The 72,089-nt window shown below is 40.2% G+C and overlaps 3 protein-coding genes across 8 annotated transcripts in view; all 3 read right to left on the minus strand.

Annotated features, from left to right (window-relative positions):
- The window catches only part of LOC119738466, a 13,294-nt gene extending 4,794 nt beyond the window's left edge, over positions 1-8,500 (minus strand). For 2 of the 4 annotated variants that reach the window (XM_038213369.1, XM_038213366.1), the window contains exons 1-8: positions 8,392-8,500; positions 5,369-5,443; positions 4,226-4,261; positions 3,986-4,081; positions 2,790-2,825; positions 2,550-2,645; positions 1,350-1,385; positions 1,110-1,205 (exon numbers count right to left, since the gene is read on the minus strand). In XM_038213369.1, coding sequence (XP_038069297.1) covers positions 1,110-1,205; positions 1,350-1,385; positions 2,550-2,645; positions 2,790-2,825; positions 3,986-4,081; positions 4,226-4,261; positions 5,369-5,438 — 466 coding nt within the window. In that variant the 5' untranslated portion in view covers positions 5,439-5,443; positions 8,392-8,500. The remainder of the gene's footprint in view (positions 1-1,109; positions 1,206-1,349; positions 1,386-2,549; positions 2,646-2,789; positions 2,826-3,985; positions 4,082-4,225; positions 4,262-5,368; positions 5,444-8,391) is intronic. The other 2 variants (XM_038213367.1, XM_038213368.1) reach the window with 2 other exon arrangements.
- A 10,124-nt stretch (positions 8,501-18,624) lies between these two features.
- LOC119738467 lies at positions 18,625-23,392 on the minus strand. 2 transcript variants are annotated; one of them, XM_038213372.1, is made up of 7 exons: positions 23,221-23,367; positions 21,953-22,027; positions 21,595-21,624; positions 21,335-21,454; positions 20,693-20,719; positions 20,433-20,552; positions 18,625-18,989 (listed from the first exon to the last, which is right to left on the minus strand). In XM_038213372.1, exons 2-7 carry the CDS (start codon positions 22,020-22,022, stop codon positions 18,982-18,984), a joined length of 375 nt encoding a protein of 124 aa, XP_038069300.1. In that variant the 5' UTR covers positions 22,023-22,027; positions 23,221-23,367; the 3' UTR covers positions 18,625-18,981. The 2 variants fall into 2 exon arrangements, with proteins under 2 accessions (XP_038069300.1, XP_038069299.1); XM_038213371.1 differs by lacking the exon at positions 18,625-18,989 and adding an exon at positions 19,288-19,638 and having other exon boundaries at positions 23,221-23,392.
- Positions 23,393-34,960: 11,568 nt separating this feature from the next.
- On the minus strand, positions 34,961-45,952 carry LOC119736942. Of its 2 annotated transcripts, none has more exons than XM_038210980.1 (13): positions 45,690-45,952; positions 42,736-42,806; positions 42,493-42,528; positions 42,252-42,347; positions 41,054-41,089; positions 40,813-40,908; positions 39,615-39,650; positions 39,374-39,469; positions 38,185-38,220; positions 37,944-38,039; positions 36,758-36,793; positions 36,516-36,612; positions 34,961-35,547 (listed from the first exon to the last, which is right to left on the minus strand). In XM_038210980.1, the coding sequence occupies exons 2-12, from the start codon at positions 42,803-42,805 to the stop codon at positions 36,518-36,520; spliced, it is 729 nt and encodes a 242-aa protein (XP_038066908.1). In that variant the 5' UTR covers position 42,806; positions 45,690-45,952; the 3' UTR covers positions 34,961-35,547; positions 36,516-36,517. The 2 variants fall into 2 exon arrangements, with proteins under 2 accessions (XP_038066908.1, XP_038066907.1); XM_038210979.1 differs by having other exon boundaries at positions 42,736-42,810; positions 45,694-45,951.
- Positions 45,953-72,089: the final 26,137 nt, after the last annotated feature.

Genomic DNA, 72,089 nt, shown 5'->3' on the forward strand with positions numbered 1-72,089 from the left:
GAGATAAAAAAATTCACAACGCTAAATCTTACACATAATAATTACAAGGATCTGTATTAGAACAAGGTCGAATGTCCATTAAAATGTGTCAGTACTTTACTACTGTACTGGCCCGATTGGCGGATTGCATAGTAATGTTAAATACATGTCGTTTAACTAAGCTGCATCCGTTAAAAGGGAATAATTTCAAAAAGAGGAAAATAATCCTAGAAACTTCGCCGCTTGAGCTGAAGAGCAATGAGACGGAGAACATGTTGACTATTCACTTTTTATGTTCACTGCGTTAAACATGCGTCCCCCGCGCTCCTCAAAAAGGAAACGGGACACAGCATTGCTTTCCAATGATTCTATTAAAAAAGTGTTACATCGGTTTCGAGGTAAGTCAATTACAGTAAAATGCAGTTTTGAATGACAAATTTTCCTCTTTTTGAAATTATTATTTCCTTAAACGGGTGCAGCTTAGTTGAACGAAATATATCATTACGTGGGCTCACTAGCTAAGGCCAAAAAAAGTTTCCGGTTTCAGGTATGCGCGCGCGTCGCCGTTGCCATGCGCGTCACGTCGGCAAAATGAAACAGTTTTTTTTGCCAATGTAAGATGATGTCTCAAAACTGCCAAACTCACTGGTTTGACTGGAATCCTGCTGCAGCACAATTTTAACGTGTTTTTAGATGGGGTTACGATCGAGTATAAGCTTTATGTAGCCTCTAGGGACTCCCATTGCACTAAATGTAGTCGGACACCATTTGCAGTCATCAGCCGGCATTGAGAAAAAAAACGGGGAAAAAAAGCCGGGTCGCCGCACCACTTTTTGGGGCAAGCTTCATACCAGAAACCGGAGACTTTTTTTTAGCCTAAGTTGAACGACATCTATTTAACAAAAGTGGGGTCACTACTCGACAAGCTTTGCTTTTAGGAGACCCTCATCCACATTATTGTGATCTAATGATTGTCTTGACATACTGCTTTGTATTGTTACGTGGTAAATAAAGTAAGATTTATTAATTGATTGATTGATTGATTGATTGAAACAGCCTCCCCCCCCCTTCCGGAAAAAAACACATTATAACGACTGTCGAGTCAACTTTTCGGAAGAAGTAAAAATTACCTTCAACATTTGCCATTCTCTTGTAAGGAAAGTCGCACACTCCCCATGGCGTGCAGGTCAATTCGGGAAGGCACGGTGGAAAATCAAAACCACAGGCTGAAAATAAAGCAGTTGGATACGAAATGTTAGTGTTACCACACGATAACACTGTGCATCAATACATTGGCAGCGTGTTTAATGTGAACATTAAATTTGATTAATTAGCTCGAAATTAAGAATAAATCAACTGCAGAAACTTACGTGCTCCTGGATATTGTCTCACAGCAACCTCGTCGGCTGAAAGGAAAGAGAGGCGGAACAATTATTTTATTGCTGGTCAGTGCGTCGGTTGAGATAAAAAAATTCACAACGCTAAATCTTACACATAATAATTACAAGGATCTGTATTAGAACAAGGTCGAATGTCCATTAAAATGTGTCAGTACTTTACTACTGTACTGGCCCGATTGGCGGATTGCATAGTAATGTTAAATACATGTCGTTTAACTAAGCTGCATCCGTTAAAAGGGAATAATTTCAAAAAGAGGAAAATAATCCTAGAAACTTCGCCGCTTGAGCTGAAGAGCAATGAGACGGAGAACATGTTGACTATTCACTTTTTATGTTCACTGCGTTAAACATGCGTCCCCCGCGCTCCTCAAAAAGGAAACGGGACACAGCATTGCTTTCCAATGATTCTATTAAAAAAGTGTTACATCGGTTTCGAGGTAAGTCAATTACAGTAAAATGCAGTTTTGAATGACAAATTTTCCTCTTTTTGAAATTATTATTTCCTTAAACGGGTGCAGCTTAGTTGAACGAAATATATCATTACGTGGGCTCACTAGCTAAGGCCAAAAAAAGTTTCCGGTTTCAGGTATGCGCGCGCGTCGCCGTTGCCATGCGCGTCACGTCGGCAAAATGAAACAGTTTTTTTTGCCAATGTAAGATGATGTCTCAAAACTGCCAAACTCACTGGTTTGACTGGAATCCTGCTGCAGCACAATTTTAACGTGTTTTTAGATGGGGTTACGATCGAGTATAAGCTTTATGTAGCCTCTAGGGACTCCCATTGCACTAAATGTAGTCGGACACCATTTGCAGTCATCAGCCGGCATTGAGAAAAAAAACGGGGAAAAAAAGCCGGGTCGCCGCACCACTTTTTGGGGCAAGCTTCATACCAGAAACCGGAGACTTTTTTTTAGCCTAAGTTGAACGACATCTATTTAACAAAAGTGGGGTCACTACTCGACAAGCTTTGCTTTTTAGAGACCCTCATCCACATTATTGTGATCTAATGATTGTCTTGACATACTGCTTTGTATTGTTACGTGGTAAATAAAGTAAGATTGATTGATTGATTGATTGATTGATTTATTGAAACAGCCTCCCCCCCCCCTTCAGGAAAAAAACACATTATAACGACTGTCGAGTCAACTTTTCGGAAGAAGTAAAAATTACCTTCAACATTTGCCATTCTCTTGTAAGGAAAGTCGCACACTCCCCATGGCGTGCAGGTCAATTCGGGAAGGCACGGTGGAAAATCAAAACCACAGGCTGAAAATAAAGCAGTTGGATACGAAATGTTAGTGTTACCACACGATAACACTGTGCATCAATACATTGGCAGCGTGTTTAATGTGAACATTAAATTTGATTAATTAGCTCGAAATTAAGAATAAATCAACTGCAGAAACTTACGTGCTCCTGGATATTGTCTCACAGCAACCTCGTCGGCTGAAAGGAAAGAGAGGCGGAACAATTATTTTATTGCTGGTCAGTGCGTCGGTTGAGATAAAAAAATTCACAACGCTAAATCTTACACATAATAATTACAAGGATCTGTATTAGAACAAGGTCGAATGTCCATTAAAATGTGTCAGTACTTTACTACTGTACTGGCCCGATTGGCGGATTGCATAGTAATGTTAAATACATGTCGTTTAACTAAGCTGCATCCGTTAAAAGGGAATAATTTCAAAAAGAGGAAAATAATCCTAGAAACTTCGCCGCTTGAGCTGAAGAGCAATGAGACGGAGAACATGTTGACTATTCACTTTTTATGTTCACTGCGTTAAACATGCGTCCCCCGCGCTCCTCAAAAAGGAAACGGGACACAGCATTGCTTTCCAATGATTCTATTAAAAAAGTGTTACATCGGTTTCGAGGTAAGTCAATTACAGTAAAATGCAGTTTTGAATGACAAATTTTCCTCTTTTTGAAATTATTATTTCCTTAAACGGGTGCAGCTTAGTTGAACGAAATATATCATTACGTGGGCTCACTAGCTAAGGCCAAAAAAAGTTTCCGGTTTCAGGTATGCGCGCGCGTCGCCGTTGCCATGCGCGTCACGTCGGCAAAATGAAACAGTTTTTTTTGCCAATGTAAGATGATGTCTCAAAACTGCCAAACTCACTGGTTTGACTGGAATCCTGCTACAGCACAATTTTAACGTGTTTTTAGATGGGGTTACGATCGAGTATAAGCTTTATGTAGCCTCTAGGGACTCCCATTGCACTAAATGTAGTCGGGCACCATTTGCAGTCATCAGCCGGCATTGAGAAAAAAAACGGGAAAAAAAAGCCGGGTCGCCGCACCACTTTTTGGGGCAAGCTTCATACCAGAAACCGGAGACTTTTTTTTGGCCTAAGTTGAACGACATCTATTTAACAAAAGTGGGGTCACTACTCGACAAGCTTTGCTTTTTGGAGACCCTCATCCACATTATTGTGATCTTATGATTGTCTTGACATACTGCTTTGTATTGCTATGTGGTAAATAAAGTAAGATTGATTAAATGATTGATTGATTGATTGATTGAAACAGCCCCCCCCCCTTCCGGGAAATAAACATTATAACGATTGTCGAGTCAACTTTTCGGACGAAGTAAAAATTACCTTCAACATTTGCCATTCTCTTGTAAGGAATGTCGCACACTCCCCATGGCATGCAGGTCAAGCCGGGATCGCACGGTGGAGAATCAAAACCACAGGCTGAAAATAAAGCAGTTGGATACGAAATGTTAGTGTTACCACGCGATAACACTGTGCATCAATACATTGGCAGCGTGTTTAATGTGAACATTAAATCTAATTAATTAGCTCGAAATTAAGAATAAATCAACTGCAGAAACTTACGTGCTCCTGGATATTGTTTCACAGCAACCTCGTCGGCTGAAAGGAAAGAGAGGCGGAACAATTATTTTATTGCTAGTCAGTGCGTCAGTTTAGATAAAAAAATTCACAACGCTAAATCTTACACATATAATGACAAGGATCTTTATTGGAACATGGTCGAATGTCCATTAAAATGTGTCAGTACTTTACTACTGTACTGGCCCGATTGGCGGATTGCATCCTAATGTTAAATAGATGTCGTTTAACTAAGCTGCATCCGTTAAAAGGGAATAACTTCAAAAAGAAATGCGTGCCCCGTGCTCTTCAAAAAGGAAACGGGACACAGCTTTGGTTTCCAATGATTCTATTAAAAAGGTGTTCCATTGGTTTCAAGGGAAGTCAATTACGGTCATCATTGTGGAATAATGATTGGAACTCGGTAACAAAAACATCCTGTTGTTTACCATAACGACTGTCATGAGTTTATAGCATCCTTGTTATATTCTGGAATTCAGCTGTACTTTCAGTCAGTTACCTTTTGTATTTTTTTTCTCTTTTGTACCTTGTCATTATAGTTGTTGTACATGTACGCCAATGTGTTAAATACGGAACCAGACCACGTCCAAGCATTTGCTTTTTGCCTGGTATCTGCCATTGATCACCCACTGTGCAATTTTTGTAAACAACTGTGTATTGTGATGTATGGAAATAAAACAATACCAATACCATAACCAATTCCAGGGCCCGCAATATTCTAGGCTGTACGGAAAAAGAATGTGACAGGGAACCTGCTCAATTCTAAAATTCATGTTTTATATTTTGCTTTCAATTAACGGGAAAACTACTTCTATTTTTCATTTTGGCCATCTTCAATCAGAAGCGACCATACAGCTACATTTTAAATTAATGTGGCGCCATGGAACCGACTTACTTTGTGGGGCCGCAAATAAAGTCCAACCTTTTAAAATCAACAATTCAATCAACTAAACGTCGGTCGATTTTGATGTTTCTTTGACTCCACGGAAAATAACAATGGGAATGTTCGGGGTGAAACACAAATTAGCACGGGGATTTGATTATGGTCGGAGGGAGGCACTCTCTCACAAAAAGAAACGACGGACTGAAGCTAAAAAAAGAAAGAAGGGAAAAACAAGGAAATGTTACCTTCGTTAGTTTTAGCCGAGAGGACAGAGCCCAGGCACACCAGAACGACCAAGCAGATATAAGCCTTCATCTTGACTGCATAAAGATACGTTAACCGAGAATAATACAAATATACACAACAAGAACGGTACTCGTTCCATACCTGCATCGAGCATCAATGTATTTTCCTGCCCTGTTGCCTTAATCATGATAATACCAAAGTTGTAATGACTATTTAGCTGGTGAATAACTACATAAATTGAATTCTCCATATCTGCAGATGTCTAGATTTAAAAAATTCAGAAAACACGATTCCAGCAATTATGGCGTCAAATCAAATGATTTAAAAAATGGCTACTAGACTGATAGTCCGTGGGACGAGAGACCGAAAACGCTTTAGTTTTCGAGATACGCGATCTGGTCCGCCGAATTTTATAAAACTTTACAGACATGTAGATTATGATGTACCATATCGAAAAAAACATTGATCCCCGATCCATAGTTTGTTTGGGAATGAGAAAATCTGGGATAAAACCGCCGAAAATTCTGCATGAGAAAAACATAAGAATCAGGGCCCTCTATTGATACAGTCAGAACCATTTTCGCACGCAATGAGCGCTTGCCAGATAACACTTCTTTCAACTTCCGTTTGAAAAAAGATCATTACAGATCAAATTCGTCTAAGCTGTTGCCGAATGGCAGCATTCAGAAATCGAATTCGTTGATAATAAATCAATGTAATTTCTTGACTAAGAAGGTTTGGCGTAGACTAGACGAAAACGATACTCTGGTCCGAAAACGTGTATATACTTGTTGTTTGAATTGCTTGAACTGAATTTTATACTGTCACACAAAAGACAAAATTAAACGTTGGAAGTGCACTAAATCGACAGTGATGGGCGAATATGAATATTAGAAACGGTGAATTCGAATGATAAACGTTTTAAAATAGCCGGGGAAACCTATATAATCTAATTTAATCCACTCATAATTTATTTATTTATTCTTTTTTGGGGGGATGTAAACCTGCACAGTTGTTACCCACCCGTATACACAAGAAGAATGGTATTTAGATTACATAGGTTTGTTCAATCTGTACTGAATGAGCATTAATTACTTAATTATTTTTAACTGACCAAAACGAGATTATGAGCACATGTACAGGCCGGTTAGATAATTGTTGTATAACTTTTAACATATCAAAAGCCTCATCAAATTGAAGGACCCACTTTTTTGTTTGCAAACTTTAAGAAGAGAAAATTAATGTATATTCCCCTATTTGGAAGCTGTGAGAGGCACTGCAGCATTACCACTGCAATTTGTTTCAGCTGAAACTGTTTTACCGATTTTATTATTTTGAATCTTGTTTTAAGAACCGATTCCTTATTTTGTTGTTGCTCTGTCCGTGAAACCACAAATAACCCAACGGTCCACCCGCTTCCTTTTTGAGGCTGCATCAAATTTGCATTACTTTTTTAAATTTCAGGAATAACATGTCTTAGAGATGGTTCAGAAGTTCAGATGCTCCAGCAGATGCCACGGACTTATATTATTTTTGAAAACATGTTACCCTGAGATAAGAGTTCACAAAATTATTCTGATCTGTGGTTTAACCATACCAATCGATGTTCAGCTAATACATAACATGTAAACATTCGATCTTAAATTTAAAGCGTGATCATTTTCATGTTGGACAAAACTGTAACGAAGATATTTTGGTATCCCGATGACAAATAACAAAAATCTAGAATATAATATATGAAAGAAGTGTCATTTAGCATTGGCCGAGTTTTGGCGGGTCTTGTTCTTGACACGGGTATATAGTTACATACAACGACGGATAGGGGCATGGTGTGAGATCCTGCTCCGAGTACAGTGCTCGTGGGTCGTGTTCTCGCCGTCGAGCGCGAGAACAATAATACTCGCGTCAACTTGAGAACAGACCGCCGGCCCGAACTCAGAGTCGGACAGCCATTGCGTGAGAAAAGGTTTCTGACTGTATCAATAGGGGACGCTGTTTCTTATGTTTTTTTTCTCATGTAGAATTTTCGGCGTTTTTATCCCAGATTTTCTCATTCCCGAACAAACTGTGGATCGGGGAACAAAGATTTTTTTCGATATGGTACACCATAATCTACATGTCTGTGAAGTTTTATAAAATTCGGCGAACCAGACCGCGTGGCGAGCGGAAAAAAAGGCCTCGTCCCATGGACTATGAACGAATGTCAGCTTAACGATCTTAATCAACGTAAAGACACTTGTGACTAAATAAATGTACACTGAATCACTAAGTCCCCTCAAATTGTCATCGTGCTCGCATTGGACGGATTTTGTTCGCAGACACGCCGGTGCGCGCAATTTTACATTCAATGTACAGGGGATGGCCTTCCCACAATCATTTGCAGCTACGCGGCGAACGTGAACGACATCAGCGGTGACTGGCGGGCTCGGGGGACGGCGGGAACGAGGAAAACCGACGACCGTACTCGCGGGTGCATTATTCTCATGAGGGCTTAATATATAGAGCTCGTCCCCAACTGGCTTTCATAGGAAAGCGCGCGTTAGCAAATCGTGATGTCATTATGTCTAGGGTCTATTGCCTGATGAGTTCCTTCGAATATGTTCCCAGATTTAACGCGAATAATGGCAGATGGTAATTCTGATGGACTCAACAGAAACCAGTTGAAACCAACTGAAAAACCCAGTCAATAACTGGTAATTCTGATGGACTCAACATTAACAGGAACCAGTTGAAACCAACTGAACAGACCTGTAATAACTGGTAATCCTGATGAAATCAACAGGAACCAGTTGGAAACAACTGAACAAACCAGTAATAACGGGTAATTATGCCAGTTGAAACCAGTTGAACGAACCAGAAACCTACTGGGAACTCTTATGGAGTCATGTAGTGTATGTGACAGGTCCGTAAGACGAGCGTTTGGCATCTACACATAGGCTAACGCAATGTAAACTGTCGCTTCGTAATAGCCGTGAAAATTAGGGAGGATGGATTGAAATTACTCACAAAGTAAGTTACTTACATGAAGTTGACGCTGTTGTGCTCCTGAAGTAGAGATAAGCTTGCTAGTTGACGACAATCGCCGGAATGACTATTCGAAGAACGAGACAGACTTTTTATACTATTTGGAGATGTAAATGGACGGTGCAGAGCTTACGATAGTGGTAACGAAGGACCGATAGCGTGAGGGTGGTATCAGCAGACGTTCGTGATTGGCTGAAAATTATAAGATGTGAACTCCATTGAAACACCGATCCATTGAGCCCCACCCACGATTTCTTGACCAATCACGGCTGCGATTTAAGACTGACATGCGTGCACTCAAGTCCACCATGCGTGTGCGTGCGTTTGACGCACGGGTTGGCACGTTGGATGGGGTCACGTGTTGTTGCCCGCGTGCTCAGTGGGCGGGGCTTAATGGATTTGTCTATTGATCGTGGTTTCTTGGTTGATGACTCATCAAAAAAACTTCATATGACTCCTAAAAAAAACCTTCACTTTTGGTCCAAAAAATGACAAAATATCAATAAACCATTCGAAAAAAACCCAATAAAGCGATGATCTTTAACGACACCAGAATTGTCATCAGAAATCCTTAAAGTTAAGACTTTCTGTAGTGGATACAAGGACAAGCACATTTTCCATGTACCTTTTCACAACTACTGGTCTCATTTTCATCGGTCTTGTCTTGTATTTGAACCGGGCAGTTAGATTTTGAAAACTCGGTACATGCAGAGAGCAACTCTTCATAAAGATACCCAAGAAATTTCATGACTATAGGTCAAAGGGTTTTGGAATTATGGCTAATTAACTATTCATATGTACGAATGGTAATTCTGGTATGTGTACACGACGAATATGGGAAAATTCAGTTTTCACGGCGCGTAGCGCCTGAAAACTTTTCGCTGCGCGACAACCCCTGGTCTGATTTTTATGTTTTTGGTGTCAAAAGATGCGCAAGGCTTGAGGCTAAAAAGTCAGTACAGCTCGGGTTATTACAACCCTTCATGGTTAAAGGCGAGTGCGCAGAAATAGGAGCGCGTAGCTTTAGGGGGTCTGACGATACATTAACTTTGCATAATGTGTGTGTTCGTTGTTTTTCGTTTAGTGTGTGTAGTGCTATGCACACCCATACATGCATTGAAGTAGACATGGTGCACATGTATTGTACTCGCATTGTAATCACATGTATTGTATGCACATGTGCATTATACATGTACATGTATTTGTGAATCTTTTATTTATTTATTTAGGGTGTCTTTTTAAGAGGTGTCTTATTGGAGTCTTTTTTAGTGGAGTCTTGTTGGGAGACACATGACCATGACAGAATAAATTGAGTTGCTGAAACTGATTGAGTCAGAGTTTTCTGTGGGTGTCCCATCAGCCTGCCTCCCTGCCGTCGCCTGACCAGGGATCCAGATCCCTACCCCCGTTGCTGTACACACATCGACAGTCCAGGAACTACGCAAGTAGTGACCACCACATTTCAAATACTCTTTAGATACGTTACCTCATTTTCATATTTCTTGGAAATGATTGCAACTCCAACAGAATCTGTGGATATTTTGGTGAGGACCGGTCCCTATAATAATTTGAGACCTTTGATGACATGCATACACCCTGAAAGGGTTTCTGTGTTGGACTATCAGAGGCAAAGGACAAAATTACAATTAATCTTGACATTGTGTAATGAAAAGACACGTCTTCTCTGTCACAAGAGTTGATTAAAAGTCATTTCCTATAATTATTCTTATCAGTAAAAAGGTAATTTTGGAAATATTTCCCATGAAACCAGTAACTCAAAATTAATCGTTTCGACTTTACAGTTAATATTAAAACAAAGTATTTTACACTAAATACTCAGTTGAGACCCCCCCCCCCCACCGTTTTGTATAAGTCCAGTTTTGTGACGTATCTGGCATATTATCTGTCATGTGAACTGTGTGTTATTATCGACAAGGGCGTACTACGAACTATTGGAATGTTCAAGTTATCTGTGATATGCAGGCATGTGTAATGGAGAGAAACTGTTCATGAAACCCACCTTGGATGGTGACATGGGAAAATAACACAGAAACACATAATATCTACTTCATTGTGTTTCATTTACACCATTTTCCGTTTCTTCGAATCACCCCGAACCCTTCCCACTCCCATCGGCATTGAGCGTCGCCGGAATTTTGTCCAGAGGCAGCTATGATTATTTGACACTTGGGGCGCTGTTCAACTCAACGGAGACGTATCTTAGAGCACGGATCTGACATTTAAAGGCCCTTTTCTTGCAGTTTTGTCAAAAATTCAGAAAACTAAACAGTATAAAATGACTTGGACTATCTTGTTTTCCACCCCCCCGGCCCTACACAAGTGACAATATCCTCTTTTCATCGCTATCCCGCATTATAGAATGCAAGGACAACAATTACGTAATACCGAGGTTGAAAGAGAATCCAATGCAGTAATTAGTTCCCTGATCATTTTCGGTGAGTAACCTGCTGGTACATCATCCAAGACGCTTTGGATCCCTGGGATCTTCACTTGGCGTCGGCTATATCCACGCATGATAATCTACAAGCCTTGTAATTATTTAACTGCATGGGTAAAGTCCTCTTTGTATTTCCTGAAGTAGAATTCGAACCATTCATTAAAACAAGTGATTGAAACAAAATGAATAGGGCGCGAGAGAATATATGAACGTACAAAATAATATTCGAGTTAAAGAAGTATGCTCGTGCTCTAACAAACTTTGAATTTGTATGTTAGGCCCCCCCCCCCAAAAAAAGTCTCCGGTTTCTGGTATGCGCGCGCGTCGCCGTAGCCATGCGCGTCGGCAAAATGAAAACGTTTTTTTTTTTCAATGAAAGATGATATCTCAAAACCGCCAAACTCTTCACTTGGCGTCACTGGTTTGACTGGAATCCTGCTGCTGCACGATTTTAACGTGTTTTAAGATGGGGTTATGATCGAGAATAAGCTTTATGTGGCCTCTCTGGACTCCCATATATTTGCACTAAGTTTAGTCGGGCACCATTTGCAGTCATCAGCCGACATTTGAAGCAAAAAAGTCAGGTAAAAAAAAAAGCCGCGTTGCCGCACCACTTTTTGGGCAAGCTCCATACCAGAAACCGGAGACTTTTTTTTTTGGCCTTACTGATATCAGGGATTTTTTTCCCGATTTGAGGAGTCTGCAGCCCTCGCAAATGGACGTTTCTGTTTTGCGTGTAAATGAAAACGCCCTCCAAAAGCCGAATCATTATCGAGCAGCAAATAATTCAAATTTTTTTACAGAAATAGTTCAATTACTAAACCTCGGTGGACTTCTTCGTTCGATGTCTCATTCAAAATTGAATAACTTATGATGTCGCAAGGAATACAGCAATTGAAAGTTAAATCTTTTACAGGGTCACACTCGAAATACACCTGTAACTGCTTTTGGCTACTTCATCTTCGCAATGACATATTAAAATTAAAAAACTTTTTAAGTATTTTGTTTTGTAGATATGCCTACCCAACGACAATTTTGTATATCAAGAGTTTTCTAGTGGCGTATCTAAGGCTTACCCCCATTCATGGCCTATGCCCCTCCCCCGTGAATCCCCCCACCTTCTTAGAATTAAGGGGGGGGGGCTAAAAGGAGCGTTGATATTGTAAAAACAGTTGAGTGCCCTCCTCAAGAAATTGAGGTCCAATTGGATCCCCATCGATGCATCAGTCACTCCTATTGTATTTCTGTTGCAAATCTGTCAACTGTTTGCGCATTTCAAGACAAATTTAAACAATTTAGTGTTGGATAGTGTGTGTGGTTTGTAATTTGAATTAAACCTGATATCTCAAGAAAAAATAAAAGTTCATTCCAACTTCTACTTTCTCTTTTAACCCCTCGCCCGCCCTGTCTGTCCCCCCCCCCCTCTCGGCTATGGCCCGAACCCAGTTCCAGCCGATTTAGCAACAACACGAATCAGATGTCTGTGCGAGTTGCTGGCAAGATTTCGATCGGCCATGTGCGCCATATTTGCATAATCTATTATATAATAATCTTTGCATGAAGAACAGAGTCTATATTTCTGCTGCAGTCATCACAACAAAATTAATCAATGGAAGATGCATTTTCATTGCTAATTTTGAGTTCACCTCGTCCCTTTACAAAACAAGCAGATTCGTATTGCTGTGTTTTGTCCCTAGAAAGACAAGAATTTTTCCATTTTGAGAAATAGAAATCAAAGGACGAATGAAGCCGATGTGTAGGGAAGGAATAAATAATGTACACATTTCAAAATATTTGTAATCCGACGATAATTCAGTTCGCGCCGGGAGGATTGGTCCCCGCCCCGATCATAATCGATAATGTACAGAACGTAAACAAGTCTGCTGAACGGGCGGGTCTATTTGTGCAAAAAGTTGTGCAAATAAAATGCCTATTTCAGAGGGTTGCAGACAAAATACGTAAAATTAGAACAATTGTTAGGAGAAGCAACTAAATCCGTAGAGTAGCATGGGAGTAAATATCCAACAAAAATCCCCCCCCCCAAAAAATTAAATAAAATGCAGAAAATAATTGCCATTTTACACTGAAATACAAGCGGCCTAAATGGACCAAAAAAGTTCACTTGTACACAATGTATTACATCCGTATCCCCCTATTTTCCATGCCTGGGAGATTTTAGTATATTTTTATCAATTTGCATCCAAGAAAACTCGTGGAAAATGTTTGATGCAAAAAGATAATTAGGCTGCCGTTCCATTGTCACTTTCTAATAATCTTTCATTGAACAGGGACCCTCATAAATTAGATCGTTATTGATTAACAAGCACCATATCCAATTACGAGGTAATCCATTCTAGTGAGTTTATGAAAACCAGTGCCCTCGAACACGTCGTTACTTTACTTGTAATTATTGCTGGCAGTGTGTGTCAGCAAAAATTCATAATCATAACACGGGGGGGGGGGGGGGAACTCTACCACTCCCCAAAAATATATTTTGTAAAAAGTGCCCTTCTTTTTTACGCAAGTGCCCTTATTTTGTACACAAGTGCCTTTTTTGTCACCAGCGGGCTTTTTTTTAGTGCACAGCAAGATTGGACTTTTTTTGCAGGATAACAGGGGCAGATAAATGCACACAAGGCTATGAGGATCGTGGTAACTAATTCTGCATTCTGTGTATTTTTTTTCTGGCAATCGAAAAGCGATGGAACTTTCGTTCATTTTCATACACGAGACACCCAAAACACTTCGCTTTGTAAAGTTTTTTTCTTCAAAATATTAAAACTTCATAGCACGATGCTCTCTTCAAATTTGCTGGTACCCCGCTATGCTTTTGCTCGCATATAATGATTTTTTTCTCGTAAGAAAATTCGGCAAATCTTGATGTGCACATACGTAGTTGGAATACCGAACTCGCCTATTGTGCCGCCCTGAAAAGCGCCACCTATTGTCTTATATATAGTACCCATGATCATCCGGTTGAACAACGCCCCCATTTTCGAAATGACTGCCATTGCTTGTTATTCTACCTATATTTTTTTTTTTCAAACGACATATCTGCGATGACCCTATGCTCGGTAGCCGCTATCTTTCTTATAACATACTCTGTTTGTGCGCCAAATGACATTCTTGTATCACCAAAGGCTCAATCCCTCCACATATCTACCGAACTATCTTTGGCGATAGTCATTTTGAAATAGTTTTATGTCGGGAAAAATGAATTGCAATAGTGCAGTTTTGGACACCATTCCATATAAGAACGAAAAGATACTTCATGTTTAGGCTTTCAAACCTAATTATTGTCTCATTCAAAAGTGAATAACCTTCATGTCGCTAGGAAAACAGCAATTGAAAATAACATCTTTTTTCGGGGTCACACTCGAAATACACCTGTACCTGCTTTTGGCTACTTCATCTTCGCAATAACATATTAAAATAAGAAAAATATAGTTGAAGTATTTTGTTTTGAAGATAAACCCACCCAGCAACAAAGCATTCAAACGACAATTGTGTGTATCAAGAGTTTCCTGGTGGTGTATATAAAGGCTTACCCCCACTCATGGCCTATGCCCCTCCCCCGTGAATCCCCCACCTTCTTAGAATTTTGGGGAGATTCAACGGAGCGTTGATCTTGTAAATACAGTTGAGTGCCCTCCTCCAGAAAATGAGGCCCCTTAAATTGGATCCCACAGTCACTGCCATTGTATTTCTGTTGCAAATCTGTCAACTGTTTGCGCATTTCAAGACAAATTTAAACAATTTAGTGTTGGATTTTGTGAGTGTGTGGTTTGTAATTTGTATAAAACCTGATATAAAAAAAAAAAAGTTTATCCCAACTTCTACTTTCTCTTTTAACCCCTCGCCCGCCCGCCCTGTCTGTCTGCTTTCCCCACTTTTCTCGGCTATGGCCCGAAAACAGTTCCAGCCGATTTAGCAACAACACGAATCACATGTCTGTTCGGGTTGCTGGCGAGATTTCGATCGGCCATGTGCGCCATATTAATTTCGTATAATCTATTCAATTATTTGCATGAAGTCTATATTTCTGCTGCAGTCATCACAACAAAATTAATCAATCGAAGATGCATTTTCCTTGCTAATTTTGAGTTCAACCACCTTCCAGGCTCGGATCCGGGGGGGGGGGGGGGTTAAAAAGAAACAGCTATGTCAAAAAAACAAATTCACAGAAATTTATTACAAATAATGCAAAACACCCCCCTCCTCTGACATCCAAAAAATGATACTGGTAATAATGTCCGCCTTTGCACAAAATACTGACAGAGCCAGCTTGGTTAGGGTGTATATGTACACTATTCTGCAATATAGTGTTAATAATCGTCGGATTTGAACAGCGCCCCCATTGAAAGTATGGTACGAGCCCCCGCCCCCTTTCAAAGGACAAATCTGCGATGACCCTACAACCGATATCTTTTTTTATCACATACTCTGACTGTGTGCCAAAATGCCATACTTGTATCATATCATCAAATGCACAATCCCTCCACATTGGCCTATCTGCCACCCTACATACTTGGCGATAGTCATTTTGAAATACTTTTATGTCGGGAAAAAATGAATTAAAATGAATGTAATCGTGTAGTTTAGGACCCAGTTCAGTATAAAAACGAAAAGACACTTCATGTTTAGGATTTCAAACCTAAATATTTGGCGATGATCATAGAAGCGTAATATCTTCTGGATAGATGAGTGCAGGGCTTTGATTAATCACAAATAAGCTTTGAACGGAACTTGTAAAAAAAAATAGAGGTGTCCTCAACTACACGATTACCGAATGAATTTGGACTGCGGAGAATTCGCTGAAGTCAACCCATATCATCTGGTTCAACCAGAAGAGGACGACTAATACTCGGTGTGATTCATGATCCCCCTTCTCTCAGCAATTACATTTGTCAAATATTAATTATAGAAAGTCAGATGAGCAAAAGAGGAAAAGCGCTCTCTGGCGTCAAAATGACCCCCAACCTTCAACGACTGACAGGGAAACGTTTTGCCCTTGGTGAACAATGTGTGTATTGTTGGACAATTAGTATAATTTTATATAAAAAGCCAAAAGGTTTTTTCGGTGATTAAAAAAAATAACGACGTGAACTAAAAAAACAGCCCTGAAAGTGCTCTGAGGGCATGCAAATCGTGAATTGGCAGGCGTAGGCAATTTCGGGCCTATTTACTGGCCTTCACCCCTTCATTAAGCAAAACCTTGCAATTTTCAACCAGGCCACATTTCAGGCAAAAGGAAGGACCCATGAATCATATTTCATAAAACAAATGTCTAAACAGGCTTGAACATTCAACAGCTTGTACGCCTCGCTGTGAAATGAAGTTTACATTAAGATTTCCCGCTCTCTAATTGGAGTCTAAATTCCCTCTTAGGTTTAAACTATGTTACCTCGCAGCTCCTTACGTAGCCGGGGCGATTTGGTTTTTTTCCCAAACGAGATCGGACAATATCAAGAGAGGGCGCTCTTTCTGCGTTATGTATATTCATGATGTCCAGGCTTTAGAGAATAACAAGGAATAATGGTGTTTAAATCTCCGACGATTGACCCCGGATTTGTGGACGGGTTGGAAGTAGTCCTGACTTCTAATCAGGTCATCCGAGTTCGAACCCCAGTGAGCGTTGTTCACGTCCTCTCATTTACCTTACATAACTGAAGTGGGGAAGGAACATTTCTCACAAGACGTAAAAGCCTATCTTGGGTTTGTTGTAATGGACCAATCAGGAGATGAGAAGCGGATGTCGTTTGAAAAACAAAAGATTCGCGGGGGGAGGGACACCCCCTTACAAATTCCCAGTGTCCATCAAGGATCCAAATTTTGCCCTTCACTAGAAAATTGTCATCATGAGAAAGAGCGACCTCACTGTAACTAGACTGCATCATCATGGAGGCAGCCATTTTTAATTAAAGGTTACGCAGACCAGTAAATAGACTGACATAGATCTCAGTGACAATTACGCGCACTTTCCAAAATTATTGAGACACACTTCGAATTTAATTTTTTTTTTCATCATCTTTAATTTTATCATCTTACGAATCTTTAATTTTTGTATGACTTTTGGGAGAAAATTCCATCCAAAGATGATCACCTTTGTGTGATCTTAACAAAAAGATACAACACTATTGTTAATCACTCGGAAAAAATATCAAGTCAGGTTAAATTCGGTCAAAATAATACTTTTCGTGTCAAAGCGATACTTTTCCAGGTCGCAATGATACTTCTCTGGATCAGTTTTTTGGATCATTTGACCCGGAACATTTTCAATGAGACCCGGGAAGGTATCATATGGCTCGCATTCCGGGTCTAATTAGCCTTTCGCCAAGGCTATTGTGGCTTAAGGCTATAAATACAGCACGCACGAGTGGCGAAGCCACGAGGCTTTTTCTAACTTGTTTTGTTGAATTATTCATATTTTTTTATGCAAATAAGTAGAGTGCTGAAAGGTTTACCAATCACAACGCAGATTTTGCCGAGTTGCGTCCATTTGTGAAAGAAGGGTGATTTTCGAAAAAACGTAAGAGGAAATAACTAAACAAAATAAGTTCATACACTAAAATAATTTCTTGAAATTCTTATATAAGTAAAATTATAATAAGATAATGAAAGAACAATTGCGCAGTCACGATCTCGTGGAAAATGAACACTAGACTCGCTTTTTTTTTTTTAATTTTGTGTCAGCATCCGGGGTGCGCACGCGCCTGGGTTGAAGCCACGTGCGCCCTAAAAGGCTAATGACCCTTTTAGGGTAGCAAAAATCGAGATTACAAAGAAAAACGTAAGAAAAAAAGTTGGAAAAGGCCTCGTGGATTTGCTACTCGCGTGTGTGGTCTCCCGCCCCAGTCGTTTCGTCCCGCCCCAGTCGTTTCGTCCCGCCCCAGTAGTTAAACCACGATGGACTTGGCGAAAGGCTAGGGTCAAATGTGATCAGGGACTTTTTAGACTGAATAGACAACATTTTACAGGCGAACAAATTATGCTTGAAGATGGCGATCAAAGCCACATATTTCATGCTCCAGCCAGCTCAGTTAGTACATTGCTCGGTTGGCTTTACACAACAACGGCAACTTTGCTAACTTCTACAGTTTCTACAATTATTTAAAAGGACATATTTATATGTGACCAATAAAAACCCAGGCTACAACGAGATAACTTTAGTCGCAGGAGCTCATACCATGCCACCAGCATTTATTCAACAGAAATCTTAAATGTGATTACATTTGAACGAATTAAAACCCACCACCTAGAATGACTTTCATGCGTTTGTTTAGTTCAGATATTAGCGTATGATTTTCCATTAGCCTACATCGCAAGTTTAACCCTAAAAGGGCCGGGTTATTTTGACCATCTCCCAGCCGGAATCAAACATCTCTCTAAGATCTCAGCCATCGAGTGACGAACAATTATGAAACTTGGAACACGCATAGAACAACTTATCATAAACATACCCAAGAAATGTTATGACTATAGGTCAAAGGATTTTGGAATTATGGCTAATTAATTATTCATATGTACGAATAGTAATTCTGCTTTTTTGTGTACACTATACGTATATGGGGATATTCAGTTTCGCTGCGTGGCAACCCGTGGTCCGAATTTTATGTTTTTGGAATCAAGAGATGCGCAAGACTCGAGGCTAAAAAGTCAGAACAGCTCGTCTCGCGAAAAAAAAATTCAAGGCTATCGCGGAAAAAGTTGAGGGGGCGGGGTGGATTCCGCCCCGGCCCTTTTGGGTTAAAAGGAAGGCCTCATTGGCTTATTAATAACAACACAAAATGATACATGAATGCGATGCAAAGGAAACATTTCCCATAGCAAATTGTGTCAGAAAAACTCGCAGTGGTAGCATCACAATCGTGACACCCATCGGGTGTTGTTAATATTCATTTCCAGATAAAGATTCAGATTAGGATCAGATTAAAATGGTAATTTTGACAATGTGTCATTTACTCATGGTAGTATAGCTTTGTCAACAGTTTCTTCCTTTGGGAGGAATTTCAACTACATGTTAATTTAAAAAGTCTCATTTAACTCGAACAAGGCAAAGACAATACAACTTAAACCCTTCACCGTAATAATTAATCAATTGCGACTTCACCATCCCGAGGCTGTTGGCATTTAGGACTCTGAAATGAAGACCAAAAACAAAACAATAAATGAGGAAAATAAAATCACTTTTTCGGTATTGGTTTAGCTCTATGGAACCGACTTATTGTCGGGCCGCAAATGAGTCGAATTTGTTAAAGCAATAATTCAATAAAGTAAACGTCACTTGATTTCAGTGTGTCTTTGTTTTATACTCGAGGGAAAATGGCAATTGAAATAAAAAATCTACTTTCGGGGTGAAACACGAATTAGCTCGGGGAATACAGCTTTAAGAACTGGATATTGGATATTGCTTCACAGCAACCTCGTCGGCTGAAAGGAAAGAGAGGGGGCGAAATTATTTTATTCTTGGTCAGTGTGTCCGTTTGTATGAAAAAAACGGTATTAACGCTAGATTTTACACTGAAAATTACAGCAATCTTGATTGAATTAAGGTCGAATGTCCACGGAAACGTACTCGACTGGTCCGATGGGTGGAATGCATGCAGAAGATATTCCACTTTTACGTTGGCTTTTTCGTTCATTTCAATGTCCACTAAAACGTGTCAGTACTTCAGTGCTAAATAAGGGTCGTTCAACTTAGCTGCATCCGTTAAAGGGAATAATAGCTTCAAAAAGAGAAAAATAATCCTGGAAACTTCTCTGCTTGAGCAGCCCCCTACTTGTCAACTGAAGAGCAATGAGAAGAAAAAAAAGAAAGTTCAGTGCGTCATTTTGGATAACAAATTTTAACGCTATAGATCTTACACAGAAAATTTCTTACACAGAAAACAAGGAGGTTTATTGAATTAAGGTAGAATTTCCACAACTTCCACGGGGTGCTATAGATTTTTGAATTCAGTTTGTAAATTTTGCTTTAATTTTGTTCTTTCCATTTTGCTCATCTACAATCAGCTGCGACCATAGAGCTATATTAAACTTAATTTAATTGAGCTTTATGGAACCGAGTTATTGTCGGGTCCTAAATAAGTCGAATTTGTTAAAGCAATAATTCAATAAACTAAACGTCGGTTGATTTCGGTGTGTCTTTGTTTTATACTCGAGGGAAAATAGCAATTGAAAAAAAATCTACTTTCGGGATGAAACACGAATTAGCAGGGGGAATACATGTTTCAGACTATATTGATACAAACTTAAACAAACAGACTTGTCAACTGAAGAGCAATGAGACTGAGAACATGTTGACTGTTCACTTTTTATGTTCACTGCGTTACAGATGCGTGCCCCGTGCTCTTTATAAAGGAAACGGGACACACTGTTGCTTTCCAGTGATTCTATTTTAAAATAGGGTTCCATTGGCTTCAAGGTGAGTCAATTACAGTAAATCCCATTTTTGAAACATCCCCCCCCCAAAAAAAAATCCTCATATTGATATTGAATAATTATCGGAAATTTACGTCTTGGTAACAAAAACACCCCTATAAAGACTGCTATGTCAATATTTCGGGAGAAGTGAAATTTACCTTCAACATTTGCCATTCTCTTCTTAAAACGTATGCACTCGCCCCCCGTGGGAGTGGGTGCTGGCACACAGAGCCAGCCGGGAGGGCACTGGTACGGCAATTGATTATTGATGTCACAGACTGAGAATAAAGCAATCGGATTGAAATATGAAGTTAATCGCAATATTATACAATGCATTGGCACATTGGAAGTGTGTTGAATGTGAACATTAAATCTGATTAACAGGAAAATTAAGAAGAAATCAATTGCAAAAACTTACGATCTTGTTTGACACCAAACTCGTCGGCTGAAAAGAAAGGAAGAAAGAGAGAGGGAAGTACATTTTATTCCTGATCAGTGCGTCGGTTTGGATGAAAAAAAATGTCAACACTAAATCTTACACAGATAATTACAAGGACCTTTATTAAGGTAAGGTCGAATGGCCACTAAAACGTGTCAATACTTTACTACTGGTCCGATTGGTGGATTGTATATTGATGCTAAATATGGATGTGGTTCAACTGAGCTGCATCCGTTTAAAGGAACATACTTCAAAAAAGAGGAAAATAAGCCGAGAAACTACTCCGCTTGAGCTGCCCCAACTTGTCAACTGAAGAGCAATGAAGCGGGAAGATGTTGACTGTTCACCTTTTATGTTCACTGCGTTACAGATGCGTGCCCCGTGCTCTTTATAAAGGAAACGGGACACACTGTTGCTTTCCAATGATTCTATTTTAAAATAGGGTTCCATTGGCTTCAAGGTAAGTCAATTACAGTAAATCCCAGTTTTGAAACAAAACATCCCCCCCCAAAAAAAAATCCTCATATTAATATTGAATAATTATCGGAAATTTACGTCTTGGTAACAATAACACCCCTATAACGACTGTTAAGTCAATTTTTCGGGAGAAGTGAAATTTACCTTCAACATTTGCCATTCTCTTCTTAAAAGCCGCGCACTTGCCCCCCGTGGGAGTGGGTGCTGGCACACAGATCGAGCCGGGAGGGCACTGGTACGGCCATTGATTATTGATGTCACAGACTGAGAATAAAGCAATCGGATTGAAATATGAAGTTCATCGCAATATTATACAATGCATCGGTACATTGGAAGCGTGTTGAATGTGAACATTAAATCTGATTAACAGGAAAATTAAGAAGAAATCAACTGCAGAAACTTACAAAAATATTGTTTGACACCAAACTCGTCGGCTGAAAAGAAAGCAAGAAAGAAAGTTCAGTGCGTCCATTTGGATAACAAATTGTAACGCTAGATATTACACAGAAAATTTCTTACACAGAAAACAAGGATCTTTATTGAATTAAGGTAGAATTTTCACAACTTCCACGGGGTGCTATAGATTTTCGAATTCAGTTTGTAAGTTTTGCTTTAATTTTGTTCGTTCCATTTTGCTCATCTACAATCAGCAGCGACCATAGCCTTTCACCAAGGCCATCGTGGTTTAACTTGCCCGCATTCAAAGCGGCGAAACAAAAACAAAAACAAAAACAAAAACGAGAAATAGAAAGAAAATGTTACCTTCGTTAGTTTCGGCCGCGAGGACAGAGCCCAGGCACACCAGAACGACCAAGCAGATATAAGCCTTCATCTTGACTGCATAAAGATACGGTAACCCAGAATAATACAAATATACACAACAAGAACGGTACTAGTTCCATATACCTGCATGCATCGGGCATCAATGGGTTTTCCTGCCATGTTGTCTTAATCATGATAATGCCAGAGGTGTAATGACTCAGTTTAGCTGGTGGTTAACAAGATAAATTGAAATCTGTATCTGCAGATATCTTGATCTACAAATTCCGAAAACGCGACTCCAGCATCTATGGCGTCAAATCAAATGATTTAAAGAGAGCTATAGGACTGAACGAATATCAGGTTAACGATCAACGTAAATACACTTGTGACTTAATACATGTTCACAATGGAAACTGAATCACCTAGTACACGGTGCAAAAGCTGACGAAATCCCCGAAAGGTACCAAAATCCATCCATCGCTGTGCGCGCAGGTCAACTCAAATTTTCTTCGTGCTCTCATATTGGACGGATTTTGTACGCAGACACTCGCCGGTGCGTGCAAATGTAATTTAATGTTGCAGAGGATGGACTTTTCACAATCTAGCTTTGCAGCGAACATGAACGAGATCAGCGGTGACTAGCAGACTCGGAGGACGGCGGGAACGTGGAAAACCTACCACCGTACTCGCGGGTGCATTATTCTCACGATGGCTTAAAATAGAGCTCGTCCAGAACTGGCACCCATAGGAAAGCGCGCGTTAGCAAATCGTGACGTCATCATGTCTAGGGTCTATTCCCTAAATGAATTCGTTCGAATAGCTTCCCCGAGTTAACTCGGATAAAGGCAGATGGTAATTCGGATAGAATCAACAGAAACCGGTTGAAACCAACCGAACAAACCAGTTATAACTGGTAGTTCTGATGGAATCAGCAGGAACCAGTTGAAACCAACTGAACAAACCAATAATAACTGTACGTAGTTCTGATGGAATAAGCAGGAACCAGTTGAAACCAGTTGAACGACCGAGTAATAACTGGTCATTCTGATGGAATCAACAGGAACCAGTTGAAACCACTTGAACGAACCAGTTACCTACTGGTAATTCTTATGGAGTCGTGTATTGGTCGTGACAGGCCTGTAAGACGAACGTTTTGGCATCTTATACAGATAAGCTAACACAATGCAAGCTGTCGCGTCGTTTTAGCCGTGAAAGGTAGGGCGGATTTCGACGATGGATTGAAAATACTGACAAAGTAAGCTACTTACATGAAGTTGATGCTGTTGTGCTCCTGAAGTAGAGATAAGCTTGCTAGTTGACGACAATCGCCGGAATGACTATTTGAAGAACGAAACAGACTTTTTATACTTTTTGGATGTAAATGGACGGTGCAGAGCTTACGATAGTGGTATCGAAGGACCGATAGCGTGTGAGGAGAATCAGCAGACGTTCGTGATTGGCTGAAAATTATAAGATGTGAACTCCATTGAAACACCGATCCATTGACACGATTTCTTGACCAGTTACAGCTGCGATTAAATATTGACATGCGTGCACTAAAGTCCGCCATGCGTGCGCGTGCGTTTGACGCACGAGCTGGAACATGCAGTGTGGCATTGGATGGGGTCACGTGTTGTTGCCCACGTGTTCAGTGGGCGGGGCTTAATGGATTAGCCTATAGATCGTGGTTTCTTGGTTGATGACTCATCAAAAAACTTAACTTTCCGTCCAAGAAATGACAAAATAAACAATAAACTATTCAAAAAACAATGAAGCGATCATCAGCATTCCTTAAAGTTAAGTTTTTCAAATACTCTTGTTAAGAACAAACAGATACGTTACCTCATTTTCATATTTATTTTTGGAAATAACTGCAACTCCTGCAGAACCTGTGGATATTTTTAGTTTGGACGGCCGGCCGGCCCCCCCCCCCCCCCCCCCAATTTGAGACCTTTGATGACATGCATACACCCGGTTCCTGTGTTGGGCTATCAGAGGCAAAGAACAAAATTACAATTTAATCTTGATATTGTGTAATGAAAAGACACGTCTTCTCTATCACAAGAGTCGATTAAATGTCATTTCCTATAATTATTCTTATCAGTAAAAGGTAATTTGGAAATATTTACCATGAAATCAGTAACTCAAAATTAATCTTTTCGACTTTACAGTTAATATTAAAACAAAGTATTTTACACTAAATATTCAGTTGAGACCCCCCCCCCCCCCTCCACCGTTTTGTGTAATCCCGTTTGACCCCCAAACCCCCCTCTGGAACCGCGCCCGGTGTTTCATCATTTTTACACCATTTCCCGTTTTCTTCGAATCACCCCGAACCCTTCCCAATCCCATCGGCATGAACGTCGCCGGAATTTTGTCCAGAGGCAGCTATGATTACTTGACACTTGGGGTGCTGTTGAACTGTAAACGGAGACGTATCATAGAGCACGGATCTGACATTTAAAGGCCCAGTTTTGTCAAAAATCCACAAAAATAAACAGCATAAAATGACCTGGACTATCTTGTTCTCCACCCCCCGGCCCTACACAAGTGAAAATATCCTTTTTTTTCGCTATCCCGCATTATAAAATGCAAGGACAAAAATTCCAATGCAGTAATTAGTTCCCTTATCATTTCAGGGGAGAAACCTGCTGGTACATCATCCAAGACGCTTTGGATCCCTGGGATCTTCACTTGGCGTCGGCTTTATCCATGCATGATAATCTACAAAGCCTTGTAATTATTTGACTGCATGGGTAAAGTCCTCTTTTTATTTCCTAAAGTAGAATTTGAACCATTCATTAAAACAAGTGATTGAAACAAAATGAATAGGGCGCGAGAGAATATATGAACGTACAAAATAATATTCGAGTTAAAAAAGTATGCTCGTGCTCTAACAAACTTTGAATTAGGCCCCCCCCCCAAAGTCTCCGGTTTCTGGTATGCGCACGCGTCGCCGTAGCCATGCGCGTCGGCAAAATGAAAAAGTTTTTTCTTTCAATGAAAGATGATGTCTCAAAACCGCCAAACTCACTGGTTTGACTGGAATACTGCTGCTGCACGATTTTAACGTGTTTTTAGATGGGGTTATGATCGAGAATAAGCTTTATGTGGCCTCTCTGGACTCCCATATATTTGCACTAAGTTTAGTCAGGCACCATTTGCAGTCATCAGCCGACATTTGGAGCAAAAAAGTCAGGTAAAAAAAAAAAAAAGCCGCGTCGCCGCACCACTATAGCTCCATACCAGAAACCGGAGACTTTTTTTTTGGCCTTACTGATATCAGGGATTTTTTTTTCTCCCGATTTGAGGAGTCTGCAGCCCTCGCAAATGGACGTTTCTGTTTTGCGTGTAAATGAAAACGCCCTCCAAAAGCCGAATCATTATCGAGCAGCAAATAATTCAATTTTTTAACAGAAATAATTCAATAACTAAACCTCGGTAGACTTCTTCGTTCGATGTCTCATTCGAAATTGAATAACTTATGGTGTCGCAAGGAATACAGCAATTGAAAGTTAAATCTTTTAAGGGGTCACACTCGAAATACACCTGTAACTGCTTTTGGCTACTTCATCTTCGCAATAACATATTAAAATTAAAAAAAACTTTTTAAGTATTTTGTTTTGTAGATATGCCTACCCAGCAACAAGGCATTCAAACGACAATTTTGTATATCAAGAGTTTTCTAGTGGCGTATCTAAGGCTTACCCCCACTCATGGCCTATGCCCCTCCCCCGTGAATCCCCCCCCCCTCACCTTCTTAGAATTTAGGGGGGGGGGGGCTAAAAGGAGCGTTGATATTGTAAAAACAGTTGAGTGCCCTCCTCCAGAAAATGAGGTCCAATTGGATCCCCATCGATGCATCAGTCACTCCTATTGTATTTCTGTTGCAAATCTGTCAACTGTTTGCGCATTTCAAGACATATTAAACAATTTAGTGTTGGATAGTGTGTGTGGTTTGTAATTTGAATTAAACCTGATATCTCAAGAAAAAATAAAAGTTCATTCGAACTTCTACTTTCTCTTTTAACCCCTCGCCCGCCCTGTCTGTTCCCCCCCCCCCCCTCGGCTATGGCCCGAACCCAGTTCCAGCAGATTTAGCAACAACACGAATCAAATGTCTGTGCGAGTTGCTGGCAAGATTTCGATCGGCCATGTGTGCCATATTTACATAATCTATTATAACAATCTTTGCATGAAGAACAGAGTCTATATTTCTGCTGCAGTCATCACAACAAAATTAATCAATGAAAGATGCGTTTTCATTGCTAATGTTGAGTTCACCTCGTCCCTTTACAAAACAAGCAGATTCGTATTGCTGTGTTTTGTCCCTAGAAAGACAAGCATTTTCCATTTTGAGAAATAGAAATCAAAGGACGAATGTAGCCGATGTGTAGGGAAGGAATAAATAATGTACACATTTCAAAATATTTGTAATCCGACAATAATTCAGTTCACGCCGGGAGGATTGGTCCCTGCCCCGATCATAATCGATAATATACAGAACGTAAACAAGTCTGCTGAACGGGCGGGTCTATTTGTGCAAAAAGTCGTGCAAATAAAGCGGCCTTAAATACAATGAAATACACTGAAATACAAGCGGCCTAAATGGACCAAAAAAGTTCACTCTTACACAATGTATTACATCCGTATCCCCCTATTTCCCATGCCTGGGAGATTTTGGTATATTTTCATCAATTTGCATCCAAGAAAACTCGTGGAACGGATGCAAAAAGATAATTAGGCTGCCGTTCCATTGTCACTGTCTAATAATCTTTCATTGAACAGGGACCCTCATAAATTAGATCGTTATTGATTAACAAGCACCATATCCAATTACGAGGTAATCCATTCTAGTGAGTTTATGAAAACCAGTGCCCTCGAACACGTCGTTACTTTGCTTGTAATTATTGCTGGCAGTGTGTGTCAGCAAAAATTCATAATCATAACACGGGGGGGGGGGGACTCTACCCCTCCCCAAAAAAATATATTTTGTAAAGAGTGCCCTTCTTTTTTACGCAAGTGCCCTTATTTTGTAAACAAGTGCCTTTTTTGTCACCAGCGGGCTTTTTTTTTTAGTGCCCAGCAAGATTGGATTTTTTTTTTGCAGGATAACAGGGGCAGATAAATGCACACAAGGCTATGAGGGTCGTGGTAACTAATTAATAATAATAATAATAATAATAATAAAAGAACATTTGTAAAGCGCCGGTATCCGCCAAAAATAGGCGCTCATGGCGCTCGAGGAGAAAGTCAAGTTAAGATTGTGTGTTGTGAGAGTAAGCTTGTTTGTACAGGTGAAATTTTATGTTTGTCTTAAATGTTGTGATGGATGGAGATGATTTGATAGCCAGAGGGAGTTGGTTCCAAACTCGGGTTGACGCTGCAGCAAAGGATCTGTCACCCCACAGAGTGGAGGTCCTGGGCTCATGAAGCATCATGAGCTCACTGGAGCGAAGTCCGGTGCGTGCTGTTGAGTACGGGTTGATGAGATCGATGAGATACTCCGGCGCATTGTTGTGGAGGATTTTGTAAACGAATAGGCCAAGTTTGTATTTAATTCTGTATGATACTGGAAGCCAGTGGAGATCTGCTAGTACAGGAGTGATGTGAGAATGTTTACTAGTGAGAGAGATTAGTCTGGCACTGATGTTTTGTAGTCGCTGCAAACGGTTTAGTTGATTTAGGTTAATGCCATACAATAGTGAATTGCCCATGTCAATTTTGGATGTGATGAAAGCGTGAACAAGTATTTCAGTTGTGTGTTTGTCAAGATATTTTCGTATGTGTCCGATGTTACGGATCGACATGCAGACTGATCTAGAGATTGATGTAAGGTGATGTTCCATGGATAGAGATGAATCAAAGATAATACCAAGATTTCTGACTTGATTTGATGGCATGATGGTTGAATCACCAACCCTTATGGATGGAACATGAACTTTGCACGATTGCTGCTTTGAACCTATGATGATAAATTCGGTCTTTTCATCGTTGAATTTGAGCCAGTTGTGAGTCATCCAAGAACGTACGTCATCAATGCATGTTTCCATCTGCTGGATTGCTGAATCAACCTTGTGTTGTTGAGGGTCTACTGACATATATAATTGGGTATCATCTGCATAACAATGATAGCATATACCATGCTTTCGAATGATTTCACCAAGTGGCATTGTATACAGAGAGAACAAGACGGGCCCTAGGACTGATCCTTGAGGTAGCCCAAAATCAAGAGAGACAGTAGATGAACTTGAATCATTGACCCGGACAAATTGAGATCGGTCATTAAGGTATGATTTAAACCAGTCTAATGCAACTCCATCTATCCCAATACGAGTGTTGAGGCGGCTGAATAATGTGGGATGGTCAACTGTATGAAAAGCTGCTGATAGGTCGAGCAACACGAGCAATGATATCCTGCGCTTGTCCATAGCCTGCAACAGGTCATTTTGGATTTTGAGGGTGGCAGACTCGACGCTGTGATTAGCACGGAAGGCAGATTGATGCGGGTCATGTAGATTGTTCTCAATTAAGAAAGATGAGAGTTGCATTAAGACTACCCTCTCAAGGGGTTTACTCAAAAGGGAAAGATTCGAGACTGGTCTGTAATTCTTCATTTCCTATTTGTTTAGATGCGGCTTCTTTAAAAGAGGTCGTATCTGAGCAACTTTCATATCATCCGGTACATCACCAAACAGTAAACTGTCATTAATGATGCCAGTGAAAACTGGCACAAGGGAAGCTGAGCATTTCTTAAACAGGGATGATGGAATTGGATCTAATTCGCAGGATTTAGATGATGATTTACTGAGAATGTTAGACACATCATTTTCTGTAACTGGCTGAAATGATGTGAGGTGATGTGAGGCACAGAGCTCTTCCTCATGCGGCAAATCAGTAGTAACACGCTTGAAACCTTGGCGAATCTTCTGGATCTTCTCAGTGAAGGAACAGCAGAACTCATTTGCCAGATTCTCGTCACTGCTTTCAGGGAGAGGGGACACACGACACCTGTGAAGTAATCGGTCTTATTCTGTGCAATTTTTTTTCTGGCAATCGAAAAGAGATGGAACTTTCGTTCGCAAAGATCATTTTCATACACAAGACACCTAAAACACTTTGCTTTCTAAAGGTTTTTTTTCTTCAAAATATTAAAACTTTATAGCACGATGCTCTCTTCAAATTTGCTGGTACCCCGCTATGCTTTTGCGCGCATATAATGATTTTTTTCCCGTAAGAAAATTCGGCAAATCTTGATGTGCACATACGTAGTTGGAATACCGAACTCGCCTATTGTGCCGCCCTGAAAAGCGCCACCTATTATCTTATAGTACCCATGATCATCCGGTTGAACAACGCCCCCATTTTCAAAATGACGGCCATTGCTTGTTATTCTACCTATATTTTTTTCAAACGACATATCTGCGATGACCCTATGCTCGGTAGCCGCTATCTTTCTTATAACATACTCTGTTTGTGCGCCAAATGCCATTCTTGTATCATCAAAGGCTCAATCCCTCCACATATCTGCCGTACTATATATACAATCTTTGGCGATAGTCATTTTGAAATACTTTATGTCGGGAAAAAATGAATTGCAATAGTGCAGTTTAGGACTCCGTTCCATATAAGAACGAAAAGACACTTCATGTTTAGGCTTAATATTTTAGCTAAATATTTGGCGATGAACAGATAATACAAGCAGGAAAAGTTATTTGATATGTTTGGAATCATCAATTCGCAAAGATCATAATATCTTCTGGAAAGAGGGCAGGGTTTTGATTAATCATAAGCAGCTGTAAACGGAACTTGTAAAAAATAGAGTTGTCCTATACCGGTACTACACGACTATCAATTGAATTTGGACTGCGGAGAATTCGCTGAAGTCCTATATCTCGTTAAACCAAAAGAGGACGACTAATACTCGATTCATGATCCCCCTTCTCTCAACAATTACATTTGTAAAATATTAATTATAGAAACTCAGATGAGCAAAAGAGGAAAAGCGCCCTCTGGCGTCAAATGACCCCCAACCTTGAAACGACCGACTGAAAAAAAGCTTTGCCTCTTGTCAACAATTTGTATTGCTGAGAAATTTGTGAAGAAATAATTCCATAACTAAACCTGGTGGACTAAACCTCGTTCGATGTCTCGTTCAAAAGTGAATAACTTTCATGTTGCTAGGAAAACAGCAATAGAAAATGACATCTTGTTTTCGGGGTCACACTCGAAATACACCTTTAACTGCTTTTGGCTACTTCATCTTCGCAATAACATATTAAAATTTAAAAAAAAATTATAGTTTAAGTATTTTGCTTTGTAGATATGCCTACCCAGCAACAAGGCATTCAAACGACAATTTTGTATATCAAGAGTTTTCTAGTGGCGTATGTAAGGCCTACCCCCACTCATGGCCTATGCCCCTCCCCCGTGAATCCCCCACCTTCTTAGAATTTAGGGGGGGGGGGCTAAAAGGAGCGTTGAAATTGTAAAAACAGTTGAGTGCCCTCCTCTAGAAAATGAGGTCCCTTAAATTGGATCCCATCAGTCACTGCCATTATATTTCTGTTGCAAATCGGTCAACTGTTTGCGTATTTCAAGACAAATTTAAACAATTTAGTGTTGGATTTTACGTGTGTGTGGTTTGTAATTTGAATAGAACCTGATATCGAAAGAACATTTTTAAAATGTTCATCCCAACTTCTACTTTCTCTTTTAACCCCTCGCCTGCCCGCCCTGTCTGTCTGTTTTCCCCACTTTTCTCGGCTATGGCCCGAAGCCAGTTCCAGCCGATTTAGCAACAACACGAATCACATATCAGCTGTTCGGGTTGCTGGCGAGATTTCGATCGGCCATGTGCGCCATATTTGCATAATCTATTATATAATAATCTTTGCATGAAGGACAGAGTCTATATTTCTGCTGCAGTCATCGCAACAATCAAAGATGCATTTTCCTTGCTTTCCTTGCATTTTCCTTGACCGGAAAAGAAGTTTTGCCTCTGGTGAACACCTTGTAATGCTGGAGAATTTTTAAAATTATGTATAAGAAGCAAAATCTTTTTGGGTGATAAAGAAAAATAACAACATGAACGTCTACGTCCGGAGTGGGAGGGCCGAGGCTGTTATACCCTTGTTGCTTTAGTAGTCTTGCCGTTAAGTAGTGTTCACATTTCTACTTGTTTGTTTTCTTTTTAGTTTAAATGAAAATTTTGTTCAAAAGTAAAAATAACAACTAACCAGGAAAAATAGCACGTTGTAAATAGATAATTCACTCGCAAAAACTGATACACAAAATCGTTTTATTCAACAGCAATCAAGAGCAAGGTTACAAAGCGTTATGATATTGAATTAATTAAGACCCACCACACAGAATGACTGTTCATGGTTGTATTTAGTTCAGATCATATATAGCATTATTTTTTTTTATTTTCTTCCAGTGGCCTTGACCTACAGGTCAGTTTTTTTGGAACTCTTTACAATATTATGTCTTGTAAATGAAAACAGATGTCAGCAAGTTTTGAAGTAATGGCATAGCAAGGAAATATTTTCCATAGGAGATTGTGTCAGAAAAAAACCAGTTAATAGCTTCACAATCGTTACAACCTATCAAGTGTTGTTAATTGCTAATTCCTATAGATTGAAATTCTGATTAGCTTCAGATTTAAAATGGTAATCAGAAAATTTGTGATTCACCATCCCATTGCTGTTGGTATTTTTGGAATCTGAAATGAAGACCAACAACAAGAAAAAATCATGCCATTTTTTTTCATAATTTATGCATGAAGCTAAAAAGGCAAACATGCGGTTATTTGCTGTACTCGTCTCTGAGAAAGGAAATCTATAGTCCTCTTTGCGCATGCTTGAATGATATAGGTACACTGACTAACTAGCTCCCTGATTGACCGAGTGACTGACGAACTAACTCACTGAGTTGATTGAATGACCGCCTCACTCACTAAATAACTAGCTCCCTAATTGACCGAGTGACTGACGAACTAACTCACTGAGTTGATTGAATGACCGCCTCACTCACTGACTAACTAGCTCCCTAATTGACCGAGTGACTGACGAACTAACTCCCCGAGTTGATTGAATGACCGCCTCACTCACTGACTAACTAGCTCCCTCCCCGACCGAGTGACTGACGAACTAACTCACTGAGTTGATTGAATGACCGCCTCACTCACTAAATAACTAGCTTCCTGATTGACCGAGTGACTGACAACTAACTCACTGAGTAATTGATTGAATGACCGCCTCACTCCCCGACTAACTAGCTCCCTGATTGACCGAGTGACTGACAAACTAATTCACTGAGTTGATTGAATGACCGCCTCACTCACTGACTAACTAGCTCCCTAATTGACCGAGTGACTGACGAACTAACTCCCCGAGTTGATTGAATGACCGCCTCACTCACTGACTTACTAGCTCCCTCCCCGACCGAGTGACTGACGAACTAACTCACTGAGTTGATTGAATGACCGCCTTACTCACTGACTAACTAGCTCCCTAATTGACCGAGTGACTGACGAACTAACTCACTGAGTAATTGATTGAATGACCGCCTCACTCACTGAATAACTATCTCCCTGATTGACCGAGTGACTGACGAAATAACTCACTGAGTTGATTGAATGACCGCCTCACTCACTGACTAACTAGCTCCCTCCCCGACGGAGTGACTGACGAACTAACTCACTGAGTTGATTGAATGACCGCCTCACTCACTGAATAAATAGCTCACTAATTGACCGAGTGACTGACGAACTAACTCACTGAGTAATTGATTGAATGACCGCCTCACTCACTGACTAACTAGCTCCCTAATTGACCGAGTGACTGACGAACTAACTCACTGAGTAATTGATTGAATGACCGCTTCACTCACTGACTAACTAGCTCCCTGATTGACCGAGTGACTGACGAACTAACTCCCCGACCGAGTGACTGACGAACTAACTCACATAGGCCAAGTTCGCGCAAGGACTATAGTTGACCAATGGTTAACTAACGTTTGCCCGAACTCTGTCTAGTCAACGGTGGTTGACTACGCTAGTTGTCTATTTGGAACCAGCCTACTGGGGTTGGTTGCTTCGCTGGTAACCAATAGCCGCGCGCATTCATAACGCTAGCAGAGAGCCAGGATCAAGAAGTTTTGCGATGACATTTTGACCAGTGTTTGACTAGAGACGTTCGCACGTTGCTATCAGTGCGCAGGCGTAAGGTACGTCACAAATCAACCACTTGTCGACTAATGGTCCTTGCCCGAACTTGGCCTGAGTTGATTGAATGACCGCCTCACTCACTGACTAACTAGCTCCCTAATTGACCGAGTGACTGACGAACTTACTCACTGAGTTGATTGAATGACCGCCTCACTCACTGACTAACTAGCCCCCTAATTGACCGAGTGACTGACGAACTAACTCACCGAGTTGATTGAATGACCGCCTCACTCACTGACTAACTAGCTCCCTGATTGACCGAGTTACTGTTCTGAAGTCTCACCAAGGCCACGTGCATGAACAGTTTCCCACTATTCATGTTCTGAATCCATTGAATAGACTTTACTAAGCGTTCCTTGTCTCTGGTTGAAGTTAGTAAAAGACGACTTTACATTTACTTAACGCTCTGTGTAAGACACCTCGCGAACAGGGCTGAGTAGGTCATTTGGAACAGTATCTGTCTGTTATTTCGAAGCTAGCGTGTTCGATTCCGCAAACACTATAATGTCTGACCTATGCTCCTCAATCTCTGTCCTATTTTTGAAGGTAAATGAAAACCGAATTAAAATTCTCAAAAGGTTCAACGCGTCCTCATCTCACATTGGAGCTTTTTTTGCCAGCTGACGCAGGTCAGCTTTTTCGTGTGTGCATGACCCTTGCACACCAAAGTCTCCCACAGTAAGCAGCCCAGAATGCATTGCGTTTCCGTACAGATTATGGTACAATGATGCACCCCTGTATTAAAGTTCCCCTCGATACTAGTGCTAAATGCCCATACTTCAACATTCCTTTTAAAATACTGAAAACTCTCACAGGTTTTAAAGCTGAACAGAAACGTGATGATCAACATTTCATCTTTCATTTTTTTTTTATTTGTGGTGGGTTGCAAATTGACTTTTCGAGAAATTCTCACCCCAACACCCTATTTTTCCCAAAGCGGAAAAGTAGCCATCTTACAAACCGATCCCTCCTGCCCTCCACAATACGGAAAACTAGCGCCAAATTCGAGCCCAATTGCATCAAAAATGCTCAGAATTTGAATCCCATAGTCCGGGCCAGAGGTTCATTGCCATATCTCTTCAATTCCCCTATTTGATGGCTCTCAGAACTCTCTAATATAGAATATTTTGAGGGTATAACTTTTATTCATGAGCTCGGAGGATGGGTTAGTCCTAGTCTGGTGTGCACGCACAAGCGTTTAACCCCAACTAACGGCCTTTTCATAGAGGTTTGTATTGTTTCTCTTCACTTCGATTTGAATCGGAGTAAGGCGGGCGGGTGGGGGATAGATGACTTATTCATGAAGAAACTGTTGAGGTAATTTTCCGCTGTCGTATGAAACTTGGACTCCGATGAAATCTGTTCTCTTATACGGTTCTACATCCTTGAAGGACATTGTGATATTTATTAAACAAAGTGATATTAAAATGGTTTAACACTCTGAAAAATCCCGAGTCAGATTAAATCCCGTCAAACTGACACTTTTCCGTGTCAAAGTGGCACTTTTCCGGGTCAAAGTGACACTTTTCCAGGTCGAAATTGTCAATTTGACCCGAAGTAGTATCACTTAGTCTTATATGACCCGCATTCCGCAGGACATGCATATCTGACCCGGGACGTTTTAGATAGAGTGAAGATATTTTACTGGAGATATTATGCTCGAAGATAGCGATTAGATGCTTCAAGGCACATATTTCAAGTTCTTTGCTAACTTCTACGGTTTCTGCATTAAAAAGGACATTTCAATTGCGACAAAAAAATAACAGGCTACGAAAAGATAACTTTGGTCGCAGGAGCTCATACCATGCCAACAGCATTTATTCAACAGAAATCTTAAAAGTGTGATTACAATAATTAAGACCCACCACCCAGAATGACTTTTCATGCTTTTGTTTAGTTCAGATATAGCGTATGATTTGTTTCATCTGCCTACAGGTCAGTTTTAAGTCTTCATAATTCACTGTCTAATGTCTTGTAAGCGAAAACTGATTTCAGCAAGCTGTAAAGAAAGGCCTATGTAATAACAAGACAACATGCTAAATAAATGCGATGCAAAGGAGGAAGTTGTGTCAGAGAAACTCGCAGTGGTAGCTTCACAATCGTGACACCCATCGGGTGTTGTTGTTCATTTCCAGATAAAGATTCTGATTAGGATCAGATTAAATAGTAATCGAAAAATATGTCATAAATTTACTCACGGGAGTTAGCTTTGTCAACTTTTAATCCTTGGGGGAATTTCAATTACATGTAGATGCAAAAAGTCTCATTTAACTCGAACAAGGCAAAGACAATACAACTTAATCCCTACACCGTAATAAATAATCAATTGCGACTTCATCATCCCAAGGCTGTTGGCATTTGGAATCTGAAATGAAGACCAAAACAAGAGAAAATAAAAATAATTTCATTGTTAAGCTCACACCAAACTCGTTGGATGAAAAAAAATAGGAAAAAAATAAAAACGTTTGTGGTATTTACGTCCTTAGAACTTGCTTAAAATGTCAGTGCTAGAAATCACATGCACAGAAACTAGTACAGGAATGTTAAATGTCTATAATGGTGTCAAATCTAGCCCAGGTTGGATGATTGTCTTCATTGCATTACGACTGACGTCCAGGTTCTTAGACCTCTGTGTAATACGACTCAAAAAAAGAAAATTATTGTTTTGAGCACTTCATATCGTGGACTCCCTCTGTACGTAGGGAGGTAAGGAAGTCTACTAGGTTACATTGGTTTCAAGGTAAGTCAATTACAGCAAAATGAAGTTTTGAATGACAAATTTTCCTCTTTTTGAGGTTATTATTTCCTTAAACGGGTGCAGCTAAGTTGAACGATTATATCTGTCATTACGTGGGCTCACTAGCTATGGCCAAACAAAAAAGTCTCCGGTTTCAGGTATGCGCCCGTGTCGCCCTTGCCATGCGCTTCGGCAAAATGAAAAAGTTTTTCTTTCCAATGTAAGATGATGTCTCAAAACTGCCAAAATCACTGGTTTGACTGGAATCCTGCTGCAGCACAATTTTAACATGTTTTTAGATGGGGTTATGATCGAGTATAAGCTTTATGTGGCCTCTAAGGGACTCCCATTGCGCTAAATTTAGTTGGGCACTATTTGCAGTCATCAGCCGACATTTGAAGAAAAAACGGGGGAAAAAAGCCGCGTCGCTGCACCACTTTTTGGGGCAAGCTTCATATCAGAAACCCGGAGACTTTTTTAGCCTAGGTTGAACGCCATTAACAAAAGTGGGGTCACTACTCGACAAGCTTTGCTGTTTAGAGACCCGCATCCATTAATATAACGACTGTCAACTTTTCGGAAGAAGCAAAAATTACCTTCAATATTTTGCCATTCTCTTGTAAGGATATTCGCAATCTCCCCATGGCATGCAGGTCAAGCCGCGTTCGCACGATGGATAAACATAAAAACAGGCTGAAAATAAAGCAGTTGGATATGAAATGTTAGTGTTACCACACGATAACACTGTGCATCAATACATTGGCAGCGTGTTTAAATGTGAACATTAAATCTGATTAATTAGCTCGAAATTAAGAATAAATCAACTGCAGAAACTTACGTGGTCCTTCATCTTGTTTCACAGCAACCTCGTCGGCTGAAAGGAAAGAGAGGCGGAACAATTACTTTATTGCTGATCAGTGCGTCAGTTTAGATAAAAAAAAAATCACAACGCTAAATCTTACACATATAATGACAAGGATCTTTATTGGAACATGGTCGAATGTCCATTAAAATGTGTCAGTACTTTACTACTGTACTGGCCCGATTGGCGGATTGCATCGTAATGTTAAATAGATGTCGTTCAACTAAGCTGCATCGGTTAAAAGGGAATAACTTCAAAAAGAGGAAAATAATCCTAGAAACTTCGCCGATTGAGCTGAAGAGCAATGAGACGGAGAACATGTTGAATATTCACTTTTTATGTTCACTGCGTAAAAGATGCGTCCCCCGCGCTCCTCAAAAAGGAAACGGGACACAGCATTGCTTTCCAATGATTCTATTAAAAAAGTATTACATCGGTTTCGAGGTAAGTCAATTACAGTAAAATGCAGTTTTGAATGACAAATTTTCCTCTTTTTGAAATTATTATTTCCTTCAACGGGTGCAGCTAAGTTGAACGAAATATATCATTACGTGGGCTCACTAGCTAAGGCCAAAAAAAGTCTCCGGTTTCAGGTATGCGCGCGCGTCGCCGTAGCCATGCGCGTCACGTCGGCAAAATGAAAAAGTTTTTTTTGCCAATGTAAGATGATGTCTCAAAACTGCCAAACTCACTGGTTTTAGCAGCACAATTTTAACGTGTTTTTAGATGGGGTTACGATCGAGTATAAGCTTTATGTGGCCTCTAGGGACTCCCATTGCACTAAATTTAGTCGGGCACCATTTGCAGTCATCAGCCGACATTTGAAGAAAAAAACGGGGAAAAAAGCCGCGTCGCCGCACCACTTTTTGGGGCAAGCTTCGTACCAGAAACCGGAGACTTTTTTTTGGCCTAAGTTAAACGACATCTATTTAACAAAAGTGGGGTCACTACTCGACAAGCTTTGCTTTTTTGAGACCCTCATCCACATTATTGTGATCTTATGATTGTCTTGACATACTGCTTTGTATTGCTATGTGGTAAATAAAGTAAGATTGATTAAATGATTGATTGATTGATTGATTGAAACAGCCCCCCCCCCGCTTCCGGGAAATAAACATTATAACGATTGTCGATTCAACTTTTCGGACGAAGTAAAAATTACCTTCAACATTTGCCATTCTCTTGTGAGCATATACGCACACTCCCCATGGCATGCAGGTCAAGCCGGGATCGCACGGTGGATAATCATAACCACAGGCTGAAAATAAAGCAGTTGGATATGAAATGTTAGTGTTACCACACGATAACACTGTGCATCAATACATTGGCAGCGTGTTTAAATGTGAACATTAAATCTGATTAATTAGCTCGAAATTAAGAATAAATCAACTGCAGAAACTTACGTGCTCCTTCATATTGTTTCACAGCAACCTCGTCGGCTGAAAGGAAAGAGAGGCGGAACAATTACTTTATTGCTGATCAGTGCGTCAGTTTAGATAAAAAAAAAATCACAACGCTAAATCTTACACATATAATGACAAGGATCTTTATTGGAACATGGTCGAATGTCCATTAAAATGTGTCAGTACTTTACTACTGTACTGGCCCGATTGGCGGATTGCATCGTAATGTTAAATAGATGTCGTTCAACTAAGCTGCATCGGTTAAAAGGGAATAACTTCAAAAAGAGGAAAATAATCCTAGAAACTTCGCCGATTGAGCTGAAGAGCAATGAGACGGAGAACATGTTGAATATTCACTTTTTATGTTCACTGCGTAAAAGATGCGTCCCCCGCGCTCCTCAAAAAGGAAACGGGACACAGCATTGCTTTCCAATGATTCTATTAAAAAAGTATTACATCGGTTTCGAGGTAAGTCAATTACAGTAAAATGCAGTTTTGTATGACAAATTTTCCTCTTTTTGAAATTATTATTTCCTTCAACGGGTGCAGCTAAGTTGAACGAAATATATCATTACGTGGGCTCACTAGCTAAGGTCAAAAAAAGTCTCCGGTTTCAGGTATGCGCGCGCGTCGCCGTAGCCATGCGCGTCACGTCGGCAAAATGAAAAAGTTTTTTTTGCCAATGTAAGATGATGTCTCAAAACTGCCAAACTCACTGGTTTTAGCAGCACAATTTTAACGTGTTTTTAGATGGGGTTACGATCGAGTATAAGCTTTATGTGGCCTCTAGGGACTCCCATTGCACTAAATTTAGTCGGGCACCATTTGCAGTCATCAGCCGACATTTGAAGAAAAAAACGGGGAAAAAAGCCGCGTCGCCGCACCACTTTTTGGGGCAAGCTTCGTACCAGAAACCGGAGACTTTTTTTTGGCCTAAGTTAAACGACATCTATTTAACAAAAGTGGGGTCACTACTCGACAAGCTTTGCTTTTTTGAGACCCTCATCCACATTATTGTGATCTTATGATTGTCTTGACATACTGCTTTGTATTGCTATGTGGTAAATAAAGTAAGATTGATTAAATGATTGATTGATTGATTGATTGAAACAGCCCCCCCCCCCCCGCTTCCGGGAAATAAACATTATAACGATTGTCGATTCAACTTTTCGGACGAAGTAAAAATTACCTTCAACATTTGCCATTCTCTTGTGAGCATATTCGCACACTCCCCATGGCATGCAGGTCAAGCCGGGATCGCACGGTGGATAATCATAACCACAGGCTGAAAATAAAGCAGTTGGATATGAAATGTTAGTGTTACCACACGATAACACTGTGCATCAATACATTGGCAGCGTGTTTAAATGTGAACATTAAATCTGATTAATTAGCTCGAAATTAAGAATAAATCAACTGCAGAAACTTACGTGCTCCTTCATATTGTTTCACAGCAACCTCGTCGGCTGAAAGGAAAGAGAGGCGGAACAATTACTTTATTGCTGATCAGTGCGTCAGTTTAGATAAAAAAAAAATCACAACGCTAAATCTTACACATATAATGACAAGGATCTTTATTGGAACATGGTCGAATGTCCATTAAAATGTGTCAGTACTTTACTACTGTACTGGCCCGATTGGCGGATTGCATCGTAATGTTAAATAGATGTCGTTCAACTAAGCTGCATCGGTTAAAAGGGAATAACTTCAAAAAGAGGAAAATAATCCTAGAAACTTCGCCGCTTGAGCTGAAGAGCAATGAGACGGAGAACATGTTGAATATTCACTTTTTATGTTCACTGCGTTAAAGATGCGTCCTCCGCGCTCCTCAAAAAGGAAACGGGACACATCATTGCTTTCCAATGATTCTATTAAAAAAGTGTTACATCGGTTTCGAGGTAAGTCAATTACAGTAAAAGGCAGTTTTGAATGACAAATTTTCCTCTTTTTGAAATGATTATTTCCTTCAACGGGTGCAGCTAAGTTAAAGGAAATATATCATTACGTGGGCTCACTAGCTAAGGCCAAAAAAAGTCTCCCGTTTCAGGTATGCGCGCGCGTCGCCGTAGCCAGGCGCGTCACATCGGCAAAATGAAAAAGTTTTTTTTGACAATGTAAGATGATGTCTCAAAACTGCCAAACTCACTGGTTTGACTGGAATCCTGCTGCAGCACAATTTTAACGTGTTTTTAGATGGGGTTACGATCGAGTATAAGCTTTATGTGGCCTCTAGGGACTCCCATTGCACTAAATTTAGTCGGGCACCATTTGCAGTCATCAGCCGACATTTGAAGAAAAAAAACGGGGGAAAAAGCCGCGTCGCCGCACCATTTCTTGGGGCAAGCTTCGTACCAGAAACCGGAGACTTTTTTTTGGCCTAAGTTGAACGACATCTATTTAACAAAAGTGGGGTCACTACTCGACAAGCTTTGCTTTTTTGAGACCCTCATCCACATTATTGTGATCTTATGATTGTCTTGACATACTGCTTTGTATTGCTATGTGGTAAATAAAGTAAGATTGATTAAATGATTGATTGATTGATTGTTTGAAACAGCCCCCCCCCCTTCCGTCAAATAAACATGATAACGATTGTCGATTCAACTTTTCGGACGAAGTAAAAATTACCTTCAACATTTGCCATTCTCTTGTGAGCATATTCGCACACTCCCCATGGCATGCAGGTCAAGCCGGGATCGCACGGTGGATAATCATAACCACAGGCTGAAAATAAAGCAGTTGGATATGAAATGTTAGTGTTACCACACGATAACACTGTGCATCAATACATTGGCAGCGTGTTTAAATGTGAACATTAAATCTGATTAATTAGCTCGAAATTAAGAATAAATCAACTGCAGAAACTTACGTGCTCCTTCATATTGTTTCACAGCAACCTCGTCGGCTGAAAGGAAAGAGAGGCGGAACAATTACTTTATTGCTGATCAGTGCGTCAGTTTAGATAAAAAAAAAATCACAACGCTAAATCTTACACATATAATGACAAGGATCTTTATTGGAACATGGTCGAATGTCCATTAAAATGTGTCAGTACTTTACTACTGTACTGGCCCGATTGGCGGATTGCATCGTAATGTTAAATAGATGTCGTTCAACTAAGCTGCATCGGTTAAAAGGGAATAACTTCAAAAAGAGGAAAATAATCCTAGAAACTTCGCCGCTTGAGCTGAAGAGCAATGAGACGGAGAACATGTTGAATATTCACTTTTTATGTTCACTGCGTTAAAGATGCGTCCTCCGCGCTCCTCAAAAAGGAAACGGGACACATCATTGCTTTCCAATGATTCTATTAAAAAAGTGTTACATCGGTTTCGAGGTAAGTCAATTACAGTAAAAGGCAGTTTTGAATGACAAATTTTCCTCTTTTTGAAAAGATTATTTCCTTCAACGGGTGCAGCTAAGTTAAAGGAAATATATCATTACGTGGGCTCACTAGCTAAGGTCAAAAAAAGTCTCCCGTTTCAGGTATGCGCGCGCGTCGCCGTAGCCATGCGCGTCACATCGGCAAAATGAAAAAGTTTTTTTTGACAATGTAAGATGATGTCTCAAAACTGCCAAACTCACTGGTTTGACTGGAATCCTGCTGCAGCACAATTTTAACGTGTTTTTAGATGGGGTTACGATCGAGTATAAGCTTTATGTGGCCTCTAGGGACTCCCATTGCACTAAATTTAGTCGGGCACCATTTGCAGTCATCAGCCGACATTTGAAGAAAAAAACGGGGGAAAAAAGCCGCGTCGCCGCACCACTTTTTGGGGCAAGCTTCGTACCAGAAACCGGAGACTTTTTTTTGGCCTAAGTTAAACGACATCTATTTAACAAAAGTGGGGTCACTACTCGACAAGCTTTGCTTTTTTGAGACCCTCATCCACATTATTGTGATCTTATGATTGTCTTGACATACTGCTTTGTATTGCTATGTGGTAAATAAAGTAAGATTGATTAAATGATTGATTGATTGATTGATTGAAACAGCCCCCCCCCCTTCCGGGAAATAAACATTATAACGATTGTCGATTCAACTTTTCGGACGAAGTAAAAATTACCTTCAACATTTGCCATTCTCTTGTGAGCATATTCGCACACTCCCCATGGCATGCAGGTCAAGCCGGGATCGCACGGTGGATAATCATAACCACAGGCTGAAAATAAAGCAGTTGGATATGAAATGTTAGTGTTACCACACGATAACACTGTGCATCAATACATTGGCAGCGTGTTTAAATGTGAACATTAAATCTGATTAATTAGCTCGAAATTAAGAATAAATCAACTGCAGAAACTTACGTGCTCCTTCATATTGTTTCACAGCAACCTCGTCGGCTGAAAGGAAAGAGAGGCGGAACATTGTATTAATACTCCACGGAAAACTTAGCAATGGGAAAAACATTTTCGGGGTGAAACACAAATTAGCACGGAGAATTGATTGTGGTCCGAGGGAAGGATTGTAAATTGCAGCCACCGCTTTCTCCCAAAAATAAAAGACGGACTGAAGCTCAAAGAGAAGAAAAAAGAAGAAGGACATGTTACCTTTGTTAGTTTCAGCCGCGAAGACAGAGCCCAGGCACACCAGAACGACCAAGCAGATATAAGCCTTCATCCTGACTGCATAAAGATACGTTAACCCAGAATAATAAAAGCGGCACCCACAACAAGAACTAGAGGTTTGCGTTTGTTGAGTTACAAACACAAAGTGGTCGGGCTGGCATCTATTTCATTATGTCTTAAACTTTGCCACAATAATCAACTGAAAATCATTTTCAAACATTTTTCAACCTGCCGCTAGAGGCCGTTCTAACATGACGTCACCGGTATTTTTTGTCTAAAGTACAAACTGGCTGGAGACTAACATCGCTGAAAGCAAATGCACATCTTTTTTCAATTTTTAAATTACAAGGCACTTCCAGTTTGCAAGTCCCGTACACAGCAAAATCAGATCTCTCCATAAAGCTATAATAAATTTTATATAGCTCAATGGATCTCTCACAGTTGATTTTCAAATATTAATCACGTGGTCTCAACATATATGCACACCTAAGCTACTGTATTGTAAACTCATCAAGTACAATCGTAAAAAACCCGTATCTCTAAAAGTAAAATTCGCACACCATTGGCGTAATGCAAAGTATTGCTCGCCATACCTATTCATCCCAATGTGCACGTTTAAAAAAAAGCCGCCTAGTTGGGCACCCGTTAAAGTTATGTAGCGCCCTCTAATTCATATGGCATCTATTTCATGTGTCTTAAAATTTGCCACAATGAACAGTTCCATACCCAACCTCGTCACCAGGGTGTCGAGCAGAACGCGCCCACCTCTGCTCTCTCACCCTGGTATTGGATCATTTGCATGTTCAAGATTATTGAACACACATGCAAATGAGGAATAGCCTGGTGCCTGCATGTGCATTACATCAGCGTTTGTTTTTGTATGCGGTATCTGGGGTAAAACTAACATCAATTCGTCGCGCCGGAATTTGTTTAACTTAAAATGTTACAATCTGGCCCGCCAATATCACATTTCATATTAATATAAGCAAACTGGAAAGAAAAGGAGTGTTTTTGAGAAGGCGTGGACGTTATTATTACAAAGCACCGTGAAAACACGTAATGTACGTTGGAAATAACAACACCAACTACACGATATCAATCAATTATTAGCAAATTGCTTTATCGAATCAGGACGAAGGTGGTTCCATACCTGCATCGGGCATCAATGGATTTTCCTGCCATGTTGCCTAAATTGAATTCTGTATCTGCAGATGTCTAGATTTGAACTTTCTATTAAAAAACACAATATTCAAGCAACTGTGGCGACGATCTTATCCAACGTAAAGACACTTGTGACTTTATACACGTACACAATGGTAACTGAATCACCAAGAACACAGACTTGACTCAAGCTGGAATTGCCTTAAATCGGTATCTTACAAAAATAAGTTTAAACTAGAGGTTCGCGTTTGTAATGTTACAAACGCAGAGTGGTCGGGCAGACAACTATTTCATTAGACACTGCCCAGTTAAGTTTGAATATTTTTATGTCAGAACAAAGGATCACGAACTTCAAAATTTCCAGTACAATCAATTATTTTGTAAAAAAAAATGCATCTTTTAAAGAGAATGATAAATTTCAGTATACATTTTAGGTACACGTACACGTTGTTTCCAGTTTGATGACGTCATCAGTCAAGGGACTACTGATATAGTTCAAGGAGGATACCTGTTTATCATTAAGTAAAAATAATGCACGGAAATATGGAAATTACAAGTGTATGTAATAATAACACCCAACTTCCGGTCTGATCCTGTAATGATTATAAAATCCTGCAAATTCATTTGTGGTTGCTCACGGAATATATAGGGACAATTTGGAAGAATTTTGCTTGAGGGCTTTAAAATTTGAAAAGGTTAAACTCGTTTTTATGTTCCGCTGGAGGGTGTCCTTTCGGGGATGACGTCAAAACTATGTTTTTGTGTTTGGCATCCCTCACTTAACACTTTCATAATGTACTTGTCTGTTGTAAAATGCTTTTGTTTTAGTTACAATTAATTTAGGTCAAGCGGTTTTGTGCCCGGGAATACCGGAAATGAATAAGTTGCTCAAGGCACCGTCTACAACCTCACGAAAACAATTGAACACGAAATTCTATGTAGTTTAAGAGATTTTGCTCAAACTATTTTGTCAAATTGTGCCCTGAAATCGCTTGTTATTTGATACCTGATGACGTCTTGATGACAAAAAAATGTATAACATCATCGTCGTAACATGGTACAAGTTCCCATAGGATATAAAGCGCACGTTAGCATATTGTGTCGTCAATTATGTCTCTGGTCTGTACCCTAATGAGCTCGTTTGAATAGCTTCCCCGAGTCAACTCGGATATGGTAATCCTGGTGGAACCAACAAGAACCAGTTGAAACCAACTGTCCAAACCAGTATTAACTGATAATCCTGATGCACTGTTATTTCGGTTGTGTAAAAATCAAACGGTTGTGTACTATTTGAACCTAGCAACCCGTTGTGTAAACTGTTCTTTACACAACTTGTGTAAAATATTACACAACTTGTTCAATATTTTTACACAACTAGTTGCTAGTTTCATATAGTACACAACCGAAATGACAGTGTGGAATCAACAGGAACCGGTCGAAACTAAATGAATAAACCAGTAATAACTGGTAATTCTGATGGGATCAACAGGAACCAGTTGAAAGCAACTGAATAAACCAGTAATAACTGGTGATCCTGATGGGACCAATAAGAACCAGTTGAAACCAGTTAAACTTACCAGTAAGAACTGGATACATTGGAATTACAGGGAACAGGAACCAGTTGAAACCATAGCCGAACCAGTTACCTACGGGTAAGTCTTACTGGATTCATGAATTCTACGTGACAGGTCTGTAAGACGAGCGTTTGACATATTTGTACAGATAGGCTAACACAATGTAAACTGTCGCGTCCATATACTCATAAAGTAAGTTACTTACATGAAGTTGACGCTGTTGTGCTCCTGAAGTAGAGATAAGCTTGCTAGTTGACGACAATCGCCGGAATGTCTATTTGGAGAAAGGACCAGACCTTTTATACTTTTTGGAGATGTAAATGGACGGTGCAGAGCTTACGAATGTGGTAACGAAGGACCGATAATTGAGAGTGGTATCAGTAGACGTTCCAGATTGGCTGAAAATTATAAGATGTGAACTCCAGTGAAAGCCCCACCCACGCTTCTTGACCAATCACAGCTGCGATTAAAGACTGACATGCGTGCACTAAAGTGCACCATGCATTTGCGTGCGTTTGACGCACGGGCTGGCACGTGCAGTGGGGCAGCGGATGGTGTCACGTGCTGTTGCCCACGTGCTCAGTGGGTGGAGCTTAATGGATTGGTTTATTGATCATGGTGACTCATCAAAAAACCTCATGTGACTAAAAAAAACCACTTCACTTTCAGCCCAGTTTACGTAGCATCTAAGTTTGGTCCAATGACGAAACAAAAGAAAAATTCGGAATCTCTTTCAATATTGCAAACTTCAATAGTTTCAGAACACGAACGATGAAGCAACGACTTTTAACGATGTCAGTATTATCAACAGAAATCCTTAAGTATAGACTTTCAAAACGTATTGTTACAAACAAACAGATACCTTTTATTCATTTTTAGAAAAAAGTTGTATATCAAGCAGAATCTGTTGATTTGTTGTATTTAGAAATACCTATCAAGGCATACGTACAGTCGTACACCCTTAAAAGAGTTAATTTGTCTATAAGAGACAAAGGACAAACATTCTAATTTAAAGATGACATTGTGCAATGACAAGAAACGTCTTTGCTATCACAAGAGTCAATTAAACGTCATTTCCTACAATTACTCGTATCAGCGAACTGTAATTGATCATAAAACCAGTAACTCGAAATTAATCGTTTCGACGAACATTATTTTGATATTAAAACAATATTTTACACTACAGATTCAATTGAGACAAAACATACTTCGTTTTGTATGAATCCTTTTTTTTAACGTATCTGGCAAGTTATTTATCATGTAAACTGGGTTGTTATGGTTGTCGGCCGCTAAAAGCAGACATATCAGGACAAACAACGGAACGCAATACTTCACAAAAGTTACCATCAAAAGCTTTAAAGTGACTGCCTCAATAAGTACGTAACAATTCTGCAATGCTGGCTCTTGAACACTTACATAATCTTATGTTTTATACTCAGTCCAATTTAAAAAAAACCTATAATTTTCTCTTACAAAATGTTTGGATTCGAGTAATCACAATATGTCGCAAAAAGAATCAATGAAACAGTATACAACTAACATTCGGAGATGTAACGTATCTTGTGACAAATATAATGGCACGCCTATAAGACAAAGGCCTATCTTTTTTTTTCTTTTCTTTTTTTAGCCCCCTTTCATAACCTTCTTGGACTTTTTTAAAGCCTTTTTGCAGTAGGATATCATTTCAAGTTTATTTTACTGAATTGGTCGCCTTGCTCAGAGCTTTTGAACATGACAAGTGACACTAATACGTTACCAAGCTGATCAGATACGTTACTTACCAGGTTGATCAGATACGTTGTCAGGTTGATCAGACTGCTTTAATTAAACCACCATTTTCCTTGAAAATCATGTGTTGGCGGGCTTAATTTTTTGTAAAGTCGTAGTGCTGTACGGCCTTAAATGTTCTTGTTTTAGATTTATATCTATACTTAACAATTTATGGTTATGTTTATGTTATCTAGTATCTTTTCAACACTTACTTGACTGTGCGAATGTCACTCTAAAGCTGGTTAAATTTGGGTGGTAAAATTAAAATTTAAACCAATTTTTCCAATGTTGCCCAACGTTGGGTATTTTTTTTTAAACAACTGTTGGACGGTTCACCTGGTAAACAACAGTTGGCTAAAATTAGTCATTCTACTAGTACCCAATGCTGGTTAAATTTACCCTTATTCAAGGCAGAATAAAGAGAAACTCTGCGTTTTTAGTTTTTTTTTTCATTATTAAATTCGATGGACTAAATTAAATTTTTCGATTGGCTACCACGAAAATCATGGATTTCCCCCCAAACAAATTCGTCAAAAGTCTTAGAATAGAAATGAAATTTAATTTGAGCTGTCACGGTGCTCAGTTTAAGAAGCTGTTTAAGAAAAGCAGGCCTATGGTAGTTAGGTTCGTGGAGAGTCCATGATATATATAGCACTGTATATTCGTTTGGATATCCGTCCCCTTAGTGGCGTAAACCCGTGCCGACGACTGGGGGGGGGGGGGGGGAGGTGACTCCCCCTAAAATTCTAAAACCATCCCTACGTAGCAAAATTCAAAAAGCGGTTAGCGGGAGGGAGGGGGGCTGAACACCATTCGTCACTATACGTAGCACTGCATGATGACAAATCAGCGACATGAGTGTATGCTACTGCTGTTTATGAGCATTTTACCTCAATTACTGACTTTATGAGTATAGTTGATATTTTCCTGTCGATTTTTTTAAATTGGCTACAATTTCTTTCTGTATGTGTGTATGTATGTATGTGTGTGTTTGTTGTTGTTGTTGTTGTTGTTGATATTCACCACTTATGGGGGATGATCCAATGACCCACCTTTCCCCCTCAAAAAAAATGTTGGGGGTATATATGCCCCAGGGATTTACACCCTTGTCCGTTCCTTCGAATCACCCCGAACCCTTCCCAATCCCATCGGCATGAGCGTCGCCGAAATTTTGTCCAGAGGCAGCTATGATTATTTGACACTTGGGGCGCTGTTCAACTTTAAACGAAGCCGTGTACAGAGCACGGATCTGACAGTACATAATATTTTAAAGGCATCTTTCCGGTGGTTTTGTCAAAATTTCAGAAAAATTAACAGTTCCAAAATTACTCAGACAATCTTGTTCCCCCAGCCCCGGCTCCGCACAAGTGACCCCCACCCTGTTCTTCAATCCTCTTGTCCGCACTGTTACCACCTTATAGAATGCAAGGAGAAATCCCGAGGTACCAAGGTTGAAAGAGAATCCAATGCAGTAATTAGTTCGCTTATCAATTCAGGTGAGTAACCTGCTGGTACATCATCCAAGACGCTTTGGATCCCTGGGATCTTCACTTGGCGTCGGCTATATCCATGCATGATAATCTACAAAGCCTTGTAATTATTTGACTGCATGGGTAAAGTCCTCTTTGTATTTCCTGGGGTAGAATTGGACCCATTCATTAAAAATGTTGATTGAAACAAAACGAATAGGGCGCGAGAGAAGATATTCACGTACAAAATAATGACCGAGTTAAAGAAATTTGCCCGCGCTCTTAATTTTTTCCCTCGCAAAAGGACGTTTTTGTTTTGCATGTAAATGAACCCGCCCTCCAAGAGCCAAGTCATTGTCAAGCCGCAAATAATTCATATTTTGTAAAAAAAAATATTCAATAATTAAACTTTGGTGGACTACCATGTCTCATTCAAAAGTGAATAACTTTCATGTCGCTATAGGTAAAAAGCATGAATATTACATTTTTTTCCGGTTTCACACTCGAAATGGATGTTTAACGGCGTTTGGTTGATTTTTCGCCATCGTAATAACATATTTAAACCAGAAAAATATTATTCTAAATAGTTTGTTAATGTAGCAAAAACCAATCCAACAATAGCAATTATATATACCAAGGGCTTCCCCTGAGGCGTCCCTGAAAAATTAGGCTCTTCCACTTGAGCCTTATACCCCCGCCCCGCCCCCTGAATCTCCTACCTTCTCAGAACTTATGGGACTAAAAAGGAGCAGCCGCAGCGTTGGTATTGTTAAAAATTTAGTGCCCTACTTCAGGAACTGAGTCTTTTTAAGCGTACCCTATTTTCGAGTTGCAACCCCCCCCCCAAAAAAAAGCAACGTAAATAAACAACGAATAATATGGATAAGTACATGCGTCGGGTGCGCGGAAGAAAGTCGTTAGGGTGAAAAACAATGGGTCAAAAGGTCAAATTCGGATTTTTTTCGGGTAATAGATAGAGCATGGAAATTTTTTCATTTGATCTAGATTTTCTCTCAAAGGGCTACGTAATACTGATGTTATTAACAGTACAGCAAAAGTAGTTAGGACGTTTTTCTCTATTTGCTCCCGGCAAACGGTCGTTAGCGTGTAATTGTAATTAATGTAACAAAATATGTGCCAAGTGCGCTAACTTTTTTCTTCCAAAATGACCGGCCGGGCAATTTTCAAGATGGCGGCCAGCTTTTTTTTTAAATGGCCGCCACTTCAACCTCGTCCCCAGTGCTTACTTTATTTCCAACCTGGTTTCCAATAGTAAACCCTGGATAGGAAACTTTCTTCCTGTATCCTGATTCGATACCGCAATTGGCTAGTAATGGATTTTTATCGTGTACTTGGTGTTATTATTCACAACGTGCAGTACGTGTTTTCGCGATCATTTGTCCATGCCTTCTCGAAAATACTAATTTCCTTTCCAATATGGTCATATTAATATGAAATATGATACTGCATGTTGTGGCAATCGTGTTTTTGTAACTCAAGCCGTGCTCGCGCTGCGACGAATTGACTCTGTTTTTACCCCAGACACCGCATACAAAAACAAACGCTAATGTCACGCATATCCAGGCACCAGACTATTCCTCATTTGCATACGTGTCCAAAAATCTTGAACATGCAAATGATCCAATACCGGGGTGAGAGGGCAGGTAGTGATGGGCGCGTACTGTTCGACACCCTGGGGACGAGGTTGCCGCCACTTGGACTCAGGAAATGACAGCCCAGCTTTATAAGGGCTAGATGCAACAGAGAAAAGGCCAAAAAAAGAAAGAAAAAAAAGGAGGCGGCCTCCAAAAAAGAAAGCGGGCGGGACGCTAAACATTTTTTTTTATTTGCCTAACCCTATTTTCAACGTTCATATTTCCAATTTAAGGACATTTTGGTGCCTTTTTTATTCTTATGCTAATGCAAATTTCCATATTCATTAGCAAAAGTGTGACATGTCAATTTTCAGGCAAAAACCTCAACGTTACAGCTATTTCAGCAGCCACATTTTCTGTGGTGATTCGTTGTTGTTTAAAATTCATTAAAGCTAATGGGCACAATTTTCTCACAAATGGTAGAAACTTCAATGTTACAGCTATTCCAGCACCAAAATTGTCAATTTGTTTTTGGACATTTTCCTCAGTAAATTTTCTGGTCTTTGGTGGTTCGTTGCTGTCTCAGTAAATGACAGTAAGCCAAATATTTGGGTTCACAATTTGAACAGAAAACCCCTAAATTGAACAGTGTCTTTCCGAATTTACATCACAGTTACAGCGCCCTTATGTGTCAGGAAAAGCACATGAAATTTTAAATGTTAAAATAAAATTGCACTTTTCCAGTCATATGGTTGCTAAGGGCGATTTCAAAAGGTTACGTAAAACTTCATTTTCATTTTGAATAAAACTACATGTACACACACGTGGTTACGTTGGCGGGCGAAATCTTTGAAAATTAATTTCTCCCGTTTGGAAGACCGTATCTTCATGCGACTTTCAGGGTTTACTTCCCTCATTATGATCCAAGTATGTGCTAAAAATCGTTGTGATGTGTTGATTACTTTTCGTTGAAATTGGAAGTATAGGCCTGGCTACGTGCACTTTTGAAAGTTGGTAGACTAGCGTTTGCAATATCAGTCAGTCTTTTCAAGACTCACAAATATTATTGAGGTTCCTATCCATTACGGACTGCAGTAAACAAATGCATAAAAACCTCCTTCACGAGTTGTTAATTAACAAATATCACCCTTTTTGCCGGCTTCCATTGGTCGATACCGAGACCCACGCCACGTCACGCCGAGTGACGCTAATGAATATGCTAATATGCCCTCATCATTGTGTACCGGGCCGAAATAGGTCAGCCTGAACAATGCAATGAGTTGGGTCGGCAAATAATTTTTGATCGTCTTCGAAATTTTCCTTAGAGATGGTTTCATAGTGTAACACTAGTGTCCGCAATAACAGATTAAGCTGAAATTCGGAATTGCTTGGATGATATAAGTGTTCAACTACTCGTGAAATAACACTTTGGGTAAATTCCTAGAATTTATGATAATAACATACATTTGGGGAAGTTTTCGAACGATTTCTTCCAGACTTGAAGGTCAGCTTTGACAGTAACCAGTATTTACGTTTCGGCATCGATGACGGCGATTTTTTCACTGACATGAAGTGTAGAATTTCTTCTTCAGTTAGAATGTAACATTTCAATCATACCGAGCATATTTTCTGAGAAACAAAACGTTCAAAAGGCCATGTTTTTGGGGGGTGCATGGATTTCACTGCTCTATTATAGCGTCTAATCGGATTAGCTTTGCCTAACAATGCCAGAAGATATGCCCTAGCAACCACATGACTGTTTCAATACAAAATAACTCCAAAAAATGGATGGCAATAATTTCATCGATTTAAGAGGAGTAGAAAATGCACAAAATATGTTCACCGGTAACATTCGTTTCATGGGCCCTTTTCAGTAGGTCTGTTATATTTTGGTAGTAATACTTATACCAAAACAATGTAATAATTTGGACATGTATATAGATCACGGGCTTCGGCAGTGGTGTATCTAAGGGAAAAGTGCACACACGTCCCACTAGAGGCATGTGCCTTTACGTGCGTTCCTCACCAGCTCAGAATTCAGAGGAGGTTAAAAGAAGGGTGTTCTTTATTAATTGGCAAAAAAACCCTTGAGTTTCCCACTCCAGTAAAGTGTCTCATGCATATTGGACCCCAGTCACTTCACTGCCATACATTTGTTCAATCCCCCCGTCAAAGTTTTAGTTTTTCTGTTTCTTCATCGGTTACGACCCGAAGCCATTTCCAGCTGATTTAGCAGCAACACGCTTCTGTTAATCACATATCTGTTGGAGTTGCTTGCAAGATTTAGACCGGCCACGAAAGGCGAAAGAAACCATATTTTCATCATTGCGTATAAGTTTGGTATCAAGGAGAAAATGTATATTTCTTCAAAGCATTTTGTAAAATCAAAGATGTACTTTACTCTATATCCGATTTTCACCCAGAGAAAACTGATTTTGATCGCTGTATTCAATCATAGATAAGATATTCCATCTTGAAAAAAAAAAAGAAATCGAAGGACGAAATAGGACCATGCTTAGTTATTGAATAAACACTTAACACATTTCAAACTCTGTCGGCTTGACTGTAATTTAGTTAGTGCAGGGATGACTGTTCTCCGCCCCTATTAACCTTTATAGAGTTCGGAACGGGGAATCAGTCTGCTGGCAAGGCGGATCTCTTTGCAAGTGCAAACTCCGAACGAGGAACAAAAAGTGATTTTCATTAAAATAGGCCAACATAATTCTTACAATTTTGAAAAGTGTATGGAGAGAGTATATTTCCAAAGTAAACTGCAAGATTTTAATTAATATAATACAAGCGAGAAAACGGACAAAAAGGTATAGAAAAGTCCATACCCTTACCCCCCCCCCCGTCATTTTTAACACCTGCGCAATTCTAGGGAATTTCTTCATTATCCAAGTATCCGTCAGAACTCTTTGATGCAACACACGCATAGGGGTGCAATTCCAATATCACTTTCTATACTTAATCTCTCATCGATCATGAACCCGTTATAAGCAAGGTCATTATTGATTATAGGTATTATTTCAAATAACCATACGTAATCCTTGCCAGTGTTTTTCCTGGCATGAAAGCTTATGAAAGCCAGTGCCCTTAATGAAAGCCAGTGCCCTTGAACACTTCGTTCGCATGCCTGTAATAATTGCTGGCAGGAAGATCAGTAGAAATGTACTCATTACTACGGTAGCCCTGACACTGCCTGGAAGAGATCCAGGGCCGACCTTGCAAACCCTGGATGCGCCAGCTAGAAGTTGGCCACACGACACGAGCGCAACAGCTGTGGCAGTCTGCATCTGATCGCTCGGTACATCCGGGCGGCCCAAAAAACCCATGATGGATTGGGAGAATGACGATGACGGAAACCCGACACAAAAATTGTTAATGTGGATTATTGGTGGGCCTAGAAGGCAAGCATACAGTCCTCTTTGCTGACTGACTGACTGACTCCCCCCCCCCAAAAAAAAGAACTGACTGACTGACTGACTCCCCAACTGACTGACTCCCCAACTGACAGACAGACTGACCGCCTGACTGACTGATCGACTGACTGACTGACCGACTCCCCGACTCTCTCTCACTGACCGACTCTCTCACTGACTGACTCCTCGTCAACTTGTGATTCGTTTTTGTTTAAGTTCATGACAGTAAGCTAATGAGCACATTTTTCTCACAAATCGTAGAAACTTCAATGTTACAGTGGACTTGACTCAAGTTGGAATTGCTTTAAGTCGGTATCGTAAAAAAAGTAGCAAAAAATCACTTTAGTTTACGTCTTTACAGATGCCCGACAAGGTACACTTCAGTGCGCGTTCCACTTCAGTGCCGTATAACAATGCGCATTACACGTACATGTGTGTGCATGTATTGCAGAGCATGTGCATACATGTGGTGCAAAAGTTTGCAATGGGTTACTGCATCACTTGAAAATAACATGTACATGTACGTTTTTTAACATGATGGTCCGGATTCGACGCATGAGGGCGTGCGTTATGTACTGTAATATGCGATATGCGCTGTGAGTGGATTTAGTATATAGGCACAGACCGAGCGCAATCCAGACTTGGCCAAGTCTATATGTCACAGCTATTCCAGCACCAAAATTGTCAATTTTCTTTTGGATATTTTCTGCAGTAAATGTTCTTGTCTTTGGTGGTTCGTTGCTGTCTCAGTAAATGACAGTAAGCCAATGAGCAAAAGTTTCTTACAAATGTTTCCAGTGAGCAAAGTTTTGGGTTCCCAATTTGAATAGAAAACCCCTAAATTGAAGAGTGTCTTCCTGAATTTACATCACAGTACAGCGCCCTTATTTGTCAGGAAAAGCATGGGAAATTTCAAATGCTAAAATAACATTGCACTTCTCAATAAAAAATAAATCCAAAAATGGATGGCTAATAGTTTCGTGCATTTAAGAGGAGTAGAAAAATGCACAAAATATGTTCCCGGTAACATTTCATAGACCCGTTCAGTAGGCCTATTATTTTTTTGGATAGAAATACTTATACCAAAACATGTAATCATTTGGACATGTATGTAGATCACGGGCTTCGGCAGTGGTGTATCTAAGGCCCCCCAAAAAAGTCTCCGGTTTCTGGTATGGAGCTTGTCCAAATAGTGTAGCGGCGACGCGGCTTTTTTTTTTTTACCCGACTTTGTTGCTTCAAATTTGCTTCAAATGTCGGCTGATGACTGCAAATGGTGCCCGACTAAACTTAGTGCAAATATATGGGAGTCCAGAGAGGCCACATAAAGCTTATTCTCGATCATAACCCCAACTAAAAACACGTTGAAATTGCGCAACAGCAGAATTCCAGTCAAACCAGTGAGTTTGGCGGTTTTGAGACATCATCTTTCATTGAAATTTTTTTTTTTCATTTTGCCGACGCGCATGGCTACGGCGACGCGCGCGCATACCAGAAACCGGAGACTTTTTGTTTTTGGCCTAAGGGAAAAGTGCACACACGTCCCACTAGAGGCATGTGCCTTACTAGTCAGGTGGCTTAGATCTTATTTTCGTCAAGATCGTGACCGACTGGTCCAAAGCACCAAACTTGGCAGATAGATTCTTATAGACCTAGAGAAGATATTTAGAAGGGTTGACACCTGAAATTCTTTTGGGAAGGGTGCCTAATTTGCATCAATCGTTAATCCCTGTCGTGTAATATATTTATTCCCATATTTGGGTATATTTCTATTTTTTTTTTTTTTTGAAAAGCGTATTTTGGGGTTTTTCTTACATATCTTTACTTAAATAACATTTTCCAAAGCATATAAGTGACTGAATAATTATGAGGACATAGTAACGATCCAAAATGGCCACTAGTATGCCCTAAAATTGCGCGCATTTACCTTGTCTCCAGATATCATCAAATAGTCTTGCCAAACATCAGCATTGATGAACTTCAAATTCACCAAGTAGCTTACTGATACAGTTACCCTATTAAAACCTAATGTAAAATCATGTGAACAATGATAACATTGTGATATTTAGCCCAGAAAACAAAAACTGGGAAAAAACGAGGTGTCCAAAAATTAGGCTAACAAGTAGGTGAAGGGTTGCCTAACATGGAACACTGGAACAAGTTCAAGGAAATTCCCAAAATTATTGTTAAGAAAACGTTTTGGCGAAGACAAAATTATTGTAAACAACAATAATCTCTTATTTAGGGGGATTTCGTTGAACTTGTTCAAGTCCCCACGTTACCCTTCCCGTACTAGCCCAATTTACGGACACCACATTTTCTCCCCTTTTTTGGTCTTTTGGGCTAAATATCAAGATGTAATCAATTTTCACTTGATTTCCCACATATTTTTGTTAGGGTCACTATGCCAGTAAGTAACTTTGTGAATTTGAAGCTCATCAATACCCACGTTTGGCGAGACTAGTTGATGATATCTGAGGAAAAGGTAAATGCGCGTAACTTTAGGGTAAAATAGTAGCAATTTTGGTTCTTTACTATGTCCTCCTAATTATTCAGTCACTTATATGTTTTACAAAATGTTATTGAAGTAAGAATATGCAAGTAGAATCACCAAAATACACTTTTCAAAAAAATAGAAAAATAGAAATATACCCAAATATAGAAATAAATATACTACACGGCAGGGATTAACGATTTATGCAAATTAGGCACCCTTCCCAAAAGAATTTCTGGTGTCACCCCTTCTAAATATCTTCTCTAGGGCTTTAAGAATCTATCTGCCAAGTTTGGTGCTTTGGACCAGTCGGTCACGATTCCGACCGTATGCCACCTGACTATACGTGCGTTCCTCACCAGCTCAGAATTCAGAGGAGGTTAAAAGAAGGGTGTTCTTTATTAATTGGCAAAAAAACCTTGAGTTTCCCACTCCAGAAAATGAGGCTCCAAAGTGTCTCACGCAAATTGGACCCCAGTCACGTCACTGTCATACATTTGTTCAATCCCCCCGTCAAAGTTTTAGTTTTTCTGTTTCTTCATCGGTTACGACCTGAAGCCATTTCCAGCTGATTCAGCAGCAACACGCTTCCGTTAATCACATTTCTGTTGCAGTTGCTGGCATACATTAGACCGGCCACGAAAGGCGAAAGAAACCATATTTTCATCATCGCGTATAAGTTTGGTATCAAGGAGAAATGTATATTTCTTCAAAGCATTTTGTAAAATCAAAGATGCACTTTACTCTAAATCCGATTTTCACCCAGAGAAAACTGATTTTGATCACTGTTTTCAATCATATACATTGTTAAGATATTCCATCTTGAAAAAAAAAAGAAATCGAAGGAAGAAATAGGACCATGCTTAGTTATGGAATAAACACTTAACAAATTTCAATATCTGTCGGGTCGACTGTAATTTAGTTAGTGCAGGGATGACTGTTCTCCGCCCCTATTAACCTTTATAGAGTTCGGAACGGGGAATCAGTCTGCTGGCAAGGCGGATCTCTTTGCAAGTGCAAACTCCGAACGAGGAACAAAAAGTGATTTTCATTAAAATAGGCCAACATAATACTTACAATTTTGAAAAGTGTATGGAGAGAGTTTATTTCCAACGTAAACTCCGAGATTTTAATTAATATAATACAAGCGAGAATACGGGCAAAAAGGTATAGAGAAGTCAATATCCGTACCCCCCCCCCCATCATTTTCAACACCTGCACAATTCTAGGGAATTTCTTCATCATCCAAGTATCCGTCAGAACTCTTTGATGCAACACGCGCATTAGGGTGCGATTCCAATATCACTCTCTATACTTAATCTTTCATCGATCATGAACCCGTTATAAGCAAGGCCATTATTGATTACAAGCATTATTTCAAAGTACCATACGTAATCCTTGCCAGTGTTTTTCCTGGCATGAAAGCTTATGAAAGCCAGTGCCCTTAATGAAAGCCAGTGCCGTTGAACACTTCGTTCGCATACCTGTAATAATTGCTGGCAGGAAGATCAGTAGAAATGTACTCACTACTACGGTAGCCCTGACACTGCCTGGAAGAGACCCAGGGCCGACCTTGCAAACCCTGGATGCGCCAGCTAGAAGTTGGCCACACGACACGAGCGCAACAGCTGTGGCAGTCTGCATCTGATCGCTTGGTCTGGGCGGCTCATAGTCCCCCATCATGGATTATAGCAGAATGATAATGATGAGGACGGTAGCCCGACAACAAATATTATTGCTGGGCCTAGGGCCAGCATACAATCATCTCTGCTGACTGACCGACTGACTCCCCCGACTGACTGACTGACTCCCCGACTGACACCCCGACTCCCCACTGACTCCCCGACTGACCGACTGATTGACTGACTGACGGACTGACTGACTGACCGACCAACTCCCCGACTGACCGACTCCCCGATTGACTCCCCGACTACCCCCCGACTGACTGAATGACTCCCCGAATGACTCCCCGACTCCCGGACTGACTCCCCGACTCCCCAACTGACCGACTGACCGACCGACCGACCAACAGACTGACTGACTGACTGACCGACTCCCCGACTGACTGACCGACTGACCGACTCCCCGACTGACTGACTGACTGACTGTCACTTGTTAATTACACTTCCTTAAGACTCACCTTGGCCAAACATTTTGACTCAGACGACCACCTAGACCTTTTAAACCAAATGGATCAGGGACCCGCTTTCCGAGCATTGTTTCTGAAAACCGTCAGGAACGCCAAGTGAACGTTGCTCTCAAATTTTCTCGGATTAGAAAATCATTTTCAAAGAATATCACTCATCGACCAGCTATAAATGATTATGAACCGCTCAAAATCAGTTTCATACTGGGTGCATGGCCTGCCATCCCTTGCATTGCTTCACTCTACAAAACACTTCAATATTTGCAAAAATAGGCCTGTATTTTGGCCGCGCATATTTTGTATATCATAATAATCATCGAATAATCTCAACAAAAAATGTTTGTTTTAATTAAAGGTGATTTTCTTATGTTTATGTTCACAGATACTGATGAGTCAGAGGCTGATCTGAAGTTTTGACCGACAGTCTTTATTTGTTTCTGGTGGTTGGATGCATGTTACTCTATTCATCGAACAATTTATTTGTTGTTTTCCACAAAAATATCAGATATGTCCCTCACAATTTCGGCTATAGAAGACAATTAAAAACGCGTAACTGACTGGATGTAACAACAGTGGGCATGAAAATTATATTCTCAACAGGATATGAATTTCATGGAATGAAACAAAACACTTCACGTTACACAATTATACCTGAAATGCTGATAAAAAAATATCCAAACCAAAAAACCTTTAGGTAAACAACATCCCTATGCTATAGGAGTCCAAAATTTGAACAAGTAATTTGTCAAGATATATTTGATTTCCGCTTTAAATTGATTTCAAAATACAATGCATGAGCTCAGCAATGAATAAAATTGATCGAAAAACGTATAAGTTGGGTTGGATGTTGCTTCTTGAGTATGCGACTCATCTATCGATAGCTAGTTAATATGTATGTAGAAGTGACATGTAAAAGATGTTATTTTTCACTTCTCATGCAGACACAACTTCTGCGCTAATCATCTAAGCCAATCCAGTATGCTAACTTTCAAAGTTTCAAAGTTGTAGGCAGTAAAATGACAATCCCATTTAGGTGAAAGGCCCATACAGTATAGAGATAATTTCTCAGACGGATTTCTCTTACGCAACAAATACGTGTCCCCACCGCCACCCCACCCCCGCCCCTACCCCCTCCTACTTTCGGGAAAAATCCTGATATCGCCCATGTTGAAAGCTTGTTGGAAAGGGACGACCTTAGATAACGGTCATGTCCGCATAGGCCTATCATTAATATTCATCTCGAGCTTCAATCCGAATGCTTAGGCCTTCTTTATTGGCGACATGTTGCTTTGTTATTGTCATTCTAAGGTTTTAACAAAGATTTGGTGAGAAATAGTTATTATACAACTTAAAGATGCATATACTCCGTGCTCTTCAAAAAAAGCTCTTTGTTCTCCAAACAAATTTTCAATTGGTTTGTTTTGTTTCACGTGCAAACTACTGTTTTCCGAGTATTTGCAGAACACCCCCTCAACTCCAAAACCACCTACTAGAAATCAATGGCTACGCAGTCAAAAGAGATTACAATAAAAACCCTGAGGGTACACCCGGGATAAAAATTCCCATGGACACCAGTGCTTTGCCCATACGTCTAAATTCTTTTTAAAATACTCAAAACTGAGGTTACATAGGATAATGATGATCGACACGTCATCTTTCATCTTCTTTCCAATTTTTGGTGGGTTGACCATTGACTTTTCGAAAAATTTTAACCCGAAAAAGGCGACCCCTCAAACAAGTGATGTTTTCCAAAGTGGAAAAGTAACCATCTTGAAAAAGGGCCCGCCACAAATACGGCTTAATAGTGTCACTTTCAGGCCCGGGCCAAAGATGCACTGCCGTATTTCTTCAATTCCCCAATTCCATGGCTGTCAGAACTCTCTAATATAGCAGATTTTGAGTGTATAACTTGTATTCATGAGCTCGGCGGACGGATTTTTGGCCTATTAGGGTGGACCCCTAAGTCCAATGTAGGGGATACGGAGTAGGAGCGAGTCGGGGAGGACCGAAAAGAGGGAGTTATTTTCCATTTGAGAAATCATCCAAGCGAACGATTCAGGGGTTCACCCCAGTATACAAATCCCTAAAGACACCAATGCCAAATGCCCATACTTCAAAATGTTTATACTCTCACAAGTGTTTAGGCTGCACAGAGAAATGATGATCAAAATATCATCTTTCATTTTCATTTCAATTTTTGGTGGGTTGACCGATGACTTTTCCAGAAATTCTCACCTCCCAAAAAAGACAACCCCTTAAACGAGTGATGTGATCCAAAGTGGAACAGTCTAGCCATCTTGAAAAAGGATCACTCCACAACCTGGCTAAATAGCGCCACTGTCGGGCCCAATTGCATCCAAAATGCTCTGAATTGTGGAGCCAAAATTCCGGGCCAGTGGTGCATTACTATATCTCTTAAATTCATCAATTCGCTGGCTCTATAAGAACTCTTTAGTATAGAATAATTCGAGTGTATAACATTATTGATGAGCTAGCTCGGCGGACGGATTTTTTTCTATTTGCTGGGGTGGATCCTCAGTACTAACTGTGTATGCCCTAACGAAGAGCGCCACCTATTGTTCGATAGTGTCCAAGATCATCATCGCTCCTAATAGTCAGATGATGTTAACCCTAAAAGGGACGGGGCAGAATCCGCCCCCCCCCCAAACTTTTTCCGCGATAGCTTTGAAAAAAAATGTCCGGCGCTACGTGCCGTGAAAACTGAATTTCCCCATATACGTCGTGTACACAGAGCAGAATTACCATTCGTAAATATGAATAATTAATTAGCCATAATTCCAAAACCCTTTGACCTATAGTCACGAAATGTCTTGGGTATGTTCATGATGAGTTGCTCTATGCATGTACCGAGTTTAAAAAAATGTTCGTCACTCGATGGCCGAGATCTTAGGGGGAGCGGAATCCGCCCCCTCCCCGGCTGAGAGATGGTCAAAATAACCCGGCCCTTTTAGGTTAAGACCCCCACCCCCGTGCCACGAAAAGTCTGCTTGGTTCCCCGTGGACAAACTTCTGCATGTGTACCCACTGGACAACTTTGGTGAGAAGTTACTGTTAGGCCCAAAAAAGTCTCCGGTTTCTGGTATGGAGCTTGCCCCAAAAGTGGTGCGGCGACGCGGCTGTATTTTTTCTCTTACTTTTTTTTCTTCAAATGTCAGCTGATGTTGCAGATGGCGCTTCGATCCCCTTAAAACTCTCAAAAAATGTCCTTCACGGTGGAGCTTGAGGTGACCTCACAAGGCCATAAGGCTTGATAATTCTGCATCCACTTACGATCTCAACCGCGCACGAACGTTCTTCAGTAAATTTGGATAGTCAAGAGAAAAATCAGAGAAAATGGTATTTACGTATGCCCATAGAGCGACATCGACATCGTGCAAAACACCGTGTGCTGCCTGGCTGGTCATTAGTCTGCACCCTTACATAATATTGCGCTTATTAAAAAGCGTTTCAGGTTCCAGATACACGACCACCGCCCCTTAGTCTGGCTTCCAGATGCACAATTACAAAATTAAAACACCCGTCTCCTTAATGGTGCCCGACTAAATTTAGTTCAAAATATATGGGAGCCCAGAGAGGCCCATAAAGCTTATACTCGATCGTAACCCCATCTAAAAACACGTTAGAATTGTGCAGCAGCAAGATTCCAGTCAAACCAGTGAGTTTGGCGGTTTTGAGACACCATCTTACATTGAAAAAAAAAATAGTTGATTTTGCAGACGCGCATGGCTACGGCATGGCTATGGAAACCGGAGACTTTTTTTTTGCCTTATGCCAATAAAAGAAAATATATACCATCTGTCTTGAGGAATTTCATCCCTATTTTACCTCACACCAGGGCAATATATCATTCATTGTCTCTTTCATCAGTGTACAATTACATTCCATATTTCATCATGAAGGATAAAATGACATGCAAGTCAGTTGTGATAGCCCAGAAATGGACACGTTATTAGTTTTACCAGTATTATGAAACTTATACGATCCATCGTGAACTTGGCGCCACCCCTCCCCCCCCCCCCCCCAGTCAGGCCATAGGTGCACTTCATCCAAACTATACACGAGTCCTAAATGGAAACTGTCAAGGGTTCTTGGAGCTCCAATTGAAGCTGATTGCCAACGCAATGCATTAGTTCAGCAATGAATAAGAACATTGATCATCGATAGACACACCCGTTGTGTTATAATTTGCTTCTTGAGTATACAATCGAGGTTTTCTATACCATTTCATGAGCATCAGGCATGACTTAAGTCCAAATAAATGCGTTTCTACAGACTATCATAGGCTATAGAGCTAGTATCTATGGTGGCTTTAAAGGGACATCGCACATATATAGTGACGCCAATATTGACGGCAATATTCACGACATGGACTCCATGTCGCAAATATTGACGCCAGTATTCACGACATGGTCTCCAAGTCGCAAATGTTGACGTCAATATTGACGCCAATATTCACGACATGGTCTCCAAGTCGCAAATATTGACGACAATATTCACGACATGGCCTCCATGTCGCAAATATTGACGCTAATATTGACGCCAATATTTGCGACTACGGTCCATGTCGTGAATATTGGCGGCAATATTGGCGTCAATATATATTGGCGTCAATATATATGTGTGACTTCCCTTTTAAAGCGACCTAAAGTATCACATCCTTGACATATATAGGTGATCATTCAGAAAAGTGGCAACAGTTTATTTCAAAGGTCAATTGTGTAATATTCATGTATATGGTTAAACATAAGAATAAATTGTTCTTATCGTTCACGCAAAATGTCGAATTTTCGACCCGGCGTACTGCACTGACAAATCTTCTTCTTTTTTTTTTTTTTTGTATTGACGGTGCGTATATGAAAGTGCGCTCTTGCTCGGATGTATGCGTGGAATATTACTGACCATCATTATCACAAAACAATTCGTTTGATTCAGTTAAAACTTTGTGTATACACTTAACATCAATGTATCTTCTATAGTACTATGCCAACATAATTGCAAATACATCGGTCATTGGACCCCACTACTCAAGACCATTTTGGTTATATCGCGCATGCTCACTGAAACATTAGTGACAAGCCAAGTCAAGGGTTATGGCCCATTAAATGGTAACAGATATTTTCTTCACTGGGGTTTTCACGGGGGCACTATATTTGAATATGAAACTGAATATGACAACAAAATGGTTGCTTTGGTGATATATTACGTTGTCATTGCCATTACAATGTATACGTTTTGTTTTCACTACTTTTAACAGCTAGCGTATTTAGGGCATATATGGCACCATAGCCCCCAAGAAGTGTAGCACATATACGTTTGTCTGTACGGGCGTAGCTAGACGTGGCTGTGCTGCCGTACGTGTGGGTGCGTGCGTGTACAAACACTGCCTTGTGGGGTACCGGAACTATGGGAGGTACCCCACAAGGAATGCCCACCGACTTGCCAAGTTTTTCAAGAAATAGATATATGGATTTTACTCAAAAACTAGGAATTTCGAAGGTGGGTTGATCTGTCGCAAATGGTAGAGTTTTAGAAAAGGGATATTAAGTCCGCATTTCAGCCCAGGAAATTAACTATGGTTAAATAAGAGCATTTTGACACAAGTGTGCGACGTTGCAAAATTTTAGTACACTAGAACAAAGGAAGTACCCCACTTCTATGCCTATGTAAGCGTGTGTGTGGGTGTGTGTGTGTGTGTGTGGTTGGGGGGGGGTAGGGTTAGGTTTAGGGTTAATATACCCCCCTCTGAATCCGCACCTGGGTCGATGAGTGGTATTCTGTGAAAACGATCTTCAAATGCAAATTTGAGAGCATGTTGGCGAGCAAGGTTTTTCTTATTTAGAAAACTTAAGACTTAAAAAAGAGGTTCCGTAATCCATTTGGTTTATGGGGGTCGTCTTAAAGTCAAACTGTTTGGCCAAGGTGAGTCTTAAGCACGCTTAACTACAAGTGACATTCAGTTAGCGAGTCAGTGAGCCAGTTAAGCCCGGCGCACATCTGTCCGTTTTTGCCGGTTCACCGGATCTTCGGGTCATCGTACGGAGGTGTGCGCTAAAAATTTGGACCGATCCGACCCTACATCGGGCGACCGGATGATTTTGTTCGCATCCGATTTCACCGGATCCGATTTCACAGGACGCAATATTTATGTTAACCAATCAGATTTTACGAAGGAAGTCACATGGTTGTCATCATGTGACTGGTCATCATGTGACCGATTTTTGGACGGAATCGGGCATGTGTACGGGTAACGTTGTGGTCTAACCTCCGGTGAAAAACAATATAGGTCTACCGGTGATGCGGTGATCCGGAAACCGGTAAAATCGGGAAAGTGTGCGCCGGGCTTTATAGTCAATAAGATAAATAGAAAGTAGGCCGAGCTTTCGGGATCAACCAAAATCACGATATTACTATGTGGAAGGCATGCACTTACCGTTTGGTTTTTTTGGCGGCCATCGACGCACTTTATGCAGACGGCGTATTTAATCATATTGGTGACCGCAGAAGCCAGGATGGTTGCAAACAAAGGGGTAAGGGCAACTATGTGGATTCCACGGATCACACGCTAAAATGGAAAAAAGAGAAATGGAAACAACAGTCATCTCAATAATTAAAGTACGCAGAGTTGTAACGAGTCACTGATTTTTGTGACTCGAGTCGAGTCGAGTCATTTTAAAGAAGTGACTCGAGTCGAGTCGAGTCATTAGGTCAAAAAGGTCGAGTCGAGTCGAGTCACAGTGTGTAGTCAAGTCGAGTCGAGTCAACCCAAAAATTAAGCTCGAGTCAATTCGAGGCAAGAAATATTTGAACACTATAATAACAAATAAAGACAAGAGAGAATTTGTATCACTAACAGTCAACAAGAAGTGGAACTTCGGTCTGATGGGCTATCTGGTTTGGCTTTGGGTCCAGAATTGTTTTCCTTTTATGAAAGATCTGACCCAAATCATGAAATCTAGAATGCTTTAAATTTATTTTTGAGCCAACAGCAGACAAAACAATACCAAAACAAAACCCAGCTGGAATAATTCAATAGGTCTCAAGAGAGAGCATGTGCATGTGCACAAAAATTAAGAAATCAATTTCAGGGGGCCTAAATCCTCAAAATAAAAACAAACACTAAATGTGAGTCTTTGATTTGTAAAAAATGTGTGTGATGCTATATACCAGTTTGTTAGGTCTAGGGCCCATAGCCACTCTAAACAAAACTACCCAAAAAAAGCTAATAAATAAAGAAAATCTGGGGCAACTCGGTCAGGGGGCGACATGACACAATCATTTCCAGACATGCTTTTTCTTCATCGTTTTCGTCCGATAAATCCCCATGAATATCCGAATTATTCATTATTCACCTAAACACATCAGCTACAGAAAGCCTACCTTTATACCTGCTACTGAAAACCAGAAGTGGACAAATCCTCAATTTTGAGCCAAAAAAAAAAAAATCAAGGAACATGACGGGGAAAAAATGTTGCAACTTGACGCCACTTTTTTTTTCATTTCAAATAGTTCGAAGTATTTCAACTAAAGAGCTGCAAGCTGAAAACAGGAACAATTCTGCGATTTTACTGTGATGAGCATCGCTACCTAGTTTTACGAAAAGCATAAGTGAACCAAAACCAACAACATACCACCTGGAAAAACCCGCGGTTATTTCACAAAACATTCAAAAAAGGAATAGTATGGCCAGGAACTGCTTAATGAAACAAAGACCAGCGAAAATGGCGGCAACGGTATCTTACCTTGACGGGACTCAAGATCGTCAGTTTTCGCATCAAATTGCCGTGGAGACTCTGAAATAAAATGAAAAGGCTATCTTGTGAATGACGGAGGCAACATGCTACTTTCAATACCGTGATTACAGAAGACCCGATCTAGCTGCATCAATGCCAATTCTATTTTCTTCGGTTTTGTTTTGTTTTTACAAATTACCTTCCATGGCTGCGTCTCCGAAGACGACACCCAGGCACACTAGAAGAACCAAGCAGGTAAAAGCCTTCATCTTGACTCTATTGTCAAAGGAAATAAAAACCAAGACGATTAAGCAGCATGGTTTGGCCACAATATCCACAGATCACAAAAAATACATTAAAGCGCAGGCACTATACAAAAAGAGAAGGCATCGGAAGTACTAAACATTTCGCCCAAACCTTCTCTTTTAAACACGAGTGGTATGAAACCAAGAAGAGCCGGAAGCAAGTCGTGTGTGTATTCAAGTATTGTGAAGAAACGAAGAAAATTTGTGAAATTATCAATATAATTAATGATAACTTTAATGTAAACCTAAGGAGGAAAGGTATGGCACAGTGTTCCATGCTATCAAATCTACCCTACCTGATGGTCTGAACTGCAACAGACGATTGTTTTAAGCAGACAATTTGCTGAAATGTAGATCATCAAACAAACTTGGGTTTCTCACCAGAATGCTACGTTGGGCGATGATAATGCATAATCAATGGTTTGCTTTTTAAAACACATCTTAAGGCCAAAAAAAAATAAGTCGGTCTCTGGTCTGCGCACGCGTCGATTTTAATCATGCGCGTCAATCTTTTTCTTTTTTTCTAAAATGTTCCGCGGTAGCTCCAACAGCGCCGTCAATTGCCGCACCTCCTCATTTGTTTTTTTACCAAAGAGCACCAAGGAATGGGAAATTGCACCAAGGCAAATGATCGAGAGCACCAAGGCAAATTATGGAGGACACCAATGTACATGAGGACACCAAAAAAGCAACATAGTACCCCACCTTGTCTGTACAATCCAAGCTTGAAGAAGAAAAAAAAAGCCGAAGTTCCCCACGTCAATTCAGGAACTTTGATCTGACCAGAGACTGAATATTTTTTTTGGCCTAAAGTAAGAGGTGTTTAAAAATCGAATAACACTTACATCACGCTGTTCTTGAGACCACGTCGGTTTGGAAGAGGAAAAATATATGTGGCTTTTTCAGTTGTCGACGGTCGGAATATTGGAAAGCGGACGAATCCGCGGCTTTTATAAGTCGAGGCGGCACTGAACAGTGGCGTGACTGGGGGGGGGGGGGGGGGGGGGAGCCAAAGTAACGATGGCTCAAATGTTATGATAAAAGTATCATCTACTTGTAAAACTAATAATATGTCCAATTCTGGGCTATCACATAACTGACTTGCATGTCATGTTATCCTTGATAATGAAATATGGAATGAAACTGCAAACTGATAAAAGAAACAATGAATGATATATTGCCCTGGCGTGAGGTATGCATGGGCGTATAGTAACTTTTCACCAAAGTTGCCCACAGTGGCGTATGCAGGATTTTGTCAACGGACTTCAAACTTTTCGTGCCGCAGGGGGGGGGGGGAAGTGTAGGTGGGGGGATTACCATTACCGAAATGTAGACATTTTTTTTCTCCGAACACTTGCCCTCCCTAAAAAACTCATTATTATGCATAATGCAAATTATATGCCCATTTTCAAGGCGCGTTGTAATGGTTGTATGAGCGGGTTTTATTTTGTGGATTGATGTCAGAACTCTCTTACCATTTTATTAAAATAATTGTTGAAAAAATTACGTGTCAAAAAATCCGCCGGGGAGGGGGGTGGGGGTGGGGGAAGTGTCCCCCTGCCCCCTGGATAGCGACAGCTCTCATTGGTTTTGTACACGATTTGAGATCATGGACGTTCGGTCAATCGTGGACGTATTGTTTGCGCCCACATTCTTTTGTCCTACGTCCACGATTGCCGGTGTTTACACACGCACCCACACACACACTGTTTGATTTTACGGAGGCCAAGTGTCTGGGGGAAAAAAAGTGTCTACATTTCAGCTCGGATGTGCAAGTGCCCTTTTCAAAAAAATTACCCCCACCCCAATAAAAATGACCGTGCTACGCCACTGTATAGGGCCTACACAACTTTGCTTGGCCAAAATGCAGGCTTAGTTTTACCTTTTCTTTTCGACTTTAAAATCTTTAAGGGTTTTTATACTCTGTGAAACTGATTCCAAACTGTGGTCGCAGGGGCGGATCCAGGAATTTTCGCTGCGGGGGGGGGGGAGGGGGGGTTTCATCATCAAAACATTCTGAAATGTAGTCAGGTTTTATTCTCCGGACACTTGGCCTCCGAAAATCAATAGGTGTGTGTGCGTGTACAAACACTGCCTTATGGGGTACCGGAACAATGGGAGGTACCCCACAAGGAATGCCCACCGACTTTGGTACCCCACAAGTTTTTCACGAAATAGATATATGGATTTTATTCAAAAACTAGGAATTTCCAAGGTGGGTTGATCCGTCGCGAATGGAAGAGTTTTAGAAAAGGGATATTAAGTCCAAATTTTAGCCCAGGAAATTAATTCTGGTTAAAATAAGAGCATTTTGACATTAGTGTGCGACATTGCAAAATTTTAGTACACGAGAACAAAGGAAGTACCCCACTTCTATGCCTGTGTGTGTGAGCTTGTCTTACATACGCAGTGTGGACTTCCGAACAAAAGACGTCCACATAATGTAGGTAGCACCGACGTTGTGTGGACTTGCCCACGTCCACACAGTGTTTCCCCATTTCTGGAAAACAGGTTTAGAGGCATTTTTGGGTTAGGTTTATCCGTAGCAGAATGAAGAGAAACACTAAAGGGAATCATAGAAAAAAAATTGGGTTGAAAGAGTTTTCACAGTTTGAGAAAAATTAGTTTTTTCACTGGTTTTTCTTAACTACACGAAAGCAATGGAAAGTCCACACTAGTCATGTGAAACAAGTATACGTGTGTGTGGGTGTGTGTGTGTGTGTGGGGGGGGGGGGGGGGGGGAGGGGGGGGAAGCTTGTACCATCTGTCGAAGGTGGCGCTGTTCAAAACCGACGATTATGCACACTAACGGACAATATATGGTGCTTCTAAAGGAGATACATGCGGGAATTTAACAAAAAAGGCACCACAACGGCCGATGGCACCAAAAAGGCAACCGCATACTTTTAAAAAGGGCACTTGTTAAAAAAAGGGCACTCTTTACAAAATATTGGGGGGGGGGGGGGTAAGCGCGGGTGAAAAAAGGGCATTTGAATAGAAAAGGGCAGTCTTTAAAAATTATTGGGGGGGGGGTTAAATACCCCCTTACCCCCCGCTGGCCACGCCTATTCTATATCATAGTAATCATCTGATAATCAAAATAAAGCTTTATTTTTTACTTAAATTTTTTGTTAATAAAGGGTGATTTGTTATGTTTATGTTCACAGATACCGATGAGTCAGACGCTGATATGAAGCTTTGACCGACGGGATTTATTTGTTTCTGGTGGTGGGATGCATGTTAATCTATTAATGGAACAATTTCAGCTATGTCCCTCAACATTTCGGCTACAGAACAAAATAAGAACTCTTAACTAAAAGTTTTTACTGGATGTGAAAACTAGGTGTATACTCTCAGCAGGACATGAGTTCAATTGAATAAAAAGAAACACTATAAGTTTCACAATAATATCCGAAATGCCGCTAATGAAAACTATCCAGAAAATATACTCTTATAGATGAACAACATCCGTATTCCAAAATTTGAACATAATTGTATTATTTGTCCAGATTTCTTTATTTCTGCTTTTAATTTGATGTAGTAATACAATGCATGAACTCAGCAATGAATAAAATTATCGAAAGATTTACCCGTTGCGTTCGGTTTTGCTTCTTGAGTACGTTACCCTGCAGTGGCTAAAAGACGGAAATCAGCAGCGATCAATAGGCCTATTTCCCACGTTGCCAAATGTGTATTATATTTACCTAATAGGCCTTTCTTTTGTTTGTAAACATTGGCGCCATTTTGTATGGGCTGCCGTAAGTGCATAAATTGAAGCCGTGGTTGGCAACATATTTTTCCAAAAAAGTCCTCATAACGCCTTCAACACATAGTAAAAAGGCATATGTAGAAATTATTTTGTAGCTTTGGTGAACATGTTGTATTTTCAAGTATCAAATAATATTTTGGTGATCTGTAATAACTCTTCTTCATTTTTGCAGTGTTGGACCTTCCATAGTTTTGCAGGCCGTGGTTGGCAAAAATGCAGTTTGCCAACCAAGCGCAGAAAGGTCTATAAGTATTATTGTTGTGGCGTGTCCTCGATCAACGCCAGGCATGTTCAGAGTATCTCATGCTAATTCTGATTCTGGACGTGGTTAGGGAATGCTGAAGATCACAAGGGCAGCTTTTCAAACAGACATTCCTCAGAAATAATAGGACTCTGTCTACATGACGGCTTTGCCCCCCCCCGAACATCCACTTAGAAGTTGGAGAAGGGAGTAGCGTTAGTTTTGCTTAACAACACACAAAGTAACTCATACAAATAATAGAGGGAATCGTAGTGTTTTCTGTACAATTTTACTTTTTTAATTTCAATTGGCTTCTCATTTCATTTCTAACAGATTAAAATGATAGCTACGTGGTGTTAATTATTAAATTTACAAAAGTAAAATTGTTATAAAAAAGGTAATGAAAACGAGAATATCAAAATGAGAAATTGCCTGGTGCCGTAGGAACCTCATTTATTTTTAAGGAAGAAATTATTTGGACAGTTGCTAAAAGCGGTCTAACAAATTTAATCGAACTGTGTAGCCTTTGTTAATTTTGATTTCGGCGCTAAACATTTTGTAATCAGGAACTGGAGATTAACTTGTCAGAATGACCAGAAAATTAACGTCTTAAATCCAACAAATGTGTAATACCTATTTACTAACAAATTATATTAGTATCCCAGTGTAAAGTAACAAAGGTGTTTAGATGATGCATGAGCGCGCGAGGTAAAATAATGTTTTTGAGAGGCAATGAACACAATTTTGTTAGCAGAATTTTATCAGTGCAACATTAGTGTGAAGATTTGTCTTCCTTTTTTATTTTGACTATAGTTTCGCTCAAAGGGACTTGTTACAGCAATATGCCCTCTCAAGTTTAGCGTCGTCAGAATACGGAATCCAACCAACTTGCTTCCCCGACATGAATTTGGTATTGAAACACCTCCCCACCTCGCACAGGGCAAGGCGCGCGTGTTCCTTCGTGGTCCACCCAGCCCCATTCGTCTTCCTCCATATATAAGTTATAGGCCGTCTCCAGCTGCTCGAGTGAGCAGAGCTTCATGCCACATCCATCGCAGCGTGTCCGGGCTGACACCAAGTCCGAGTAATACCCAGGGCTTAAGAAAAGTCTACTTCCTGCAGAAAGACAAAAACAAAAAAAAAGAGGATATTGTTCTGAAGAGCCTTGCTTGTAGCTGTATATTAACCTGATATAAGAATAATCAGGACTGCAACAGTGAATGGGAAATTTGGATGAAATTAGGCCCTAAAAAACTTTGCTTCATTTTGCCATGGAACGTAGGAACATTATTTTTCAAAATTGCGATGGGCTTCAGTACTACTTTTTTAGGGGTGATCCTCTTTGGGTGGAGTTCTCCCCCAAAACACCCTTAAAACTGAAATAAGCTCTATTTTTTATGAGTGTCTCAATCACTTTCAGAGTTTTTTATTTCCTGATTGAAAAGTGGGGGTATTTTATCACCGAGGCCTATGGCAGTATATTTTCTGGTCTGCAACCATCTGGGTGCATGCCTGTAAATATGCCCAAAATCCGTCCGCCGAGCTCATGAATAAAAGTTATACCCTCAAAATATTCTATATTTTAGAGAGTTTTGAGAGCCATCAAATTGGGGAATTGAAGAGATATGGTAATGAACCT

The sequence above is a fragment of the Patiria miniata genome, unplaced genomic scaffold, assembly GCF_015706575.1.
Source record: "Patiria miniata isolate m_02_andy unplaced genomic scaffold, ASM1570657v1 HiC_scaffold_3, whole genome shotgun sequence".
NCBI classification, from domain to species: domain Eukaryota; kingdom Metazoa; phylum Echinodermata; class Asteroidea; order Valvatida; family Asterinidae; genus Patiria; species Patiria miniata.

Excerpts from the sequence above, each read along its gene's own strand:
- LOC119738467 (XM_038213371.1), bottom strand. The coding sequence starts at position 22,022 with ATGAAGGCTTATATCTGCTTGGTCGTTCTGGTGTGCCTGGGCTCTGTC. Across the intron at positions 21,625-21,952 it reads CGCGGCCGAAACTAACGAAG|CCGACGAGTTTGGTGTCAAA; the intron begins GTAACATTTTCT and ends CTTTCTTTTCAG. Across the intron at positions 20,553-20,692 it reads GTTTGGTGTCAAACAAGATC|TCTGTGACATCAATAATCAA; the intron begins GTAAGTTTTTGC and ends CTTTATTCTCAG.
- LOC119736942 (XM_038210980.1), bottom strand. The coding sequence starts at position 42,805 with ATGAAGGCTTATATCTGCTTGGTCGTTCTGGTGTGCCTGGGCTCTGTC. Across the intron at positions 42,348-42,492 it reads GAAACAATATGAAGGAGCAC|CCTGTGGTTATGATTATCCA; the intron begins GTAAGTTTCTGC and ends CTTTATTTTCAG. Across the intron at positions 36,794-37,943 it reads GAGAATGGCAAATGTTGAAG|CCGACGAGGTTGCTGTGAAA; the intron begins GTAATTTTTACT and ends CTTTCCTTTCAG.